This window comes from Lampris incognitus, chromosome 7, assembly GCF_029633865.1.
Source record: "Lampris incognitus isolate fLamInc1 chromosome 7, fLamInc1.hap2, whole genome shotgun sequence".
NCBI classification, from domain to species: domain Eukaryota; kingdom Metazoa; phylum Chordata; class Actinopteri; order Lampriformes; family Lampridae; genus Lampris; species Lampris incognitus.
Window position 1 is genome coordinate 25,506,954 of NC_079217.1, and position 69,099 is coordinate 25,576,052.

Consider the following 69,099-nt stretch of genomic DNA (forward strand, 5'->3'; position numbering starts at 1 on the left):
TACTTCCTCCAGTCCTCCCTATTTTATTTCTCTCCCTTCCTCTCTTACTCTTGTTCATATCATTAGGCTGAAGTTAAAAGGCGTGTATTTTTCTGTGGGCATGTGTGTCAGTGTGTGTCGGTATCTATGTGTGCAACTGTGTGTGTGTGTGTGTGTGTGTGTGTGTCTCGGATGAAGCCTTGCCTCTCTCTAATCTGTCAGCAGGCATTCCAAAGAGACATCTTGCAGCTGGAAGCCCTGGATGATCCATGGTCTCCTTTGATTTCAGGGGAAACGACGTTGCAATATACAACCTAAAATATGGGATCTGGCATATGGGATACGGGATAGAATGAAATGTGCACCTACAAGCCATCGTAAAAACATTAGCCTTATTTTCAGTGACCGTGCATTTCTGTGTGCTAGCTAGTGCACACAGCTGTGGTTTGAATGAATTTTAAATTGGCATGGGATTTTCACACGTGTCACAATAAACACACGTAATCCTCTATTTATCTTCGGTCAGACTGCAGATTAGGGCACAGTCTAGGTCAGGGGCTGTAGACTAGGCTTGAATCATGAGTCACTGCCAACCTTTTCAGTGCTGACCAGACAAGAGATAACTCAGACCTTTTTCATGTGAGCAGACACAGCCAGACAAAGGAGAGTTTATAAGGGAGGCAGTTAAATCATTATGTATGTTAAATTCCCCGGACTCCCACGTTCCCAAGAATGTCCAGCTCCTCGTCTGCCCGTTGATCCGTGAGAGCAAAGGCAAAAGGACGAGACAGCTAAGACAGCCTTTCCTTTATTAAGAAGAGAATAGCAAAAAGTCCCAAGCTACAAAATAAAAATCACCCTAGAAAACTAGTCCTGCGGTTCTGGACTAAGGACAGTGACAGAATGTCTTGATGCATGCTCAGTAATCCAGGTAAGAAAATCAAAGAAGGTTGAATCAGTTCATCTGGACACAACGTTTACTGACAGATACGTTTCATCACTCATCTAAGTGACCTCTTCAGTCTAAACAGGAATCCCCACCCTTACAAACAATACAGTTGCATAATGACTGAAACCAACGACCAGTTTCATATACGTACAAATATGGGTGTGACCATTAACTAGAGTTTCGATGGCCACGTGTACTATTCACAGAGGGTTTGGCATCTGTTCCTTGTCAGAAGAAACAGAAACCCCTATCAAATAGCATATTTCAGAGCCTAATTGAGACAAATTGTTTCCATATTTGATTTTTTTTTATGGTTGTGAAAGTTCAATTAGTAAAAAAAAAATTGACGATTTACCTTCTTCACAACGTGCGTCTGCCTCTGAGCAACCCGACGCCATATTAAAAAGATCAACTTCCTCTCTGCAGGTTCTTCATCTCTGTCATGGTTGATGATTGACTCGTGAATTTTGGTTTTAATAGTTACACTTTTTACAAGCCAGGAAGACCTCACACACTGAGACTGAGGCCTGTGGGAGGGCAGCCACCTGCACTGCATCCTGATGAAACAGGCCTTTAACTCGTCGTCTCAGGATGCTGACAGGCGAATACGATTCCCCTCGGGGAGACCCAGGCGGCTCCCCACAGTTACAAACGAGCTGCTAGAAGAACAATGAAACGTACTGAAACCATTTTGTTATGTCTCGCTCGAATAATATCCCTGGCTTCGTTTGTTTTTGTTTTTAATTTGACTATGGCATTGAAACAAAGATGATGAAGATAATGAACCTCTGACGTATTCGCTTGATACACATGGGGCCAGTTTATTTGGCGACTTGCTCTTACATAAATCCTCTGTGCATTTCATTCTGGGGTCGTGGGGGTTGAGCTGTCAAAAGGCAACATTTTTTTGAAGTAAATATTGAACAATCTTACTTCCAATGAGCTGTGCACATGGAGGCTAACTCTCGACTTAAGGTATCCATTTCCTGCATACCAGCATAGTCCCCGTGTAGTATCCCTGGTTTTATCGGTTCCCTCATGCAGGCTAACCCCGGGTTAAGAAAAGAGTTACTTACCTCCTGATGATAGGCATTGTCAAAGAGCATGGTGGTATCTACACCCGTCTGCTCCAGTTTCCCTTCTTCTTCTTTTTTTTTTTAGATTTTGGCTGCTGTTATGTAAGGTGGTGAGCTGCTGGATTATTTTCTGTTTCACTTCTCAAACCTTTATTTTTAGTTTCTCTCGGGGCTCATGTAGCAGTGATCATGCTCTGTGTGCGTGTGCGTGTGTGTGTGGAGCGAGGTTAGGGTAGGGTCATGCCCGTCTCTTTTGGAGAGGTAAATAGAAGACAGGATCACATTGATTTGAGGCAGATGCCAGAGGCGGAGGAACAGAACAAAAACGACTTCAAAATCCATTTGTTCTTCCACAACTTTGCCCTCGTTGTATAATGGATTGACGCTATGAAGTACCGCTACACATTTTGCTCCGTTCCATTTTATGCCAACATTTGACATGATCCTTGAATAAAAGCAAGTGTTTTGCAAAAAAAGATAACTTGCATATCTGGTCCAGATTTAGCTCAAGTTATAAAACCAAAACCGTTCCAGCGGTTTCCCTCTTCTACCAGCAAAACCATTGAAAAACTGACATTTTACTGGTTTGCTGTTATCCTTAAGCAAAGCAGTTAAATGAATACTCCTTATAAAATGCATGCTTAAAGACAGGGTCATAAATTAGTCTCAGCGAGAGCACAACCAGACCATGGTTAAAACAACATCCTGAAGCAGTCCCTGTGATTTAGCACTCGTCCTTTTCTACACTCGTCTCAGCGCTCTCTCCGTCGCGATCGGTCGGGGTTTCTACTTTTGCGACAGTTCGTCCGACTGCCTTGTCCCAGCCGCGTTCGGTCCGCTGGTATTTCAGAGGGGGGGATACGTCCAAGTGTCTGGCGGCTGGTAATCGGAGATGGGGACTACAGTCCGTGAAGGAGGCCCGGGTGTTTGCTGAGGAAGAGGCCCCGGCCGGTTTGTTTACAGCACGATAATCTGGAACAGGCATCTTGATGGTGTGCTGGCAGGACATCAGCGCCCGTGCCGCGACTGTCAGTTCACACGGCAATTACACCGGCCTCTTATCTAGATGAATAGCGAGCCTGTTAGTGCGGTGCAGCAGGCCCAACAGCACATGGGCGTACGGCCTGCAACTGGCTGGACTTGGTCCAGTCGTCTCAGCGAGGGCAGGGTGACGGCATAATGACTTACAGGAATCTCTATTTTCATAATGGTGGTATAAACCTCTTTTTGACATCGTACTCCAATCCCCCCATAAATGTCCATTTGGGAACATTTCTGGCTGTTGCGCAGTCTTCGGCACACGGACCCAATCCTGGATTTAATTAGTTCAATTTATGAAATCACAGCTCAACCTTTGTTGACAGGAGCAGCTTCTGCTTCAAACATGCCACTTCTCTAAAGAAAGAAATGGGACAAACGAAACGCGGTAGCCCAGAACTGTTAATATATAATAGTGTATGGATGACAGGATTGCTTCTGCACCAGGCCTCTGCGTCCCACATCAATATCTCATAAGAGGCTTTCCTTTAATTTTTCTTTTTATGTTTACTTGCTCAGGGACCACAAATGGAAAATAGCTATTAGCTCAATCCAATACGAAGCATATGTTCTCTCTCTCTCTCTCTCTCTCTCTCTCTCTCTCTCTCTCTCTCTCTCTCTCTCTATCTCTATCTCTCTCGAGATCAATGTTCTTTTTTTTGTACACTGCCCCTGAAAAAGGAAAATAAATTCAATATGCAGCTACCAGTTTGTTGTTTTCCTACATCGGGGCAATGAGGAACCCTTGTGCCTAATGAACCTCCATCTATTAGTGCTTCACAGTTAATAGTTGTATCAAGGAGCGTTTATTCAAAGCCTCTAAAAAGGGATTAGTAGAATTTTCTTTTTGTATTAACCAAATCTTGGGTTTCTTAAATGTTTTCAATGTGTTTTTATGTCTGAACCGGGCATCTGGGTGGCGTAGCGGTCTATTCCGTTGCCTACCAACACAGGAATCGCTGGTTCGAATGCCCATGTTACCTCTGGCTTGGTTGGGCGTCCCTATAGACATAATTGGCCGTGTCTGCGGGTGGGAAGCCGGATGTGGGTATGTGTCCTGATCGCTGCACTAGCGCCTCCTCTGGTCAGTCGGGGCGCCTGTTCAGGGGGGAGGGGGAACTGGGGGGAATAGCGTGATCCTCCCACGTGCTACGTCCCCCTGGCGATACTCCTCACTGTCATGTGAAAGAAGCGGCTGGTGACGCCACATGTATAGGAGGAGGTATGTGGTAGTCTGCAGCCCTCCCCAGATCGGCAGAGGGGGAAGAGCAGTGACCAGGATGGCTCGGAAGAGTGGGGTAATTGGCTGGATACAATTGGGGGTTGGCAGAAACGGGGGGGGGGGGTCTGAACCTTGTCGCATCTTTGTTTTGGTTCGACGCACGTGCATGACAGACCGTGTCTCTCTGACCACATAACATTATTTTTCATCCATCCATCCATCCATTATCTGAACCACTTAACCTGCTCTAAGGGTTGTGGGGATGCTGAGCCTATTCCAGCAGTCATTGGGCAGCAGGCGGGGAGACACCCAGGACAGGCCGCCAGGCCATCACAGGGAGGGGACACACACACACACACACACACACACACACACACACACACACACACACACACACACACACACACACACACACACACACACACACATTCATACCTAGGGACAATTTTAGTATGGCCAATTCACCTGACTTTCATGTCTTTGGACTGTGGGAGGAAACCGGAGCCCCCGGAGGAAACCTATGCAGACACGGGGAGAATATGCAAACTCCACACAGAGGATGACCCGGGACGACCCACCAAGGTTGGACTACCCCAGGGCTCACACCCAGGACCTTCTTTCTGTGAGGCAACCACGCTAACCACTGTGCCACCATGCCGCCAATATTTTTCATGCTCACGTTAATCCAACAAGCACTTAATCTGTGTTTTTCCAGTATTATCATTAAAATCAGACAATCAACTTCAATATAATGTCACAAATCACTTATAAAGTGATGCCTAGGTTACTTCTTTTTTTTTTTGAAAGAGTTGAACTATCTATCACAATTTATGAGACTAAGATAACACTCAGTTGTTGCTGAAGCTTGGTTGGAATATCTAATGTTGTTTTTAAGACATCCTCTACCACAAAGATTACATTCCATCCATCCATCCATCCATCTATTATCCAAACTGCTTATCCTGCTCTCAGGGTCGTGGGGATGCTAGAGCCTACCCCGGCCGTCATTGGGCAACAGGTGAGGAGACACCCTGCATGACAAAAATATGTCCAACATGCTAAATGTTCAATAATGTCCTAGCACTGGATTTCAAGAAGACAAAATTATTGTTAGATTCACAGTCACAACTCACAAGTTCATTAGTCTGCCGCTTTTTATCTAAATATGCTTTGCTTTTGACATAGGAATAGAGACTGACCAATTGGCTTGCAGGCAAGGGCTGTTTAAAGCTGAGCCTAGCTGGACAGAAGTTATCCTGGACCGATATTAGCTGTTTGTTTAGCTTATTTATCCTGCAGCAATTTTAAAAAGTAAAGCAATAGTATTCTCATGTTCAATGAAGTTCATCCGGGAAATGGGTTAATTCAGGTTCATCATTAATCTTAAAACTGGGTCCATATTACTGGGTTTCTGTTCTGAAAAAAAAGATATTGCAAATATGTTTTTAACTTGAACCAGCCACTCAGAGACGTTAATGTCCACATAGCAGATTCAGATTCAGACAACTTTATTTATCCCAAAAGGGCAACTCAGTTCCACAATCTACCCACACCACACACAAACTCACAGACAAGTGGCAACTGTCAGTATGTCAGAGACAACAGACTGATCAGTACATGGGCAAGAGATGCAGGCCCAGGCTGGTCATTAGGATAATCCAATCCAAACATTTCATCCCTCATGTGAAGTAATTCATTACAGGAAAATGGTAAATGGACTGTATTTATATAGCGCTTTTCTAGTCTACCCACCACTCACAGAGCTTTACAGTGTATGTCTCACATTCACCCATTCACGCACACATTCACACACTAATGGTGGAGGCTGCCACGCAAGGTGCCAACCTGCTCATCAGGAGCAGTTAGGGGTTCAGTGCCTTGCTCAAGGACACTTTGACACGCTCTCTGGAGGAGCCAGGGATCGAACCAGTGATCTTCCCAAGTACTAGATGACCCGCTCTACCTCCTGACCCATGCCGCCTCACAAGTCTATCTCACTAAAGGAGTCCACACATTAATATATGTAACATACACATATATATATTAGACTATACACTCACTGGCCACTTTATTAGGTACAGCTTGCTAGTACCGGGTTGGACCCCCTTTTGCCTTCAGAACTGCCTTAATCCTTCGTGGCATAGATTCAACAAGGTACTGGAAACATTCCTCAGAGAGTTTGGTCCATATTGACATGATAGCATCACGCAGTTGCTGCAGATTTGTCGGCTGCACATCCATGATGCAAATCTCCCGGTCCACCACATCCCAAAGGTGCTCTATTGGATTGAGATCTGGTGACTGTGGAGGCCATTTGAGTACAGTGAACTCATTGTCATGTTCAAGAAACCAGTCTGAGATGATTCGAGCTTTATGACATGGCACGGTATCCTGCTGGAAGTAGCCATCAGAAGATGGGAACACTGTGGTCATAAAGGGATGGACATGTTCAGCAACAGTACTCAGGTAGGCTGTGGCGTTGACACGATGCTCAATTGGTACTAAGGGGCCCAAAGTGTGCCAAGAAAATATCCCCCACACCATTACACCACCACCACCAGCCTGAACCGTTGATACAAGGCAGCATGGATCCATGCTTTCATGTTGTTGACCCCAAATTCTGACCCTACCATCCGAATGTCGCAGCAGAAATCGAGACTCATCAGACCAGGCAACGTTTTTCCAATCTTCTATTGTCCAATTTTGGTGAGCCTGTGCGAATTGTAGCCTCAGTTTCCTGTTCTTAGCTGACAGGAGTGGCACCCGGTGTGGTCTTCTGCTGCTGTAGCCCATCTGCCTCAAGGTTCGACGTGTTGTGCGTTCAGAGATGCTCTTCTGCATACTTCGGTTGTTGTAATGAGTGGTTATTTGAGTTACTGTTGCCTTTCTATCAGCTCGAACCAGTCTGGCCATTCTCCTCTGACCTCTGGCATCAACAAGGCATTTTCGCCCACAGAACTGCCGCTCACTGGATATTGTCTCTTTTTCGGACCATTCTCTGTAAACCCTAGAGATGGTTGTGCGTGAAAATCCCAGTAGATCAGCAGTTTCTGAAATACTCAGACCAGCCCGTCTGGCACCAACAACCATGCCACGTTCAAAGTCACTTAAATCACCTTTCTTCCCCATTCTGATGCTCGGTTTGAACTGCAGCAGATCGTCTTGACCATGTCTACATGCCTAAATGCATTGAGTTGCTGCCATGTGATTGGCTGATTAGAAATTTGCGTTAACGAGCAGTTGGATAGGTGTGCCTAATAAAGTGGCCGGTGAGTGTATATATGAAACATTGAGTTGAGGCCAAATGGCGTCACTAAAGCATAATCTGATTTGATTTGTTTGGTAATGTGAAGACGTTACTTTGGAACTACATCAGTGACGACATTACATAAGTGATTAATGGCGTTAGAGATTGTGTCGCAGATAAAACATCAACAAAACACAGTGTAACATTATACAGTATAGTGTGAGATATAGAGAAAATTAAAGGAAAAGAGTGAAACATGTAGAGACTGGCATAGCTTTGAATAATCATCATCCATGAGTAGTAGGAGCTCTCATTTTCAGCAGGCCCTGCAGTATAACCACATGTCTGAGTCCTACATATACATGCCTACAGAAGAAACTTTAAGTACAGACTGAAACCACAGCCTGGCTTAGGTTGCAAATGAGCCACCGCTCTATCCCGAGACTCCATGTGTTTCTCTCGCTTGGGATGGCAAAATCACAAAAAGAGCAAATTGGAAACATTTGGGACACTCGAGCGAATTTACATAAAACCCCTGTCACACCTTTGGCGAGAATTCGATCCTCCTCGTGGGTCTTTTACCCCCTTTAGCATAGTGATGTTTTTTCAAACAATGCAAAATTATGTCTTGCAACTTTTGCGGCTGAAACAATTGAAAACGTGGCATGATGTAATTTTTTAACGATATCATAACGGCCGTTTGAAGAACGAGTACGTTTAAACACATGCCATGGGAGAAACTATGAATGACATGTCCTTCCAATCCATGACCCCCACCGACCTCGTGAAAAGCCTCCCAGTAAGGACTCACGGTAACTGCTGCTTGGACCCGGCCAACCGGGTAATACCATTCAGAGTCGCCATTCCAGGAGTTTGATTAATCAAATACTGAGTGGATATTTCCTGTATCCTGACAGATGTTTTCCAAGTTATGTACTTACTCGGTCCCAAGACTTTAACCAACACCATCTGATAGGGAAAATGTTGCTGTGAAGGCTCCTTGCTGAGCCGGTGCCCTTTTCCAACAGCACTGCTAACAGTGAATCAGGCACCCTACAGCAAATAGCAGGGTGAGGAGCCAAAATCATGGCTTATAGTTGTTCACCCCCCCCCCTCACCCCCCCCCACACACACACACACAGCATTGTCAGTTCGAATTTCTATCAAGGTTGTTGTTAGCTGATGGTCATAAATAACCGTGACAGAACATAGGGGCGAAGAAAGGTTCACCAGATGTTTAGATGCACGTCAACATTGAGCAGATCGGCGCCCTCGGTTCAGTAATTACATTAAATACATAGAAGCCCGTGACAAAAGTTTTTGTATATTTATACCTGGGCTAGAAAGATGAGGGAGCTCCACCTCGGCTATTAGATCAATATAGCTTTGACCTCCCATAATGGGGAAAGATAAATGATATGTTCCTGCATCTGTGTTTAAAGTGGGATTGCCTTTCATCTGCTACTGGGTCTCTGCCAGGAAAGATTCTCACCGTGGGGTTTAATGCTCCGAGCTATGAGCCCAAACATGTTTGTTTATTTTTACAATTCAAGATAACCCTTTTTTCTCCATATCTCTCTCTCTCTCTCTCTCTCTCTCTCTCTCTCTCTCTCTCTCTCTCTCTATCTCTCTCTCTTTGTGGGAATTTCCACAAAACTCTGTGCGGTAAGAAAAAACCTTATGGGACAGAAAACCATCTGTGAGGCTTTGGTGCATGTGCCTCTCTTGGAAAGACAGGAGTTAAATGATTCCTTGCCTGTTATTATACTCTGCTTTTTCTTTGAACAATGCCTCTTCAAGTGGTGACATACGACCATCTGGAGGCCACTCTCCCGCCGGTGTGGTGGCTGTGCGTAACGCCAAAGCAGCATCTAATTACTCGACAAAATACGAAAACGCACCCATGCTCACGGCATCTACCAGCTCTGTGCGCATGGTAAACATTGCATGTATGCAGCAGACATTGCTTCGCTTGTAAATTACCCGACTAGATGTTGTAATTAATAACCCGTTTATGCTAAACTCTGCTAATCTTTTTGTCGTCATCATCTCAGCCCTGTTTAAAGCGGCACATGTCTAGGTAGCTGTGCTCCCCACCGTTCACCCTTCCTTACCCTGCTCTCTTGTTCTCCTTGCGAGCCTGCTCTCCAAAAGAGCGAGGCTGGCCCCAGAGCCCCACATGTGTAAGAAGATATCTCTGCAGTCAGCCTACAGAGGGGCGCTCGCTGGCTGACTGGCTGGAGCCCCCACGTATAAAAAGCGAAGCAAGCGGCCAGAGAAAAGAGAGAAGGAGGAAGAAAGATATGAAAAATATCATCAGAGGAATGGAAAGCAGCTTACTTTCAACCCTCGCAATCCTTGGGTAAACACAAACGCACGCACGCACGCACGCACGCACGCACGCACGCACGCACGCACACACACACACACACACACACACAATCTACTGACAGCACACACTACTCACATCTGTCTGGAGGAGGGCGACCGCAGAACTTTGCCCCCCCCCCTCCCTGTTTGCCTTTCTCCTGCTCCAGCTTTGTAGACAGACGAACAATGTTGGATGCTGGACTGTTGCTTTTGAAGGGCCCTGATACTTAACATTTAGGTTGATCTGTCAGATTTGCTGCAAACACACTTGTTCAAGCAAGTCATTACAGAGGAAACTGTTAAGCCTGTAAAGGAGGAATTATCAGTTTTATTGGGGCGCAGGGTTATTTGCCAGCTGGCGATGGTGATCGACCTACAGTGCAAATATGGTCTCTCCAATAGACACAAAGCTATTTACACAAAGTGTGCTTCTTGTGCAACAAGTACCATATCGCAACCGGTAATGTCTAATACATGATGTGACTGCTAAGATGAGGGGGGACTTTTCACCCACCCCTGCAAAAATTAAGAGTGAGCCAATTATGTTCAGTCCAGCGGCTGAGAGGTTACTGTTTAGGGGAAAGCTCTGTCTGGGTGGTACAAATCTCGTGTCAAAAGCAGCCATTTTGTTCTAATTGTGTGTGTGTCCACACAAATGCTACATGCAGATCAACACACACACACACACACTAATGCTACTGGAATGCAGTATTAGCACCTTGGCGGTAGTAAAATCCAAATACCTCACAAATAAGCACAACTGCTCCCATCAAAGGGCAGAAATACTTTGAATTTTTCACAGTTAAATCAGTTGTAGGAACCACCAGTTAGTTGTATATGTGTGTGTGTGTGTGTGTGTGTGTGTGTGTGTGTGTGTGTGTGTGTGTGTGTGTGTGTGTGTGTGTGTGTGTGTGTCTGTGTCTGTGTGTGTGTGTGTGTGTCTGTGTAAAAATGTGTGTGCTATGAGTGCATGTGTGTGTGTGTGTGTACGTGTGCTTGAGTTTGTGTGTTGCAACAGCAGGTGAGCAGTTTACGGTAAGAGCTGCTGTGACTGAGGAGGAGATGCAATGGGAAGGACGTTGAGATTAAAGATGCTTAGATAAAAGAATCCCTGCAGCTGTGGTGTTGTGATGAAAAAGCAAACACCACTCGGGTCTACAGGAGACTGACCAGACAAGACTGTCGTGTCTGTTTCACAGGTTCTGCCTTCGGAATGAAAACACGTCCCCTCCATCTCACCTGGCACATTCAAGAGAAGATTCCAGGTACCATCAAGAATGTCCTAAATCGGGAGACAGATATTGAATTAGGATGGCATGCAACGGAAGCAAAAGGTTCGAGTCCGCTTGTGAAATGGGATGTCGTATCAACCTTTACGATAATACAAGGGCGTCGGAACCGGGGGGAGGGGGGACGCGGGGGACAAGTCCCTCTCAATGTGGGGGTGAGACGAAAAAGTCACTCCCCCAATAAACAATAACATCCACTACTAGATATATGCATAAATATATATAATATTGGACATATACTCCCTGTATGTGCCAGCATTCATGTCATTCCCATCCCACAATATGTAAAAGTATTAGTTATTAACAAAAAAACAAAATAAACAAAACCTCCTCTCCGTGTCTTTGGTACTGGCGGCGGCCCGCTGAGACGTGACTGCGGTGCATCGGCAGTGGCACTCACAACTTTTCAAGGCAGCAACGATGAATCCTCCTCTATTCATCATCATCATCAGGTTTGTAAATTCCCTCACTAACAAAGTGTACTTGACCATTTTTAAAAGATAAACATGCCGTTATGATGAAACGTGGGGTTGAAAATATGTATTTAATTAAGTAAATGTATTTTTGCTAACTCCTGTCAATGCTAGTCAATGAGCGGGAAGGCTAACTTTAGCTAGCAGAGACGTTGTGATAGGCACACGCAAATAAATTCTAAAGGTTACAGCGTTAACACGCAACGGTTTCATCATCATCATCATCATCATCAGTTCTGTAACCTATGGAGGACGTAGGAGCACAGCTGGTGCCTCAACAAGTCTCTTCCACCGTTCCCTATCCATCCCCGCCTCCACTACACTCATCTGTAGCCACTCTCCGATGTTGTTTACCCAGGTGTTTCTCGGTCTCCCTCTCTTCGTAGTCCCTTCTACCAGGCCTTGCAGGGTGTCCTTTGCAAGTGTCCTTTCCGTTAGCAAATGTGCCCAAACAAGTTTAATTTCCTCTTTTTTTTACCATTGTAAAAAAAGAAAAAGAAAAAAGGAAATTAAACACAATAAGATTAATGTAACCCCGGAACAGGTTACATTAACTTTATTGTGAATACAATGTTTTATATAGCATTTGCATTCATTTCACAGAGTATTGTGTTTTAGTAGTTTGGTAACTTTATAATGTGTTACTAAGCTGTTGGGTAACTTTGCTAGCTAGTTAAGCTTAATATGAGAAATGAAAACATTGCATACAGTACAGCAACCTGACCTTACAAGCCTGTACAGCATTTACAGTATGCATTACAGGCAGGTTAAATGCATGTTTTGTTGTACTTTGTTGCTTATTGCTTTCTTGCACTGTTCTATACTCTTTATTATCAGTACCATCTTATGGGGGAGGCCTTATCATATGGCCATGAAACATGTTTTTCTTTGCTGAAAACTTGTAAAATGGCAGTTTTTGTTTCTTTAATTCCGGATCAGCATGCCCCCGGACCCCTCTACAGGGTTTTGCCCCCCCCCCCAATATACAACTCTCTCCTACACCCTTGCTATAATAAAACAATGGGTATCACGAAGTTTCAACCTTTGTGTGTTACTGTATTCTTTGCCGTGACGGTTGCAAAAAATAATAACTGAGCAGGTGGACGGCCGTGAATTCAGCCCCTGCGCTATTGGGATCTTTTTTCTTTTCTTTTTCTTTTTCTTTTTTTTATCAGTGAGCGACTCATACCAGAGAGCGACTCATAAACGTGTCTATAGCTGGTGGCCTAGCTACAGCCAGGTAAACAGCACCATGCAACAACTGCACTTTGGACTGTTGTGTTTGGATGCAGTTTGGAAATTGGTAAAGCAGAACAAGGACAAGCTAACCCATGCATCTGAGAATGGTTTTGATTGGAGCAGTTGTGCTATTGTGGTCCCTGAATAAACACTAAGTTCACATTTTGATTAGATACTTTGAAGAACAGACATTGCATGTTCTTCTTTTTCACTGGCGGTCACGGCCGGGGCAGGACTTGGCCAATAAAGTGCTACGAATCGCAAGCATTGGTAAAAAGTCAGTTTTATCTGTCTGCTACTCCAAGTTGCAAGTTGAGCTTCAAGGATATTGATGCCAATAAAAACTGGGAAAGAATAGCATCATCTCATTACAGAAAATCAAGCTGTCACCCCAAACTTGGACAGAACATTGGTCTCTGTATGAGTTCTCTGTCAAATGTGGGCGCGCTTCTCGGTCCGTGACGAAGACGTCGTCTGAGAATGTTTGAGAACGGAGACCTTCGTCACAAAGGGATTTGTTTGCTTGACCTCCTCCTCTCCTCCCCATCTGACGGGGTCCAGGTCCCTGTTTGCCGGTCCAGATGACAGTGTTTGCTGTGCTTTATGGTCTCTGTGTTTGCTTTCCCCTTCACTGGAGCGGCCACTACTTCTCTGCACTGCTCAAGTGCTACCAGGATCAGGGTCAGCAACCTGAGGCTAGGCCCACCCACAATGCAATGCGTCAGCCAATGGAGATAAGAGATCTACTCAGATGGTTTACAGCAGGAATATTGCACCACCTTCCCAAAACACACACACGCACACACAACAGCACGTGTGCACACACACACACACACACACACGCACACAAACAGCACACGCACACTGATAATCTCTCAGTGAAAGTAGCATTGTGGTTATATGTTGCTATATCTTCTTTCAGACGATCAGCCTCTGTGTGGCAGATTTTTACTCACTTATTTTTTTTTCAAATCTTTTACCTTTGGATATCATAACTTCTTAAATATTGAAGTCATACCTTGGTTTTTTTTCCTCCTTCAGAGAGTATCAAAGGAACCTCACATTCAGATGAAAGTGGTGGTTATCTTTGTGACAGCATTTAAAGAAACAATTAAACGCATTAATGTAGGAGGACTGCATATAAGATTAAAATCTAAAATGCCATAGGCTGAAAAGCACACAAAATATCTCAACTTGATCTCTAAATACAAGCTTTGCTCTATTGCTGATATAAAATTGTCTTTTTTCCCAGATTGGAAGACCTCTGGGAAATCATGCAGATTAATAAAATGAACCCCTTGTTCCTTCAGCTAAGTTTTTATTTTATTTTACCATAATGGCCTCAACTAAACTTTGCCACGCAAGTAAACCACAATAGAGATATCACTTTGGCATACATGAGGAGAAAAGGTCAGTTCCCTCTTTTACCTTGTAGGACACAACAAGGTAAACAGCAACATCTGGACAAAGAAAAAAAAAGAAAAACTTATAAATTTAAAAGCTAACAAAAGCTTTGTTGTGGCTGTTGTTGGGCATATTGGCTCAGCCTATTTGCTGGAGTGAAGGATCACATGAGCCCCCTTAGGGGGGGATGGGCGAACTTTAAGAGGGCGGTGTGGCTTTAAGAGTTTACTACCAGCGCCGCATTCACACTCACCCACTCACCCAAAAAAGTTTGGAGGCCAGGAGAGAAGTGGGATTCCTGCAGATAGGAAGTGACGGGATTGGATAAACTGCGGAGGAGAGAGAGCGAGAGAGAGAGAGAGAGAGAGAGAAAGAAAGAGAAAGAGAGAGAGAGAGGGAGGGAGGAGGGGAAAAAAAGAAAGACGGGAATATCAACACAAAGCAGAATGTGAAACAACGTGTCATCCGCGGAGGATTTGTGTGCGCGGCGTGAGAGACGTGAGTTGCGCATGATCCCGGTAAACGCACACACGGCCGAGCTGCGCGGCGAAAGAAGCGACAAAGTGAAACACAAAGATTTGAAGGGGAGCCCCGCCGACGTGATATAGTCCAATATCCAGGACCTAACTGCACCCGTCTGCGCAATTACCGCCACTTGCAAGCAACTTTATAGATTACTTTTTTGTATATAGAAAGAAAGAAAGAAAGAAAGAAAGAAAGAAAGAAAGAAAGAAAGAAAGAAAGAAAAAAGATGGCAGAAGAAAGTGTGACGTTTAGTCACACAACAATGAATAAACGGAGAAGGCTTTCCGAGATGCAGCAGAATAACAAGAGGATAGTATGAGCACAGGTCCTTGGTTTGCGCCGAGTTTTTTCTTCCGTTGGGGCCACTTTCGCGTCTTTTGGGGATGTTTGCGTGTCGCATCTATCCGGTCTCAGTGCGGATATTGACTTTGCTGCTCCTGATAAGACCGGGATTTGGATCTGAGCTCAGGGTCCGAGTCCGGCTCTCTGACGGACTGATCACCGAGGAGGTGTTGGAGGCGGACAGTGAGAGAGACTCCATATCACTTGAGTTCAAACAGGGAGACGGCACTCTCATTACTTTCGTCGCTGACTTCCTACAGGTAAAGGGGGGAGGAGGAGGGAGGGGGGTTGTTTGGGTCCTGTTTACCACTATGGTGACAACCAAAACAAACTTAACTTTTATATAACTCCCATTTCGGCTTGAGCTCTGTTTGGAAAAAAAAACCCCACAAAATACTACTTATGAATCTCAGCTATTGAGATGGGGATAGAGATATATTGGGTATTTTTAGATTAATTTCTCAATTATGTTGTTCTAAAATCCAAAGGTGGCCTGGTGTGGATGTTACAGTATACAGTGATCATGAGTGATCTGAACATGAGGGTTAAATGACTTGTAGAGCTGCTGCTGTAAAATGTTATCTTACCATCACAGCTCACACTGTGCCATCACCATTCTGTATAGTAGTGAACCGAATTGCCAATATACTTCCTGTTTGTGTTGGCGCGAGCTGGGTAGTAGTTTATCTGTTCCATTTGGTCCATTTCATGAACCTAATCTGTCATTTGTGGCCCATTCAAAACACCAGTTTGAAACCCTGTGAACTGCGGTGCCCTTTTGTGTTGGGCTAAATGTCTGCGTCAGGGCAGGGATGTGGGGTCAGCAGTTCTTACACTTTTAGGAAAACATCTCATCTACTAATAGGAATACCCTGGGGTGGGGAGGGTATAAACTCAGGGTACACAACACCGTGACCAGAAATCAAAATGGTCGGTCTGTTACTTCAGATGTGGGAGCCCACTGAGTGCAAACGCTGCCCCTGTGTTTACCCCCAGATCCCATTTGTGGCCACATTTAGCATTCCTGCAAAAAGTAAGAAAGCTCATCAAGTGACACTTACTGGCTGCCCCTACCACCTTTGGCTTTACGATGACTTGAAAGGTGAAACTTTTAGTTTCAACTTCCCTTGAGGCAGGAGTAACCAGTGCTGGATAGGAAGCTGCAACATTTGAATGGAAATCGCAGTCGCTCAAAAAGCAAAGGCATGCGCCCGTGATGACTGCCGTTATGCAGAAGCTGACAGACTGAAGAGATGTAAAGGGGGAGATTTACCAGGATTAAGTGGGCATATCTGACCTTTTTTGATCTCGACGTCTGGCTCACTCACCAAAACAGCTAATTTCGAGTTGAAAGAGAGAAGGCCGTCACCCGCAATCATTGCTGACACTAAGACAAAGGGACATAGCACTAATCTGTAGGCCCCATCCTGCTGCCTTTTTCTCTTGCATCCAGGTGTACATGCACTCACACATACGTACACATGGTTTGGTCTACTCGAATACAGGCAATATAATATCTGCTATCACTTTACTCTTCCACTGTCTGATTTATCTGTTCCACTTGTGTAGGTCTCTCTCTCACTCTCCCCTTCATTTTTTCCCCCAAAGTGTTTTTCCTCTCCTTCTATTGCCACTGTGCCCTCATTCCTCTTCCATGTGGTTTCTATCTGGTTCCTGTGGCAGTATCTCCAGAATTTATGGAAAGTTGGATGAACTGTCACTTCCAGCTGCCATACACAATTTATAGTCATGAGCAGCACATGTGGGAAGTGAAGTGTTTAAAAAGGGATGTCAAACAACAGTTTGGTTATAAGCAGCATTACATTCAAAGGAGAAAATAGGTTTTGTATAGCACAGGTTCAGTTTAGTTGCATTACTCCTGTCATCTTCTGAAGTCATCACTGACCGAATGAAACTTGGTCTATGCGGTGTCCCATTGCATAGCTTACTGAAGATGATGCCATAGTCACATCTGAGAACTTTTCAAGGAAATCCACATAGTATGTTTGCCTCATACAGTCGTCAGGTCCCATGACTTAAATATCTTTCTGATTGAGGGTTAGTCTGTATTAAGTTTGACCAAGATGATGACTCTGATGATGTGGGAAAGGAATCATAATCAATCAGAGAGCAGTGGTCTTACTTTCTGCTGCTTTGTGAATACATGGCAAACATTTGGTATGAAATGGGTTAGGTGTTTACATTATAACCAAACAAGCAGTTACCATACAAACTACAACACTTAGTTTGGAAAATGTGCTTTTGCATAATTTACTACACTGTATAAAAGTGAAGTTATTGAATATTTTTTTCAATAAAAATTCTCTAAAATTATGAAACTATGCAAAAGCCTTTCCCCCCAAACTGTTGTAGTTTAACCAACATGAGGTCGTTGGTGTATGAAGTGATTTTGGGGACACCACACTGTATGAGTGAAGTTATTGATTATTTTTTAGTATCTCTTTTCGGTGCTGCACCTTTTAGGCGGTCCCTGCGCACTCGTCTCACAGCCGGCTGTACATAGAGACCAATGCTATTTGTCCACCTCGGAGGACTACGGAAGTCCGTAGCGGCCATGCAATATTATTATTTTGGGTTCCATTGTCTCGTGATAACGAGATAACAAAAGTTGTTTTCTCGTGACCATGATATAAACAATTATTGTGACACAGAATCCGGCGAGGATGCATCTGGACGCACCAGACCACTGAACGCTCGTGCTTGGTTTATCCCCGAGGGGATAAATAATCAATTTTTAACATGGCGGCCTCGTCACAAATTTTCTCATTGTTCAGCCAAACAGTACACACTAAAATACGTTTCTGAAAATATCTGAGGCGAGAAATAGGCAGAGCAATAACAGAATCTTGATTCATATTTGATCAGCACTGCCCATATTTACAGTTTGATCTGAGTTTCGCCAGCCAGGTGTATCGTGTATTGCGCTGGACGGACTCATTTGCTTTGAGATCGAGTCGTGTTTATGCAAATTCAGATGCGGCGAATTGTCCGTCAGCTGGCCGTGCCATATCCGTCATGTACTGTGCGGCCGGATCGCCTCCTCTCCATAGAAAATGAATAGGTTCCGTCGACCTGACAGCCCTCAATGAGTGACGTCATTCATTTGCGTGGCACTTCAAGCAACCAAAGCAGTGACGAAAAGAATCTTGCGGCGGGAGAAGTAGCACAGTCCGAAGCGTTCATGAGGGATTTACAGTGGGGGGAGCTTGTTGTATTCTAAACAATTATTGTATTAATAACAAAGTGAAAGAAGTATGCTTAAAGATCTTACATCGAATTTACCCTGCTAAAGAATTCTTGGAAAGATTTAAGTTAAATATGGAATATACTGCAGAGGCCGTATAGGTTAGGGTTATGGCCGGAGACGATCCGTCGCATGTCGACCTGTGGATTTTAAAGACATCTTTAACATTTCTCAAAACAAAAACACGAAAGTGTCCTTGATACCTCAACAATATGACAGGCTAATGTTACGCCCATCCGCTTTCATTATTTCTCCTTCGATTCTGACAAATCAAGCTAGTTTTGTTCGGTTTCAATAGCGGAAGGCTACGCTAGCCTACCCATGATGCTCAGCGAGTTTGGAAGTCGTGCCGGGTGTCAGCGGGAACAAAATGGAAAATTCGTGTGTTAGTCCATGGGCCAGACGATATTTCGGTACACTCAAGGTGGCAAAACTTACTTATAATTTTTGAAAGGATCCATGTCTGTAGATGATATTTTGGTATGATAACCATTCCTGAGTGGCAGCTGTATCACAGTTATCAGCTCATGAAGTTAACCACCCGCTAAACTAAATTGCATTTTAGACGCTGGTGCATATCCTGGTTTAGCCTCATGGTCAGGACATTTTTCAATGTTCTATAATATTGTCTTTGGTATCATTTTAAAGGGGACCTTCTTAGCTTTCATTCAAGCCCTGTTGTGGATATTTCTCACAAATATAGAGGTCACTTGAGCTCTTCAACCCGTCAATAACACACATCTTTCTGCAATTTTCGCCTAAACTATATACTTTCTTTTAGCCCTGTGGCATCTAGGAATATCAGGGACACAAAACACAAAAACTGGAATACTCACAGGACTGTAAAGATTCAGGAAATGTATAATATACCCATACTATTTCATTGTGTGAGGTGATTGTGAGCCTTAAATGAGAACTAGACCAAAGCCAGTTAGGTCACAAACTGGTCTCTATACATTTGTTTAAATACACAATCAAAATACATGATAAAAAGGAATACCATAGTGAGGTAATGAACTATTTTAATATTTTAAACAACATTGACATTTACATATACTTAGTCAATGATACATGTAATCCCATATCATTAGTGGGTATATGTAATGGTAATGGGTAGGGTAATGGGTATATGTGAATATGGTTACATTATTGTTATCAAGCTCTGGGTAACCAAGTCCAGAATCAACATCCTGTGCATCAATAGACTACTACCACAGTAATACCATCAGAATCATCACACTGTCATTCATCAAACTGCTCGTTTCTCTCATCATCTGACTCCCCAAGTTCAAAGTCCAGTTCTGGACCATCCTGCTGTTTTTGGTTACTGCAGGTCTGTAACCTGCACATGTCTGTGCATGGAAGTCCATTTGACAGGCACATGCAGCTTGGCATTTTGCATGAATGCACACACTTGCATGTTAGCATTTCCAAGACCACATCTGGTGTAGGTGGGGAGCGCATCCAGTAAATGGCCAGCTTGCCTTCATCGTCTGTCCATCCATACTCAGTAGGGCTTGGCACCACAGGGTTAGCCTGCAGACAGCACTTCCATATTGCTGCCTGATAGTTGGCTCGTTGAACATGCATAAAGAGACAGTCTCTACATGGTGGCAGCTGGCTGGACTCAACCTCTCCCCTTTTGGTGCAGAAGAGCTGGTAACGCAGTTTGTTCACCTCAGCAGTGCTGCTATTAGCAACATACATCCGACAGGTGAACTGCTCAATTTTCTGGAACAGCTCATCACTCACATTCCATGTCTGTCCCAGTTGACTAAAAGTCTCTTGGCAGGAAGTGTGCTTTCTCACTATCTTCAGGGCATTCAGCTTCCCTCGACCAGCGAATGCACTGACAGTGTCGCAGCCTGTGAAGGCATGTAAGCCAATTAGGCTGTCACAGATGCTGTCTCCAAGTGAACTTGCCAGTTTGGTGATGTCGACAAACCGTGTGCGGTTCTGAGTCCCACACTTCTGGTAGATGGGACAGGTGATGTCCTTCTGGAAGCCAAGACAAAGCACCATGACATCAGTGTCCTCAGTGTCCTCTTCAGTGTGTCATTCAGGTGAACCATGTAATTCCTGTGAGTTTCTTCCAACCAGGACAGGAAACCATTCAAGGTCAGTCGCATGAGAGCCTCATACAGGAGCTTGTGTAGTCGCACTGCCCTGTTGTACTTGCGGCCATCCATAACACCAGCAATTGAGCCTTCTGCAATCATGCCAGACTCAATGCAGAGGTCTTTGAGTCCAGCATCTTGGAAACGCTTTCCTATTATTGCCAGCAGTCTGCAGATGGTGTGGAATACCCCAAGCCTAACGATGATATCATGGAACTTGTCATGGTGTTTCCATGTGATCTCGACAGCCTTCGCATACAGGGCTTGGTCAAAGACACAGACAATCTTCCTCAGGCCAAAGCATTGCATGATGCTCAGTGACTGGTTAAGCACCTCGTTGACAGTAGACATTTGTGTCGCTGGAGCATTGATGGTAGGCAGATAGCCTATATTGTCGGGGATGACCGTCATCTCTTCTCGAGTCAGGATGTTGAAGCCTGTCCAGCGGCTGACTGACTGTTCTTCTTGTTGTGACATGCGTGGACCCAAAGAAGGTTTTTCTCTCTGGCAAGCTTAGTATTGGCTGCAGTATCGGCATCTGACTTTTTGCTTTGTGGTGGCCCTACCCGTTGTCCAGCATTGTAAGTTGGTAACATTGGTGGGGGTCCATCAATGCTTCTCTTCTTTGTTTTGGGAACAGTGGGCATGGGTTGGACAGGAAGTGGGTTGACTGGCTTTGCTTGCACAGCAATCCCATTGACTCTGTGAGATGTTCCCTCACCACTGACAGTTTCTTCAAGACGGTCGATATTGTCCCAGGCTAAAGTTGTGAATATGCCAGGATGGATGTTAGCTGGAAGGGCAATGCCACTCCCTGATGATGAGAGTTTCTGGAGACACAGGGCAGTGTTGATCTCTTCCATCTGTGAATAGGACACACTGTGACCAAGTCGGTTGAGGATGTTTATCAACTCTACATTTCCTGTCAACGATTTGACACTGAATGGCAGAACAATGTGCTTGGAAGGCTTGGTATTTCCACATGTCACTGCATATCCTATGTCATGGCCAAATGACTGCAGAAGGCACTGCACTCTCTGGGATGCATGATCAGGATCATTTGAGCCTGTGAGTAGAGAGTACAGGAAGATAATGAGCGATTCTGGAATGGTAGGACATTCTGCTTCTGGTTTGACTTCAGGCGGCCAGGTTTGAGGAACATCTTGACTTTTAATGTCTGCTCTCAATTTGATGGCTGCTTTGGCTATAACATCTTGTGCACTGACACTTTTCAGGGTCTGCAGCTCCCTTTTGAGAGACTTATTTTCTTTGGCAAGTTCCCTCATGGACAAGTTATCGGGATAGAGGAGGAATTTTCCTTTCTCATCAGGGAATATCTGCAAGGCTCCAGCAAACTCACTCTCCAGGTTTCGCCTTATGTGCTTCTTGGTTGATTCCTTGACTTGGGCAATGCCTTGGGAGTTCATTGAAGCTACCAGTCTAGAAGAGAGATCAGTCATTGTCATCACTTGAGGATTGCCAAAAAGTTCCATCCTGATGAAGAGGAACAGCTCATTGTATGCCTTATTCACAGCAGCTTCATACTGGGCTGCAGCATCATCATCTTCATTGGTGGCAACCTCTCCTTTGGAAACCTCTTCTTTGGTGTAAAGTATATAGCATGACCTATGGTAGTGCCCTTCAGCTGCTACAAGGTCTCTACTCACAATGGCAAGGATTCTGCTGTCCCTTTTCTTTGTGGCTGCACTCCTGATCTTTGCATCAGCTCGCAGTTCTCGACACTGCACCAGTACTTCTCTCGTATTCTGTCTCTTGGAATATTTGCTGTTTTTCTGACAAAATATGCACTCTGCATCATAAGTCCTAGATGTACTTGGAGCATGTCGAGCTACTCTCTTAGATTGTTTCTCTTCAGCAGAGACACAACTTTTCTTTTCTTTTGCAAGGAGGCCATCAAGAATTTGCTTCATAGTGAAGATACTGCGACACTTTCTGTGGTAGTAGATTGCTGGAATCTGTCCCTCAGGAATGTCTTTTGCCAGTTTCAAAACTGGTGCATGATTTCGTATCTGAGCTGCCCTGAGCAGAGTTCTCCATGAGTCGACACTTTGTAGTGAAACCAGCTTATCTGTATCATCAGAACAGTGGATAATGCACTCCACCCGTGGGCGCTTTGGTATTGGGTAAAAACTTGCTTGTTCACCAGTGGCCATATTCAGTCAGTTTTCACCTGCCACATACAAACAAATACATGTAACTTAGGTGTATGAACACTACTAAAACAAAGTTTACTTTGCTTCACCAGCGTCATATTACCATTATTTATCTTACATAGCCACAAATAGATACATTACCTAGTTGCTATGCAACAGCTGTATTTTGTCCACATGAGGCCGCTAAAATCAACACAAGATGAAAGTTCCTCGTAGCCACTTTAACTAATCATATTAACATACACATTAAAAGAACATGCTAACATTATGGGAAATTAGCTTACAATCTTCTCCAGAGTGAGACAAGAAGATAGATACCAGTTTCCTCTATATGTGTTTAGTAGAAAGCTATCTGGCTGCACGTTAGCCTAGCTTAGCACAATGAATGGAAGTACACAGTACTGGTTATCCTTGGTTGTTGGCCAACTAAGAACTGTCCCAGAGTTTAAGCTAGGCTAATCAGTACAAGGGGTGTTGAAATGCTATATTTGTAAAAATCTGGGCAAATACACAATCGTGAGAGGCACAGAAACAGGTTTCCTGAAAGAAAAATGAAATAGCTGCTCATTTGGAAAGGTTATCATGTATTATTTTACTTCTGTTAGTGTACCAAATAAAATGGCACCAGTGAAGTTGTGTCACCTTGGGTGATATCGATATCTGGTCTGACCCATGGACTAACTGGCTTTGGTCTAGTTAGTTTCTTTGTAATAATGCCCTTCTAATTTAAGGTTCACAATCACCTCACACAATGAAATAGTATGGGTATATTATACATTTCCTGAATCTTTACAGTCCTGTGAGTATTCCAGTTTTTGTGTTTTGTGTCCCTGATATTCCTAGATGCCACAGGGCTAAAAGAAAGTATATAGTTTAGGCGAACATTGCAGAAAGATGTGTGTTATTGACGGGTTGAAGAGCTCAAGTGACCTCTATATTTGTGAGAAATATCCACAACAGGGCTTGAATGAAAGCTAAGAAGGTCCCCTTTAAAATGATACCAAAGACAATATTATAGAACATTGAAAAATGTCCTGACCATGAGGCTAAACCAGGATATGCACCAGCGTCTAAAATGCAATTTACTTTAGGGGGTGGTTAACTTCATGAGCTGATAACTGTGATACAGCTGCCACTCAGGAATGGTTATCATACCAAAATATCATCTACAGACATGGATCCTTTCAAAAATTATAAGTAAGTTTTGCCACCTTGAGTGTACCGAAACAGGAAATTTTGGGCTCTGGCCCATGGACTGTGTACACGAATCAATAGATTAAATGTCGTGACTATTTCGCGAACTGCCGTGAAAATGTGGAAAACAAAACAGCTATAAAGACTTGATATTTGAAAAAAGTACATTTTATTTGAGAGGACGTAAAACGAGTGGACTTTGAACTCCCCTTGTCTGTACAATTTTTTTTTTTTTGCTTTCCTCTGTGTGACAATTGTATCCTGGTTTTTGAAGAAAAAAACCCCAAAGCTGTGACGTGACGGGGACCGTTCAAGATGGCGGCCTGAGCAGACCGGTTCTGCAACGCTGCGCATCAGACTTTTGATTGAAAGACTCGTGAAAAGACCAATATTTGTCTGGTTTATCTGCCTGTTTATTGTTCAAGTGAGACTCTTCACTCAGCGCGCAAGAATTTTACCCTGAAATGGGGGGGGGGGTGCTCTCGTCTCTTTCAAGTGAAGACAAGAAAGCTAGCTTAGCGTGTGCGCTAGCTAGCGGTGGCCATGACTATTCACAAGGCGGAGGTGATGTGGAGGTCCATTGCATAACCGAGGAGGAGTTCCCGTTTCTGCCCGCTACACCCAGTAAATCCCCGGCGGTGAAGAAAAAAAAACATACGATCCTGTCAACTCGTCCCTGGTCAGTGATATCCACTCTCAATTTGCCAATTTAGCGAACCTTATCATCCGATATGATTGAGGGCAAAATCTGCGACCTGAAACCACTGCTTTTACCTTGACATGAATGACAGTATCTTTTGAATTTAATAATTTTTTTTCCCTTGGTGAGTTCTTTTTCTATTTCATTGAAATTTACACAGTTTTTGGTTGCACAGTATAAGACCTTGAAGAGAACATGCACCATGTATTGAAGGGATAATCAAATGGAAATGTCTCTAAATTAGAGGTTTAAAAATAGCTGTATTGGGTCTCATCAGATGTAGAGACTTAAGTCAAAATGCTCTAATTAGTCCGTTTGTGCCTTGTGTCTTTGTGCACGCATTTATGATTCGATGTGCCTTATCTCCTCAGCCTCTGTCATAATACATTTAGGGGAGAAACAGCGCAAGTCTGTTTGTAACCAGTTCATCCAATGTATTTTTTTTTATTGTTTGATGAGAACTGAACCATAGCATTGGGTAGCCCTACTCTGACACAATCCCATGATGTCAAGTCAACAGATGCTGGGATGCCACTTGAGACCTCATTTTCAAACCAGTCTGTTAAATAGCAGAGGTTTTGACTGTAAACAATAGTGAAGGGGTGTGAATGACTACATTAGCCTGTTTATTAATTTTCTTTTCATCTCAAATCCCCCTTTGAATCCGATTGTGTTTCAGCCAAAGCCTGTTTTGCCCACAGGTCCATTCACTCTACTGTATATCATGACTCTTCAAAGCCAGGGGCTTTATGAATACACCCAACAGTAAGCTTGTTCTGAAATTGAATTGGAGATTCTTCACACACCCACATGTGCATGCAATGTAGAATTTTGGTGTAGGGGGCAGATTGAGGGCCTTTCTACGTGCCCTCCCTTTGGGACATATCTGTGACTCATTTTGGCTGATGCCCATCCCTAGATCTGTAGTTCAGAAGAATTGTGCAAGTGACCAGAAATTTGAACAATAGCTTGCACCATAACTGTGACCTTTTTATTTTTACTACAAGGCCCATGGTTTGTTACTTGTTTGAGCATGGCCTCATACCAATCTTTTAATTTATAGGGAACAAAAAGAGTTCGTCATTAAAAGTAACTAGGCTTGCTTTTTTTTCTCGTTTGTATAAATGTTCCCAAGTCATTGCAGTCACCACATCTTGTGCATTGCTTGTTGTTATTCACTGCCATGCCTTACTTCTAATACGACCTCAGAGTCGACAAACTCCCACTTTGTCACTTGCATGAACTTGTCTTTGTAAGAGCAAGTGTCCCCTTTTTCTTGGAAATGTTGTGATTTCAGGTACCACTGAGGACATGCAAGAACACAGGGGCACATGGGGCTTCCCACTCCCCTGCGGTTGTGTAAAGGCACATATTGTGTGTCATTTACAAGGGACTAACACTCATTGAACCCATCAATATTATAAAGAGTTCCCCAATTGTGAGAATGCACTTGAACTTCAAATCAACCTCAGTGTTATTTAAATGAGAAACATCCGCAATAAATATTCAGATTTTTGTGTTTTCTTCATGATAGTGGCATAACAAATACCTTGAAAGACCTCCATGTCTGCTAGATTGCCCCATCATGCTGGGGCTCCTTTCTGTTTGAGAGAGATAAGATACACAGATAACAGGGTTATTGCATCATGAGCACATGAATTGCAGTGCTTTCTAGTCTCTGCTTGAAAGGTGATTCAATATTGGTGGCTGATTTTGATAAACAATATACAGTGGCTTCAGACAGTATTCAGACCCCTTCACTTTGCAAACTTTATCTTTAGACTTAATTTTAAATGGATAAAATTTCAATTTTTGCCCATCCATCTACACTCGATAACCCATAATGATAAAGTGAAAACATGTTTTTAGAAGTCAAGAAAGTTGAATCAGTTCATCAGGACACAATGTTTACTGACAGATATGTTTCATCACTCATTTAAGTGACCTCTTCAGTCTAAACTGAGTGCAAGTATCCCCACCCTTATAAATAATACAGTTGCATAACGACCAAAGTGACAATCAGTTTCATATGCAAATATGGGTGTGACCATTAACTAGAGTTACAATGGCCATGTGTACTATTCACATAGGATTTGGGAATTTTTGTAATCACAGCATGGTAAATTGGCAACAGATTTACTCTTAGCGCCCCCCCCCTTCAGTTCAGGGATAATTATTATTAATATTATTATTACATTATTATAGCGCTTTTCAAGACACTCAAAGCGCTTCACATTGAAGGTGGGGTAGGTACTGCATTGTGGATGACACAACTGGCTATTGTGACCCTGAGAGGCCACAGCGATGGTCATTCCTTCTTCACATACACTACCGTTCAAAAGTTTGGGATCACCCAAACAATTTCGTGTTTTCCATGAAAAGTCACACTTATTCACCACCATATGTTGTGAAATGAATAGAAAATAGAGTCAAGACATTGACAAGGTTAGAAATAATGATTTTTATTTGAAATAAGATTTTTTTACATCAAACTTTGCTTTCGTTAAAGAATCCTCCATTTGCAGCAATTACAGCATTGCAGACCTTTGGCATTCTAGCTGTTAATTTGTTGAGGTAATCTGGAGAAATTGCACCCCACGCTTCCAGAAGCAGCTCCCACAAGTTGGATTGGTTGGATGGGCACTTCTTTGAGCAGATTGAGTTTCTGGAGCATCACATTTGTGGGGTCAATTAAACGCTCAAAATGGCCAGAAAAAGATAACTTTCATCTGCAACTCGACAGTCTATTCTTGTTCTTAGAAATGAAGGCTATTCCATGCGAGAAATTGCTAAGAAATTGAAGATTTCCTACACCGGTGTGTACTACTCCCTTCAGAGGACAGCACAAACAGGCTCTAACAGGTACTATTTAATGAAGATGCCAGTTGGGGACCTGTGAGGCGTCTGTTTCTCAAACTAGAGACTCTAATGTACTTATCTTCTTGCTCAGTTGTGCAACGCGGCCTCCCACTTCTTTTTCTACTCTGGTTAGAGCCTGTTTGTGCTGTCCTCTGAAGGGAGTAGTACACACCGGTGTAGGAAATCTTCAATTTCTTAGCAATTTCTCGCATGGAATAGCCTTCATTTCTAAGAACAAGAATAGACTGTCGAGTTTCAGATGAAAGTTATCTTTTTCTGGCCATTTTGAGCGTTTAATTGACCCCACAAATGTGATGCTCCAGAAACTCAATCTGCTCAAAGAAGTGCCCATCCAACCAATCCAACTTGTGGGAGCTGCTTCTGGAAGCGTGGGGTGCAATTTCTCCAGATTACCTCAACAAATTAACAGCTAGAATGCCAAAGGTCTGCAATGCTGTAATTGCTGCAAATGGAGGATTCTTTGACGAAAGCAAAGTTTGATGTAAAAAAAATCTTATTTCAAATACAAATCGTTATTTCTAACCTTGTCAATGTCTTGACTCTATTTTCTATTCATTTCACAACATATGGTGGTGAATAAGTGTGACTTTTCATGGAAAACACAAGATTGTTTGGGTGATCCCAAACTTTTGAACGGTAGTGTAGATAGCCTCTTTGACTCTTGACCTGTTTAGAAGGGTGGGAATACCTGCAGTCAGTTTAGACTGAAGAGGTCACTTAGATGAGTGATGAAACGTATCTGTTAATAAACGTTGTGTCCATATGAACTGATTTAACTTGCTTTGATTTTCTTACCTGGATTATTGAGCATACATAAAGACATGTTTTTAGACATTTTTACAAACTTATTAAAAATAAAAAACTGAAATCTCTCATCTACATTACACAAGTATTCAGACCCTTTGCGTGGCACTCTAACTTGTGGTCAAGTGCATCCGGTACCCTGGAGGGCGTTTGGTCGCGTTTACGTGTGTGGGGGGGGGTATCTGTCCACAGCTAATCTCGTAAACTACTGGACCTATAAATCTAAAAAATGTTGTGCACAGTTATGACTTTATGGTGAAGAACCTCGTGGTTGCGGTGATTCAAATCCTTCAAAAAATGTTTGTTCTCGCTATTGCTGCTCCCTCTCTTCATTCACTCTCTAGCTCACTCGACCAATGCTGCTTTCTGTCACTGCCCGATCTGAGTCAACTGTGCGCATGTGCGACTCCCTTCTATGGTGGACTCAGATTGGGCAGTGACAGTGTCAAAACCAAAACATTATTTATTTGGGTAGGAGTCTTGAAAGTAAACGAGAAGTTGATCATATATAAAGACATGAGGTGGAGCTGGAAGTGGCAGAGTTGAAAATGCTAAGATTTGCATTGGGAGTGACGAAGAAGGACAGGATTAGGAACGAGTATATTAGAGGGACAGCTCAAGTTGGACGGTTTGGAGACAAAGCAAGAGAGGCAAGATTGAGATGGCTTGGATGTGTGGAGGAGAGATGCTGGGTATATTGGAAGAAGGATGCTGAATATGGAGCTGCCAGAGAAGAGGAAAAGAGGAAGGCCAAAGAGGAGGTTTATAGATGTGGTGAGGGAGGACATGCAGGTGGCTGGTGTGATAGAGGAAGATGCAGAGGACAGGAAGAAATGGAAATGGATGATCGGCTGTGGCGACCCCTAACGGGAACAGCTGAAAGTAGTAGTATTAGGAGTCTTGAAAGGAAATGAGAAGTTGATCATATTTTGCAAGCCAGCAAATCATTCACTGCTGCTCTCAGCACAGGAGAATGGGAGGAACACTGGATGAACCAAAAATAATTCACCTTACCTCACTGCCACACGGACGTGCCAGTCTCCAATGTTAAAACTCTGCTATGAAAATACAATTTCAAGAGTAGGATTAATCACAGTCACAACTGGAAATCGTCTGAGTAGCTGCAAAAATTGCTAAGCTGTTTTCTTTCTTATGAATGAATGTCAATCAGTAGAGCAGCCATTTGCCTTGATTCATTTTATATCATGAAAACTGTGACGGTTAAACTCATTTAAAGTAATTTCTTACCATTGGTTTCTTGCTTTATAATGAATGAAAGTTGACCAGCAGAGCAGCCAATCACCTTGATTAATTTTATATCATGAAAACTGCGACAGTTAAACACATCTGAAGTATTTTAGTAAGGGCTTTGAAATTATGATAGCCTGATCTCTGTCATTTCGTGTCAGAGTTGGTCGCATTCATGCAAGGGTCCACCTAGGAGGCTGCATGTCCACAGACTGATAGGCAAAACGTTTCTATTAGGTAGATTTTTTTTAGCTTGAGTTTTTTTTTTCATATTTCCCGTTCAACTGACTTGGGCACATGCAGAAGTCTAATAAAGGCAGGGAAAACACTGGTTTTTCTGTCCATGTGTATTTCCCTTCACCCAGTCGGCGAAAAAAGGGTTTGTTGCCAAGTTTGAACACCGGAGAAGAGTAGATACACCCGATGGAGATCTGCACTCTATTGAGTGCACTCCTATAGTTATCATTGAGATGCATCTAGAAATTGATTGGAGTCCACCTGTGGCAAATTGAATCGATTTGATAGTTTAGAAAGGCTCACACCTGTATATATAAGGTCCCACAATTCACACCGCATATCAGGCCAAAAACCAAGCCAAACCAAGCCATGAAGTCTAAGGAACTCACCACAGTAAAGGGTCTGGCCTAGCCCAACCCAGAAAAACAGCTCCAGACCATTTTTCCTCCTCCACCAAACTTTACAGTTGGAACTATGCATTCGGGTAGGTAGCGTTCTTCTGGCATCAGCAAAACCCAGATTTGTCCATCAGTCTGTCAGATAGTGAAGCGTGATTCATCACGCCAGAGATTCTGTTTCCGCTACACCAGAGTCCAATGGCAGTGTGCTTCAGACCACTGCAGCCGACGCTTGGCATTGCACAGTGATATTAGGCTGCTCAGCTATGGAAACCCATTTCATGAAGCTCCTGACAAACCATTCTTGATCTGAAGTTACTTCCAGAGGCTCTTTGGAACTCGGTGAAAAGTAGGGGTGTAATGGTACACAGAAGTCATGGATCGAATCGCACCACGGTTCGGTACAAGTTTGGTACAATGAATATGCATTTACATGTCTGATGTGTTTCAGCACACATACCCTACAACTGTCAAAACAATGCCAACACACCATCCTTGTCCGATCCACCACTTGCTGTGTAGTTCACTGGCAACCCGAAATTTCCCAATCAGCTGATATGAAAGAAGCTGGTAGGTCTTCTAGCTCCTGTGTGTCATTTTCACTCACCATAGTGGACTGACTCAAGTGCCACTCAGCTTGAGCTAAGCTTAGCATGTCATTTTGCTAACCTGCTAACGGTTTACAGCTTAAGGTTTCCGGATGGAACTTGCACTTGTGAAATTTGGTTCCGCATTACATTCATCAATCTTTGCACATAGGCTACTGCGTATTCTCTGTACTACATACTACTACTACTTTCAGCTGCTCCCGTTAGGGGTCGCCACAGTGGATCATCCATTTCCATCGCTTTCTGTCCTCTGCATCTTCCTCTGTCACCACATCCATAAATCTCCTCTTTGGCCTTCCTCTTCCCTGGCAGCTCCATATTCAGCATCCCTGTCCCAATATACCCAGCATCTCTCTTCCACAAATGTCCAAGCCATCTCAATCTTGCCTCTCTTGCTTGTCTCACACCTGACACTCTTCTCCACCCTGCCTGCACTCTCTTCTTCACCTCTCTTCCGCATTCTCCGTTACTTTGGACAGTCGACCCCAAGTATTTAAACTCATACAGCTTCATCACCTCTACTCCTTGCATCCTCATCATTCCACCGTCCTCCCTCTCATTTACGCATAGGTATTCCGTCTTGTTCGTACTGACTTTCATTCCTCTTCTCTCCAGTGCATACCTCCACCTCTCCAGGTTCTCCTCAACCTGCACCATACTCTCACTACAGATCACAATGTCATCCGCAGTCATAGTCCATGGAGACTCCTGCCTGATCATGTCCGTCAACCTGTCCATCACCATTGCAAACAAGAAAGGGTTCAGAGCCCATCCTTGATGTGGGTTCACTATTCCCACATCATCCAACCTTCTCTCTCTCATTTTCTTCAATCATCAGCCCCTCAAATTAGTCCTTCCACCTTCTCAACACACTCTCCCCCTTTGCCAGTACATTTCCATCTCTATCCTTGATCGCCCTTACCTGCTGCACATCCTTCCCAGCTCAGTCCCTCTGTCTAACCAATCAGTACAAGTCCTTTTCTCCTTCCTTAGTGTCTAACCTCTCACACAACTCACCATACGCCTTTTCCTTTGTCTTTGCCACCTCTCTCTTTGCTTTATGCTGCATCTCCTTGTACTCCTTGTATGACTACATATACTGAGCCATAACGTCTGTACCATGATGGTTCGGGACGAATACACATACCATTAAACCTCGAGTAGTAAGTGTTGCAACCGAGGACAGATGATTTTTACGCGACGTGCTTTAGCAGTCGGCAGTCCTGTTCTGTGAGCTTTTGTGGCCTACCGCTTCATGGCTGAGCTGTTATGGCTGCTAGCAGATTTACAGTTGACCAGGGCAGTTCTAGCAGGGCAGAAATTCAATGAATTGAGATGATGGAAAAGTGGCATCCTATAACAGGGACATGTTGAAAGTCACTGATTTCTCCAGTATGACCCATTCTATTGCCAATGTTTGTTTATAAAGACTGCATGGGCATCTGCTTGATTTTATACATCTACTAGCAATGGATTTGGCTGAAATAGTCAAATCCAAAATAGTCTAATCCATTCATTAGAACAGGTGTGTCCACATACTTTTGGCCATATAGTGTGTGTGTGTGTGTGTGTGTGTGTGTGTGTGTGTGTGTGTGCGCGCGCGCGCGTGCGTGTGTAACTTCTATTTTTTAAGAATTTGTATTACATGTGTGTCCTCAGTGGACTTTTTGTAGAATTAACATTTTACATATTAGGCCTATCTCTTAGTGACCTTTTGTTCCCTCTTAACTTTTTATCCCATGGATGTGGCTTCTTCGATCAACTTGTTATGGCCCCTATTGGCCCCCTTTGGCCTCCAATGGCCCCTCAGCCCTGGCTGATGTCTTTATCCTTTATCCCACTCACCCCAGCAGGCCAGATGTTGGCCTCTGAAAAGGCTTTCAATTCCCACAATCACTCACAGGCAGGAGGGAAGACGGGCCATAGCAGTCGGGGAGAGACACTGAACGGCGGCCTTTTGGATTTTTCCCATGATCAAAAGAATTTGGTTGATGCTCTTGGGAGTGTTGCACTGACAGTTTTGGATTGAAGAGGAGCCAGTGGTTGTGGCTTGGGCTCAGTGTGGCTCTAATCACTTGTAACTGTTTCACTGGTTTTAAGATTGCAGCTAGAAGAGGAAGTTAACAAAGGTATATAATCTGTGAAGGCAGCACAGTGTTCTGAAATATCCCTTCTCTTTTGTCAGTGTATTATTTATGTCCATTATGTTTTGTCATCTTGTCATCAAGTTCTGCAGAGTCAGCTCTGACCTCTGTGTGCAGCCATCATAATGACTGCTTGCTGACCGTTAAAGGTAAACCTTACGAAGAGATACTCTGAATGGTGGTGCGTGGTCATTGAGATGTTACTTTTTACCTTTTTGATGTGTTCAAAAACCTAATTTTGATTGTTCAAGACTTGGGGGATGGATGAAATGAATGTCCTTTGTTCTCAAGGTTATTGAAAGAACATGGGAAAAAAAACATTTCTGGAATTTGTTTTTAAGAATAGGCTAGTAAAAAAAAGCATATTGTGATTTGTCAAAACTTATCGACAAAAAAGAATAAGATTCTCTAAAACTCATCAAGCCTTTTCATTGACTCAGACGATAAACCGGGGGATGCTTTGAAATTTCCCCACACAAACTTGTCAAAACTTGGGAGAAAAGAGATGTGGAAATGGCGCCACTGGTTTGATAACCTCTGTCAGTTTCAATAACAGTTTTGTTAAAAGTATTCAACTGCAGTCTTCTCAAAGTAGGCCTTTTTCTTTAATGGAGACATTTTTTAATCAAGGCCTTTTGAACAAAATATATTTATGATGTCATATTGGAAACTATTTGAACAGTGTTTTCTAAATGTCCTGGCCTTTTGATATGGTGTGTAGCAAGCTGTGCCTGTGTCCCCTGCAACAGGAAAACCGAGAGACACAGATTAGAGGCTGAATGGATGTGTAGCATTTGCTTTTGTTTATGCCTTATCTAACTGCCTCATTTCCTTCTCTGTTAGCATTCACTGTCTTCTCCCCCTCATTTCCTGAAGGCAAAGTGTCCATAAACAGTTTTGGGTGTCTTGGTAATTGCTCACAGATTGTGCATGAATGAATAGATCCCTCATTCCCCCCTCCAGAATATTCCACACAAATCCAAAGGTTTACATATTTGTTTAAAGGTTGCTATTGTATTTTTTAGATACGACACATCGCTTTAACCCCACTTCTTACTCATAAACTGGCATTTATAATGCCTTCAGGTGCTCCTTGGAAACACAGTATTTACAGGTTAACAGCTCATGAACACCTTCTTGAAGTTGTAATTACCATTGGGAAATTGGGACACATCAGTAATACCTGAGTTTCCGACTTGTGACGTTTCATGCCAGGAAAAATGGTGGAGGGAGTGTGAGAAGGATGTCCCCACTTGATGGTCACAAAAATAATCTCTTTATTCTCTCATAGTGTATTTGAGCTGCTGGGTGAAGAGTAGTTGTTGAGGTAGGAAGCAACTCTTGTGCAAGGAGCAGACTACACAATATTTTTGTTTTTTGCGATGGTCACCATGTCAGATTGTGCAATCATAGTGCCATACATTATTCAATGAACCCTTCCTTGGTTTCATCGTTCCACCTGACAGAAGCAACAGCAGAGTCCGTCTTTCTCTTTGCCACATTTACATATTTTTTCTTTTTTTGTACTCCTTTTTCTCCCTAATTGTACTTGGCCAGTTACCCCACTCTTCCAAGCCATTCTGATCTCTACCCCACCCTCTCTGCTGATCCGGGAAGGGTCAAATTTTCTAGTTTTCTGACTTTAGTTACTGTCCATTATTGCCAGAATAACTGCTAAAATGTGTACTTTTCATTCCGTAGCTTTCAGTGCTTACATTGTCCATTTGCTAAGACCCTCTGCTAATTGGCTTGCCTCTTGGACAACCAGGTGTGACCAGCTCCCAAAATGTGACTCCACATTCTTGGCTTTAAAGCGTCTGTAATTAGCCTCAACTCAAGCATTTCTCAGCAAGGCAGCCTTTCTCTTGCTCCTTTTGTCTGCATCTTTTTGTCCCCGTCCCCCAAACCTGATCTTTAATCCCTGGGTACACCTGTGCCTTTTGACTGGGGCCCTCTCTCATTCAGCAAGGCCCCGTCACCAAATGAGTGTTAATCCCCCATGTTGTTTTTTGAGGGGAATCCAAGACACTGGATGCGCTGAAGTGTCTTGAAACTTGAGTTTTTACCCCTTGATTTGTGCAAAATTTGGAAATATAAAGTGAACTGTTAAAGTGCTGTAAAATGCTAATGCATTGTGCTTTTCTGTTGGGAACAGGGCCTGATCTCAGTTGTCTGTCGATATGATTATGCAAATTCAAGCCTCTCAATTAGGTTAGGCTCAATATAGCAAAATACTAATTTTATTGACTGTTTTAACAGTTGAAGGATTCTTTTGGTTTCAGCTGGGCCCAAACAATATATATCGTTTCAGAATCGACATTGCAGTATAAACACGTGTAGTCATCACACTGCAAAGGTTGTAATGTAAAGCCCATCAACTCATGTTAGGCTGCAACTTTTATTGCTTGATAAAAAACGAACTCTAGCAAGGTCTGCTTTTTTATAACTTATCATGAGGAAAAATATTATTCTTTAATATTGGACTCTCTCTCTCTCTCTCTCTCTCTCTCTCTCTCTCTCTCTCTCTATATATATATATATATATATATATAATAGCAAAACAGCAAAAATATTTCAGTGTTTATTTTTCCAATATTGTTCAGCTCTGTTTCCCTAGTAACAACAATGGTCTCTCTCATCTGCATTCACACACTCACACACACACACACACACACACACACACACACACACACACACACACACACACACACACACACACACACACACACACACACACACACACACACACAGGCCCTCAAAGATCCTAAATCATTCCCCTGAGTGTGGCTGACCAATGGGCCTCCCCAGTCAACAATCAGCCTTATCAACAGACAGGGTCTTAGAGGGGATTGGAAAACAGGAAGGCCCTCCTGCAATGAGTACAGTCTCTGGCTGTGTGTGTGTGTGTGTGTGTGTGTGTGTGTGTGTGTGTGTGTGTGTGTGTGTGTGTGTGTGTGTGTGTGTGTGTGTGTGTGTGTGTGTGTGTGTACATTCATCCATCCGTACATGCAAGAGTGAATTGGCAATGGTGCTGTAGGCCTGTCATCCAAAGTGTGACTTTAGTGTCTGGGAACTGTAATCTCGAACAGGAAAGCCGAGCAGCTCTGTTAGCCATACACTGTGTTTACATGCAAGTTAAAATTTCAATTTTAATCAGGCAGTTGTAGTTTGATCATTACAACTGCCATGTAAACACTTCAATTGAACTGTCTTAATCAAATTCAACATCTAAATTGATATAAGCGTTTTGTGATTAACAGCTTGTTTTTTTTTCAATCATTTGTTTTACTGTGTTTTGTATACACCATAACTGAAGTCCTTTTGGATAAGTGGTTGCGTGCATGGACCAAAAAGTTAGGGATTCCCATTACTGGCATCTGACTCAGAAACAATGGACAAAGGACGACATGGTGAGCAGCGGTAAACTCAAGGCATTTTTACACAGAGATCATGCAATAACAGCTTAATGAAGATCTGTCTTTACGCCGGGATTTGTTTTTTCACACTGAACCACGATGTGTAACACAACAGTGTCGGCTGTCCCGTCCTGCCAGCTGTCCCTTTTACGCAGACGTTGATTCGGCTTTGTGTCTACCTCCACTCGGCTTAACACCAGAACAACATTGACCCCCCCACCCCCAATTCCGTCTTCATAGCTTTTACACAGAACAGTGAGGCGGCTAAAAGGCGCAATGTTTCCGCCTTGAAAAGGCTCTGTGAAAAGCCTCAAAGATTAAGAAAAGGAAGCCGTAAACGCATAACTCTGATGCAAATATTTGGTAGTCAGTTTGGTAATTTGGATACTGATCCAGTTAGCCAGCACCTCATTTGTACACGTGTGTTGGAACCTCTTTTTTTAGCAGCAATAAACAGCCATATTTCTGGAGTGCGACTGAAACTACATGCTCAATAAAATGTAGTTTAATATCCCAATTTTTTTTTCTTGGATTTGCCCCACTTTTTCTCCTCAATTGTTCATGGCCAATTATCCCACTCTTCCGAGCCGTCCTGGTCGCTGCTCCACCTCCTCTGCCGATCCAGGAAGGGCTGCAGACTACCACATGCCTCCTCTGATACATGTGGAGTTGTCAGCCGCTTCTTTTCACCTGACAGTGAGGAGTTTTGCCAGGGGGACGTAGCACGTGGGAGGATCATACTATTCCCCCCACTTCCCCCTCCCCTCGAACAGGCGTGCTGACCGACCAGAGGAGGCGCTAGTGCAGCGACCAGGACATATACCCACAACCGGCTTCCCACGCGCAGACACGGCCAATTGTGTCTGTACGGATGCTCGACCAAGCTGGAGGTAATTCGAACCGGTGATCCCCGTGTTGGTAGGCAACGGAATAGACTGCTATAGTACTCGGACGCCCCATATCCCAAAGTTTTGGATGAACGAAGAAAAATTAAAAGGAAAATGGGTTGTACAAAACATAATTGCCAATCCATGATTCAGCTAGCCAATGAGTCTTGTAAAATCGGATTATCGAAGAGATCGCATTATTGCCAACACATGTAGACAACTTAATCAAACTATCACCTTAATTAAATTATTCACCTTAAGCAGATTATTCACTGCATGTAAACAGTCATAAGGACGCTCATAGAAAACAACTCAAGTCCTTTCAAGGAAGGCCCCATATTGTAGCCTCACACAACTTTCTTTTAACAGTGGGTAAGCTGGCTATATGTTTTATGTACTGACATTATTTGGAAAGCCTGGTTTCTGCTACAGAGATGGAGAATGTTCACTGTAAAGCGCACCTTTTGAGGCTCTGAATAGGCTTTTGTGCACCTCCTTAAGTGATATTGCACCACCAATGGTAACCACCCCTGAAACAGTTCCTCAGCCTGCTCCTGTTAAATAGGTCTTAGGCCTTGTTTACACCTGGCACTAACATGCGTCTTGGGTGATCCGATCACAAGTGGACAGCTCTACCTACGTTAGTTCACACCTGGCATTAGAATGTGTCTCCACATGTGTCTAGAGTGACCACTTGTGATCGGATCTCACTTCTCCACTTTATACGCAAATATACACATACATCACTTCCGTTTGCAAAGACCAAATTCGTTGTTGATTTTAAATGGCAGGAGGCAGCAATGCACTGTGCAGCGTATTGTCGTGGCTTCTTGTTGTTTCGCACTTTAATGGTCTTTTCAGATGGGGTCCGATTGACATGCTTAAAGTTATTTTCAGATGGTAAGCGACACTCCGCCTGTGTACCGGCTTGGGTCTGCAGGGTTTCAATGCACTCCTCATGTGAATAGACAGGCAGACAAGTGTTTTGCATGTAAACGCCAGGCACTCTACGTGTGGTTAACTATGGAAATGGCTTCTGTGCACTACTGTATCCCTGCCCGCACAACTGTATTTTCTTTATAGCCTATAGCAACATATTAAAATATATGTTCTAGAAATATTGAGTCTGTAATTAAATAACACAATTACTAATTTTCAGTTAGTTTTAATTTTAGTTATTTTATTAGTGAGTTGAGTTTAGTTGAGATATATAACTGTTTAGAAAACTTCACATAAGGGTCCGCGGTGGCGTAGCGGTCTAAGCGTCGGCTTGGTGTCGATGCAGTTGCCCACTGGGGACTGGGGTTCGCGCCCCGGTCTCGTCAGATCCGACTATGGCCGGACTCGATGAAGCAGCAATCATTGGCAACGCTGTCTTCGGGAGGGGGGCGGAGTCGGCTTGTGTTCGTCATGTGAATGCGTCTCTGTGTGTGTCGGAAAAACAGTGGTTCGGCTTGGATTCGCCTTGTCACGAAAGTGGGGAGGCGCTTTCCTTCGAGACTGCGGGCCGGAGAGATGCAGTTGGCGAACGCATGCAATACGAGGGTGGGTGTTTGAATTAAAATAGGGATCAATTGGCCACTAAATTGGGAGAAAAAAGGGGAAAATCAGAAATAAATTTAAAAAAAAAAAAAGAAAACATCACATGGCAAGGATCATTCTCATCCATTTTGTGGGGTGACACTGCGCATTGCGTAGAAAAAAAGTTCGACAATTCAACGTTGGCGGCAGGTGTGTGCGGGAAATCAACATGACTGCAACGGTTTAATGGGATCGAACCCACTTGTCGCTCCACTTGACAGATTGCCCGTTCACTCGCAGAGTGCTTATCTACCTGTATGTCTATTCACATGAGGAGCACATTGAGACCCCATGGATCCAAGTAGGTACGCAGGCAGAGTTTCATTTACCATCTGAAAAGACCTATAATATGGCTCGTGTCTAGATGGTTACCCTAGATTTGTGAAACTCTCACACATGTGCACTTGATTCAGCACAGTAGTGCTTCACAAGTGTTAGGTTAGGTTGAGGTTAGGTTAAGGTTAGATTAAAATTCCTGCGAGAGTTTCGCAATTCTATGGTAAACATCTAGACATGACCCATAACATGATGCCGTTGGTGCACAAAGGAGTACATACTTGTGCTTACACAGAGGACATCAGGACATATTTCGTGTACACACTGCTAAAAGAATGTGGCCATATGCGGCCCAGACCACCTCCGAATGTGGTCTGATTGATCAGATCTCAATGCATCCTCAGTGCATCTTGGGTGCATTCACACCTCTGCTTAGAGCTGTTCGCTTGTGATCGGGTCACCCAAGACACATGTTAATGCAAGGTGTAAACAAGGCCTTAGTTTGAACCACTAGCCAGGTTGCATGAATACACACTTGTGTTTGGCTGTACGCCAGGGGTGGTTTGTCTCCAAATGAACTTGGTCCCTGGTGTCAAGGAGCAATGCTGAGGAATCTGTACCTGTTTGGAGTATTTATAGCCGGGCTGACATTTACACAATTCTGGTGGAGGAAAAAAACACAAGGCCTTACTGTTTGACGTGGTATCATTGGTCCTTTTCAAGCTGGAAAAATATCACTCTTTAATTTTGAACATCCGTGCAATAAGCTCCTTGGTGATTTTCTCTAAATGTTGGTCACAAACCTTTAATTTAATATCAGCCTACTTGTGCGGAAATGTGTTTCTAGAGGGTGACTCATTTTCCTTGATATAGGATTCACGTCCTCAGACGTGAATTAAACTGAAAATAGAAAATAAATTACAAACCCAACTTGGGAAAAATTGGGACGGTATGGAAAATGCAAATAACGAAAGCAGTGAGTTCTAAATGCACTTTGACTTGTGTTTCATTGCAGACATACTTTGCACACATTGCAGATATTTCATGTTTTGTCTGGTCAACATCATTTCATTTGTAAATATGCATCAATTCCTGCCATCCAGGCCTGCAACACAATCTAAAAAAAAGCTGGGCTCGGGGCAATTTAGGGCTAGTGATGAGGTAAAATAATTGAATAATGATGTGATTTGAAACAGGTGATTGTAATCATGATTTTGTGCAAAAGCAGCATCCAGGAAAGGCCTAGTCCAGGGGTCGGGAACCTTTTTGACTGGGAGGGCCATAAAAGCCAAATATTTCTAAATATATTTCATTGAGAGCCATATAGTATTTTAGACGTATAATAAATTAAATATGTCTTACTTTTAATGCGACTTCTGGTGCTGCATGGTTTTGCTGATGGCCTTGTAGTCTGGTTCATACCTGGTGAGGTTGAGCTTCATGCAGGCGTTGAGGCTTCCATCAGTTAAACGTGAGCGTAGGTTGGTCTTAATGTTCCTCATATGCGAGAAAGACTGTTCACATGCATATGTAGAGCCAAACATGGTCAATACGGCAATACTCACACGCTGCATTGTGTGGTATGTCACAGGAAGCTCGTTCCAAGTTTTAAGAATCAGCTGGTCTTCAGGTTGAAGATTTTTAATTTCTGTCCACTTGTGTTCCCTCGCCAGCTCTGCTCGCTGTCGCGCAAGACTTTCCAACTCTCCATTAAGTGACTTGAACTTACTCATCCACATGTCTGATGCCTTCAGGTCAGCAACTTCCAGCTCAAAGTCTCCGATAGAGACCCCGGGGATGCATGTCAGGTCGATTTTGTCCACTGCACACTCATGTGGATGAGTGATGAACTTGAAAAGACCAGTGCGCGCACGAAATTCTCCAAAACGTGCTTTGAATGACTGCAGGAGATTGAACGTAAAGCCAGCTAGCTGCTGGAGATCCAGATGTTGAGTGGAGTCACTTGCTAAGCATGCATCTCTAAATTGTTGCAGTCTTTCAAAGTGCAGAAGACGACCTGTTTCAATGTCCCTGAGAAAGACTTCCAGCTTGCTTTCAAATGCAAACACTGCTTGTTGAAGGGATGAGATTGTATTTCCAATACCTTGCATTTTCACATTGAGCTGGTTCAGATGGCCAGTTATGTCCACGAGATAGTGAAACTGCAGGAGCCAGTCAGTGTTGTCTAGCTCAGGATGCTTGACGCCTTTCATTTCAAGAAAAGTCCGGATTTCACTCAGGCAAGCTGCAAAACGGCTGAGCACCTTCCCCCTTGACAACCAACGCACGTTGCTGTGTAAAAGCAGACCGGGATAATGATTCCCAACTTCTTCTAACAGAGCTTTAAACTGGCGATCATTTAAAGCTCGGGCAACAATAAAGTTGACCACTCGAATGACCAGAGACATCACCTCGCCAAGCTCCTGGCCACACGTCTGAGCGCAAAGCGCCTCCTGGTGCAGGATGCAATGAAAACTTAGGATGGCTCTCTTTTCATGTTCACGGAGAAGCGCTACAAATCCTTTGTTCTTCCCCAACATACAGGGTGCACCATCAGTACAGACAGAAATAAGTTTATCCATCGGTAGTTTTTTTTCTTTAGCAAACTCTATGAAAGACATGAATAAATCCTCTCCTCTTGTTGTCCCTTTCATTGGCAAAACAGCCAAGCTTTCCTCACGCAGTGTGTCACCTGCAGCATACCTGGCAATGATACTGCACTGAGATAGATGGCTAACGTCTGTTGACTCATCTAACGCGAGAGAAAAGTATGTCCCGGCGTTTATGTCCTTAATTTGTGTTTCCTCGACTTGATTTGCCATCATGATGCTACGATCGTGCACAGTTCTTGCTGACAGGGGCATGTCTTTTATTCGTTTGATTATCTTGTCTTTATTTGGGAAGTCATCAAACAGTTCATTGGCCACATCAAGCATGAATGTTTTGGCATACTCGCCATCTGTGAATGACTTTCCATTCCTTACTATTGCCAAAGCCCCCACAAAGCTAGCGGAATTCCCGTCACCTTGCTTGGTCCACACACGTAGTTGCTGCTGACTCGTCTGCACTCTCCGCTGTAGCTCCTCGCATGCCCTTTTCCTGCTGTCCCCCGCTGGATATTTCGATGCAAATGAAGCATGGTGCGTATCGAAGTGCCGCTTTATATTTGACCGTTTCATCGATGCAATTTTATCATTGCATATTAGACATACCGCAGATCCTGCTCTCTCCACAAATGCAAATTCCTCTGTCCACGCAGCCTGGAATGCACGGTAATCATCGTCTTTTTTTCTTTTCGCCATCTTTTCCGTTACAAGGGTTGAAGCGGATAAACTAGTTGGCTATCTGATAAAATTGATTTCTTCACCTTTACAATGACCCGGACATGCTCGCGAGCCATTGGTTCCCGACCCGACCCACGGGTGACCCGTGACCCGTGAAATTTATCTTCAAAACTAATTTCTGTTTACTTTAAAATGACACAGTATTATTAAGAAATATCACAAGTATTTTAAAATCAGTTCCAAACTGATTTTTTTGAAAAAAAAATAATTTTCAACTCAAAATTGTCTGGGAGCCATATGCCGTCACCGGAAGAGCCATATATGGCTCGCGAGCCATAGGTTCCCGACCGCTGGCCTAGTCCTTTAGGATCAAAGATATGCTGAGGATCGCCAGTTTGCCAACAAATGCATGAGAAAATTATTAAAATGTTTGAAAATAATGTTACTCAAAGAAAGAAAGGAAGGGTTTTGGATATTTCACCCTCTAGGGTGCATAACATAATTAAAGATTCAAGGAATCTGGAGAAATTTCCGTGCGTAAAGGGCAAGGATGCAAGCTTAGCTGAATAACCATGCGCTCTGATCCCTCAGACGGCACTGCATCAAGAATCAATCATTCATCTATAAGCGATATAATCACATGGACTCAGGATTACTTTGGCAAGCCTTTTGTCAAGCACAATAGGTAGTTACATCCACAAATGCCAGTTAAAATGTCAGTGTGCCAAAAGGAAGCCTTATGTTAATCGTGTCCAGAAGTGCCGTCAACGTCTTTGGGCTTGGAAACATCTGGGATGGACCATCACACAGAGAAAAAGTTAATTGTGGTCAGACGAATCAGTATTTCAGGTCTTTTTTTTTTTTTTTGGAAGAAATTGGTGCCATGTGCTCCGGACTAAAGAAGAAAAGGTACAACTGTTACCAGCAACAAGTCCAAGAGCCAAGGTTTATCTTAGTATGGGGTTGTGTCAGTGCCCTTGGCAAAGGTAACTTCCACTTCTGTGATACAACCATTAATACTGAAAAGTACATGGAAATTTTGGAGCAGGATTAGGAACAGGATTAGGAACGATTATATTAGAGGGACTGCTCGGGTTGGACGATTTGGAGACAAAGCAAGAGAGGCAAGATTGAGATGGTTTGGACATGTGTGGAGGAGAGATGCTGGGTATATTGGGAGAAGGATGCTGAATATGGAGCTGCCAGGGAAGAGGAAAAGAGGAAGGCCAAAGAGGAGGTTTATGGATGTGGTGAGGGAGGACATGCAGGTGGCTGGTGTGACAGAGGAAGATGCAGAAGACAGGAAGAAATGGATGATCCGCTGTGGCGAACCCTAATGGGAGCAGCTGAAAGTAGTAGTAGTAGTAGACATAGAGATTTTGGAGCAATATATGCTACCTTTAAGACATCTTTACCAGGGACACCCATGCATATTTCAACAAGACAATGCACACATTACAAAGGCATGGCTGCAGAAGAAGAGGGTGCAGTGTTTAACTGGCCTGCCTGCAGTCCCAGCCTGTCCTCAATAGAGACTGTGGCACATTTTGAAATGCAAAATGCGACAACAAAGACCCTATACTGCTGCACACCTTAAAACTTGTTTGGAGGCAGAATGGGACAAAATTACACCTGATGTGCTTCATCACTTGGTGTCTTCAGGCCCTAAACATTTAAGTGTTGTGAAACGGAATGGCAACATTACAAAGTGGTAAATGCTTTACTGCCCCAACTTTTTTTGAAATGTGTTGCAAGAATCAAAATGGAAATAAGTGTTGTATTTTGAAAAAAACAATTCGATCCATGAGGTAAAACAACAAATAATGTGCTGTTGTATTGTCCATCCATCCATTCAGTGTTGTAGTACTCGAGTCCAGATTTTCAGGACTCGTGACTCGGCTTGGACTTGAGCACTGATGACTTGGACTCGAACACTGGGGACTCGAGACTCGACTCGGACTTGAGGTTTAGTGACTCGACTACAACACTGCATCCTTATCCAAACTGCTTATCCTTCTGTCAGGGTTGCAGGGATGCTGGAGCCTATCCCAGCAGTCATTGGGCAGCAAGGGAGACACCCTGGACAGGCTGCCAGGTCATCACAGGGCTGTTGTATTGTTTTCAATGTAATACAGGTCAAAGGTAATTTAAAAATCACTGTTTTCTTTTTAATTTAACATACCATCCCAGTACTACTACTGCTACTTTCGGTTGTTCCCGTTAGGGGTCACCACAGCCGATCATCCGTTTCCATTTCTTCCTGTCTTCTGCATCTTCCTCTGTGACACCAGCCACCTGCATGTCTTCCCTCACCACATCCATAAACCTCCTCTTTGGCCTTCCTCTTTTCCTCTTCCCTGGCAGCTCCATATTTGGCATCCTTCTCCCAATATACCCAGCATCTCCCCTCCACACATGCCCAAACCATCTCAATCTTGCCTCTCTTGCTTTGTCTCCAAACTGTCCAACTTGAGCGATCCCTCTAATATAATTGTTCCTAATCCTGTCCTTCTTCGTTACTCCCAGTGAAAATCTGAGCATCTTCAGCTCTACCACCTCCAGCTCCACCTCCTGTCTTTTCATCAGTGCCACCATATCCAAACCATATAACATAGCTGGTCTCACAACCATCTTGTAAACCTTCCCTTTAACTCTTGCTGGTACCCTTCTGTCACAAATCACTCCTGACACTCTTCTCCACCAACTCCACCCTGCCTGCACTCTCTTCTTCACCTTTCTCCTGCACTCCCCGTTACTTTGGACAGTTGACCCCCAAGTATTTAAACTCATATGCCTTCGTCACCTCCCAACTTTTTCTAATTAGGGGTTGTACTTGTAACAAATAATAAAAGATTCCTGGATACACGGAGTTGTTACAGATTGGAGTTAAAAGTACTTGCAAATGATAATTTAAAGGCTAAGTTAGTGTGTTACTTTCTCTTTCTGTCACACACTATGGTTAGCCAGATCAGGCACCAGCCTCAAGTTTATTCTTATGAAGTGGTGTTGAAGACACTATACCAGTATCCTCCACCTTTAGCAGTTTGCATAGTGCTCAAATTTAAATCTGCCAAGAGGGTCGGTAATGTTTTGTTTTTGTTTTTTCCAAAAGAGAAATCTGTTGTTTGTTTAGTCAAGTTCAGAGCTCACTTTTTTTTGGTGTTTATTCGTTGTTTGAGCAGGTGTCTTTAACTTCCTTTAATCATTATCTATTTTAGAGCAACACCCAAGGCCTGGCTGTCATTACACATTTTTGTTGTTTGTGCGTGCATGGGTCAGTATTTCTATATGTAGTGTATGTGCCAGTGTGAATTGGGATAGTGGGAGTTAGGGAGGCAGAAGGGAGTCTAGCACTGTCCAAACAAACAGAGCTGAATCCTACTGCTTCTGTCTGTGTTTTTCTAGTGCAGATGATGTCATTGTTATTACACTATTTGTTTTTACAAGTCGCAAGGATTATTATCTATGCAGCAACCAAACCGCTAAGAAATCCCCCACTGGTTGGTGACTGGAATTTTTCAGGTCAGATAAACCATCAACTCCAGGTATGGTTGAAGCTTAGGCTCTATACACCTTGTGGTCAGACATGTGTTTTGTTTTCATTGTTGCCTGTTTTTTTATACACAGTTCTCTATGGCACACCAGTGATTATGTCAATTTGTTGTTATATTTCATCAGAAACTGTTGTGGAGAAACAGGCCTTGGTATCCTTGCGTTGCCCTCCTGGCTTATATTCAAGAGCATAGTCAGAGTGGAGGAGTTGGAGAATTATTGACCATGGCAATTACACACACACACACACACACACACCCACACACAGAAGTGGGGGAGGAGGAGGTATTTGTGTCTACAGTGTGGTATTGAGTATTTTCCAGAGAAGTGGAGTTGGTGGAGTTACCCAGCTCCTCTGTAATTACCCAGGGAGCCCTGGGGCAATCCATGTGTGTCTGACAGGAATGCTTCCCCCCATTTTTTTTTCTTCATTCTGCCTACCCATCATACACGCACACATATACACACATACATGCAACCAGTCGTGTATATAAACGCACGATGCCCCAGCATAGCGCCATGTGTCTACAGTCTGGGAGGTCCTGGAGTCATGGCTGCTTGTGTCTCCGCTCTGGAGGGAAAAATTGCTGTCTTCTTTGCTCATCTGCCCATAGCTTTTCCTCCTCCTTCTTCTCCCCTACATATGTCACTGCTCACTGTGACATATTTATGTCTCTCATGATGTACTCTTTCATTTGGATTTTGTTCTGTTTTAGATCCTAAGTACTCAGTTATTATCACCGTATAGGAAGATCGGTGCCTGTAGCTGGTACTGCAGTCTGTCTGTTTTCCTGTTCAGTCAATGTCCACGTAGCACGGAGCTGCTCGAGAAAAATGAGCAGTGTCACTGAGGCTAATATGACATTTAGTCACATAAGTCAATGTCTGAAGGTAATCTCTTTTCCAGAGGTTAAACGGTATCCCATGGCTGTCTTGTGTGTGTTATATCCATCTGTGTGTGCCGCCACACACACATTAAGCAGCTCTCAGATTAAGAAACCAGTGATCACACAGAGCAGTTTAGAAACAACAAAAGAGTGTGAAGACCTCTGAGGCAGATTGTATCTCTTTCTTGCTAGTGTGTGTATTTGTGCGTGCTGGAAGTGGGATAAAAAAAAGACCTTTAGAGGAAACAAAAGGTTTGCTCTGGCCTGTTTATCAGATTTGTCCATGAGTTCCTCCTGCCTAGGGAGTGAGAGCCTGGAAGCTACTACTCTCCTGCAGCCCGTCTGCTTCAGACGGGCGTGTGAAAAGCGGAGGAGGGGTACTAAGGACTGTGTGTCTTGAAAGCAAAGCCAAGAGGATGTCATGGTAAGGGGGATCAGATGAATAGGAATACAGGTCTGTGGCCCTGCTCGCCCCACTGCTGGATCTTCCCATCATGCTTTGCATGCTGTCTCACAGAGCTCTTTATGTCCGTGGAAGCCCTGCCAGGAGCTCTCGTATATTTGCCAACACGAACAAGTTTTCTTTTGGTGAATTTTCCACCTTCTTCATTTTTCGACAGTGCAAAATGATTCCCAGTTTTGTAGGGCATGTAAACGACTCTGTGATGATTATGTCAAGCAACAGTCACAAAGGTGGAATTTGGCAGTATAAAATAAACGGAACTGAAATGATCAACACTGCACAGACCCACAGACAGTTATAATTGTCAACAAACTGTCAGATGAGGTACTTTTGGTACAAGGAACATAAACACTATTTGTCATTTGGTGTATGGCTGTTCTATTAACTCCTTACACTGAGTGTCTGGAGAAGTGCTACATAAAGTGCACAACCAACACAAGTTCACTGCAATCCCCATCAGCTATAGCACATAAGTTCTGCTATTATAACCCCATTTTATGCTACACTTCAGGGACCTCTTAATATCGCGTCTTCTCATCTCGTTAAACTATTTTTACCTTGCTGCAGGATGTGAAGATATTCCGAGCACTGATCCTGGGAGAGCTGGAGAGAGGACAGAGTCAGTACCAGGCCCTCTGCTTCATCACCCGCCTCAACCACAATGAGATCATCCCCAGCGAGTCCATGGCCCGACTCAGACAGGTGAGCAACAACAGCTGGATGGGAACTAATTGGAATGTAGCAACAGACTGTGTCTTTTACAAGTTACATGACGGCTGATTGTTTTCTTTACTTTTCAGGGTCTGTGTGCAAGACTTTAATTTTCCTAAAGCAAAATCAGGATTATCACTCATCCTGGAAATTTATAGACTGGTTTTCCAGTCATGGAAAATGCCTGGAAAATTATTAAATTGATCAAATGTATTAGAAATATTATTGAGGTCATGGAAGCTGGTAGTTAGGTTATAAAATCTTATTTTTAGCATAATTTCTAGCCAACATAACATGTTTGAGATATATTGTTGGCTGCTGAGATTGCGCATCAGTACCTGAAGTTTTGGTGGGGTACATTCAGTCACTGGCTAAACATTACACAGTCCATTTGGAGACTGTTGAGACTTCGAGTGATAGCAAAAGTCATGGAAAATGTCCTGAAAACTCCTGGAAAATGATTTCCCAAATGAAAAAGTGGGAAGCAGGGATGACCAAATGGTACTGATTGAAACAAAGGAAACCACCAATTAACAACCCCCCCTACCCACCCACACAAACATACATTCTCTCCCCACATGTCTGCATTCAAAAACACCGGAGCTGGGCCGACTGAGTTTGTTTTATTGTTGTTTGACGGCCCTCCCCGCAGAGACTCTGCTGCCACTCACAATGCCCAGGACACTATGCAGCAATCACAGCGACACACACAGGTACTTACCATGGGTGCTCAAAAATGGCAGATCTTGGCAAATCGTGCCACATTTCTATTACATTTGTACAATTTTTATCTTGGTTTGTTGTTGTTGTGGTTGTTGTTGTTGTCGTTTTGGTTTATGTGGTAGTGATTGTTTGTCGTTTTTGGGATTGCACAGAGCATCTTTGATAGATCAGACTGTGTATGCTACCCTGCAGGTTGTCTTGATGCATGCTCAATAATCCAGGTAAGAAAATCAAAGAAGGTCAAATCAGTTCATCTGGATACAACGTTTATTGACAGGTACGTTTCATCACTCATCTAAGTGACATCTTCAGTCTAAACTGAACTTTAGACTGAAGAGGTAATTTAGATGAGTGATGAAACGTATCTGTCAATAAACGTTGTGTCTAGATGAACTGATTCAGCTTTCTTTGATACCCTGCAGGTTTGTTAAGACAGGAGCTGCAATGAGAAGGGACCAGAGGACATGTACTCTGATTTGACCAGATAGGAGGGTTCCTACACACCCATGTCAGTTGGAGTGTGTTGTTTTTGAGATACATTAACTTAAGGGTTGGACTCGATCCTTTTTGTAGGAATGGGGAATAAAAGGACAGTGCTAAGCACCTGTGGGACAAAGTTATTGTTGGGTTTGGAGGGGGAGAGGATAGCTTGGTGAGATGGCAGTGGTTGGCACAAATTATTTTCATACTGTATAACAGGCATGGGCGCAAGTCCATGAGTATTGGGATGGCATCCTGCACTTTACCTGTGCCACCATCCATAGGATTAGTGGTTGTGTCAGGAAGGGGATCGGATGTAAAACTTTGCCAAATCATTATGCGGACTGACAAGACCGCCATCGGTGTTGTGCCCTCACAGGGTACCAATGGAAACTATGAAATCCGCTTTGGCGACCCCTGGGAAATGGGGAACAAGCCGAAAGAAGAAGAAGATAATAAATGATGATTAATTGCCACTCCTTGCAACTCAAGGTATAACTGGCAACGTAAATGTTTTGCTATCGACATCGTGACCATTAACACTTGTTGATTTCGTTGTGTGCTCAGAAAAACCCACAGGCCATTCGCCTGGCAGAGGAGAGGAGAGGACTGGAGCAGCTGACCATGAGCGTGGCAGTTAATCTGAGCCGGGCCTGGCCTCTCAGCTCCCACATTCACAAAATGTGCAATGAGGCCCGTGAGGCCATCTACACCAGGGAGGCCGACGTCAAACACTGGCTTAGCAAAGGTCAGGCACTAACTTACTTTGCTGGTTTTGGAGCCAAAATGGTGTCTCTCCTACCACTTGGGAAGTTTTAATTGCAACTCTTTCTCTCCCTCGCTTTCTCTCTCTCTCTCCCTCATCTTTTTCTCTCTCTCTCTCTCTCTCTCTCTCTCTCTCTCTCTCTCTCTCACACACACACACAAGCATGCACATTTTCATACCATCCCTCTCAATCTCCCTTACACCTTAATTTAGTGATGTGACTTCCAACATTATCTCTGGGTCTTTACATTAGGACCATGGTTTCTTTCTGAAGCCATAACCCATTCTTCTCCCTCTGTGGATAAGAATAAAATCTGTTACTCTGGTCATTTTGCAGTCTCTCTGACCCCCCCCCACACACACACACACATACACACACAAAACCTCCTTCAATCTCTCAACATTCACAGGATATCTATTTTTCCTTTTTTTATTTTTTGTACTGAGATATAAAACAAATTAAGTCAAACTGAAACCTTTAATATTTTAAAACTAGACGATGTGCACTGATATGCAGAGTTTAAGGCAAACGTTTAACACCAATTCCTCGAAGAACATGTTGCATGCTTTCACTCTGCTCAATGTTCCCTAAATTATGAATGCAAATGAAATTATAGTCCATAAATTAGTTGTTTTCTAAGGGCTGTTTCGCAAATGGATCCAGTATCTTAATTGTGGTTAAGTCCAAATTATCCAGGGTGAAGAGAATCTCTATGACAGCACTATTGTGGGATGACAGCACTGTTGGAGAGGGAACAATGTTGATGGTCATGGTTCAGCAAGCATTCTGCCCCGCTATCTATGGAGTAAATCACATCCTTTGCATAACAAAGTCCTCTTTTTACGACATCATCTCCCCTCTCAGGCATTTTGTTTGCACTCTTCCCGGTCCTGTACAGTATATAATTGTCGAGGGAAATTCGAGGGACAATCTTCCCATGTTTGATTTGCACTTCTCTTGAAGCCTCTCACCTCTCTTTGTGTTTTGTCACAACAAGCCTTGATTTCTATGTTATGCCTGTGTTGTAGGAGTGGAGGGCTCCATATTTGAGATCCTGCCCCATGCTGTGGAGGTGCCCAGCTTGCAGGCCTGTCGTTCTGCAAAGGACTTGTGGCAGCCTTGCCTCTGCGTTTACAGCCTGCGTCTGGAGTGGTACCCCTGCCTTCTTAAGTACTGTCGCAGCCGGGACACGACCGGGAAAGGCACCCCCTACAAATGTGGCATAAAGAGCTGCAGCAAAGGCTACCAGTTCACTTACTACGTTCCCCAAAAACAACTCTGTCTATGGGACGAAGAGACCTAACCGTTCCTCTGGATGGTGAAAAGGAGAGAACCTGGCCACCTCCCATCCCTCTTCCAGCCAGCGGTGCCTCTTCACCTTTGTATTTCAAAGCTGATATGGTGATATTGGATCTTATTTTCCAAGATGTGAACCAACATGTCTCGCATGGGTGAGCAGTGAGGTAAAGGAACTCCAGACTCAAATTTATTCAGGTTCCTTAATGAGACCAAAACATTTTTGGATGCAAAGCTACAGTGCGTTCTCAGACAACCCCCTGACTTAAAAGCTAAATTAAATTAGTCAGTTTCATTTCTTATGCGACTTGCCGGGAAGCTGTTGAACTGTTGTGCCTTTTTGGGAGAAGTTATTGAAGCAAATAATAGATGTCAACAACTACAACCTCTTTGTTACTGAATGCACAAACCTGGAAAGTGCATAGTCTCTTACATTTCTGGCCAGTTAGACACCAGCAGGGAAGCAACTACATGCTGTGTAGAATAAGCTGTTATGGGAAAAGAATTCCAAAATTAGCGAAGGAAATTTTGGACAGAGAATCTATCTGTGCATAAATGACATTGATAGTATACCTTAAGCCAGCTAAAGTTCTGTTAATAACAACACAGAGCAGCTAACAAGGGTAATTTTTCTCTGAAGCTGGCTTTATTTATTTTATTTTATTTTGTTTTTGTTTTTTTGCAAAGTGAGATTATGGAGGAGCATTTTTGTACCTTTTTTTTAACTATAACCTCATGAGATTTTGTTGGGGTTTTTTTTTCTTTGGTTTCGCATCACACAAGTTCAAGTAATACTATGCCCAACCTACTTTTTCTGTTTAAAACCAAGCCTATTCATGCTACATAGTGACCCGTGAAACACACCAAATCCCTATTCATTGAGAAGGTGTGATTTACCAAATAAGTTTATTATCCTGTTTAAGAGAGACCAATGTCAGACTAACCCCACTCTGTCACCAATGCCAAGCTCACTTTCTCCCATTCTTTTTGAAAGCTTCATGTAAACCAAAGTCAGCATTCTCCAAGGAAATTTAGTCAAAAGGAAGGTGTAAAGTTGTGGTTGCTCAAAGTAAGTTAAATTTTTGCCATGTCACATTACATACTGCAGAGGTTCCTACTTCATTATCTGTACTGCCATCTTCTGGCCATGCAAAGCTGAATTGTGTTTTCTGCTAAAAAAAAAAAAAAGACTTGTTTCGTGATCCTGTTTTGTAATTTTTGCTGATTTCAGCAAGTTATTTCTTTTCATCGTTTACGCACCTCACATCCATTGTCTCTAACATTGTGTCATTCAAGGAGCACTTCTTGAACATGTGGGACCAAATGGGATTTCAAATTACATTTGCATAGCTCTGTGGAGTAATTTTAGTACGATTTTTTTTCAAATATTGGTTGACCTCCCCTCATTTCACTCTGATTACAGTGTTTATTTTGTTTCTTGCGTGTTGGTTTTGTTTCCTCCTAACTGAAAAAACCAAATGTGTGAAACCTTTCAGTTTGTGCAGTTTGGGGTGATCAAGTGCCTTAACATTTCCACTATTATGTTTGCTGTTGTAATTTTAAATTCAATTGTCATAAGTATTTTTCTATGAAAGAGTCGTTTTGTTTTTGGTTTTTTTTTGTATGTGTAATAAACAGTTCCCCTAGTGAGAAAATGCAGCAGTTGAGCCCTTGTACTATTCAGGACTCGTGTTTTACGATATTTGTTCAATAAAAGTCTTTCTTTGCACAGTAGTATCCTTTCAGTCGCCACATCGTGTTTTAGAATAGAACATTCACTCTGTCTCACTCTTGTCATAGCTATTTCGAATGTCAAATCTGCGTCCAGCTGTAAGCTTTCAGATAGCCTAGCATCTCTTATGCCAACTACAGTTCAGACCCTTATTAACAGTTCTCTGCCCTGTGATGGCCTGGCGGCCTGTCCAGGGTGTCTCCCGCCTGCCGCCCAGTGACTGCTGGGATAGGCTCCAGCATCCCCGCGACCCTGAGAGCAGGATAAGAGGTTCGGATAATGGATGGATGGGTGTTTTTGAGGCCTTTGAACGACTCCGGCACAACCTCCTTCCATTTTGTTCCCCCAGCGACACCCACGGCGCTGGGCCGTGTCCTGCAAACATGTATGTGTAATGCGCGTCAGTGACCACAAGGCGTCGCCACGGCTCAATAACACTCCGCGGAAGAGCTCTTGGACGGTGATGCCAAGGAAACGGGCAGGCTGAGTAGGTATACAGTTAGCGAAGCATGTTAGCCAGCGTTCACACGCCACTGTTCATTATAATGGCATATTAGCACAGCGGCGAGCATCCCCAATCAACAACTTTTGACTGGGATGCAGTATTTATTTTATACCTGCCGTGTTTGGCGTACAGGGGGTAGGGGGAGGGGTACTATGCGATGCTGAGGCTGTTGTTGATAATATGATGATACTTATTAATAAGGGGGCAAATAAAATTGGTGCTCTTGCCACAGGCGTGCCTCTACGAGATTCAAAGTGGCGGTGGGCTGAAGAAGCCTCCGAGGCTCTGTTTTAATGAGAAACCACGTTTTTTGCCCTCAGGTACGCTAATTGTTTCTTATTCTAATTTCGCTAGTCAGTATGCGGTATTGTTCAGCGCTTTTGGGTAGTGTGTTTTGTTAGCCTTGTAGCTCGCATCTAGCTAGCCATCCATCCGTCCATGCTAACTATACTTAGCACAAAAAGTAAGGAAATTTGTGTTTGGTAGATTATTTCTTTGTTGTAATAATGCTTCTTGGCAGTAAATCTTATACCGTTGGAAAGCCTGTTTAGTTCCCTTTTAAATGGTGCCACATTTGTAAGGAACATGCATTTGTGGGATGAGCAGCAGAGCTGAGTATGTGGGTTGCGCCCATGAAAAATTTGCCCAATCTTCTCTGCCAATGCCAAACAGCGTATGTTGCTGTTGCTACTGACTCTTGTTTTGAGCTTCTGGTACCCCAGGGGCTGACAGTCAGGTGGCTGATATAAGATTTATTGCCAAGAAGCATTGTTACAACAACGAAATAATCTACCAAACACACATTTCCTTACTTTTTGTGCTAAGTTTAGTTGGTCACAATAGCATCCTTACTTGATACTAACCATGGAACATGCCGAACACGAGTGGGTTTCACGAAAGCATTTCTAACAGTCACTGGATCTATTTTAAGTTTGCCTGGAATCAAGGGAGTTACCCAGCCTGTTATTGTTTTTGTTGATCAGATCAACTTCGATTCGACACTGGAAGTTTGCCTGAAATCGCTATCGTCTCGTGGGAACTGTCCGCGGCCCCGGACACAATAACCTCTGAGCTGGTTTTGAAATTCCTTGAGGTCCACAAGCATGAAATCCCACTTACCAGTGGGTGTATAGGCCTGTCCATCTGTATGGTCTCATCTCATAGTACAAAGGTCACAAGACCAGATGAGACGTCCCCATCACCCCACCAAGATGCTCAGCCAGCCAACTGTAGAGCTATTATAGTTCAGGCAAAGGCTAATTGTTGTCCACTTACAAAGGATTCAAAGGATCAACAGAGATTCTCCGGATGGTGTATCTGTTTTTCACAAATTGCCACGCTCTTGTACGGAGCAGTGCGCCTTCCCGTGTTTTATTTTTTTCTGTTTCAGTGTCAGTTATAGCTGGAATGCCTGATGACAACTGATTAGAATATTTGCTTACAAAAGAGAAGGGCAGTACTAGCTGGCTCCATCAACTGTTTGCTGGTTTGTACATCTTTAGCTGAGGAATGGCATTGCTTGCTGCTGCTGCACTCCTGTGCCTCTCCGGTTGGGTTTCTCTCTACATCATCCTGTGTAACGTCAGTGGATCCCGGGGATACGAATGGAACTGTCGCCTGGTCACCCTGCTGCATGGAATCCTTGCAGTTTGTATCACAGCTTACATAGGTTATGTGGATGGACCCTGGCCGTTTACACATCCAGGTAAGGTGCTTACCCACTGTTAATTGAACTCTTGTGTAAAAGATAGGGCACATAATCTGCAGAAAGCATATCCTTTAGCAGACTTGTTCTGTTTAGAGAGCCATAGATATTGTCAACCTGTAAAAGTCAAATTTTCACAATAGTTAAAAAATGAATGGGGAGATCTTTACAAAAGGTATGCATTTAAAGTGTGGTCCTTGGCCTTAATTCTGTGTACGTTAATTCACTGCAGTAATTGCAGAATTAAAACACTATGCTTTATGCTTCTTAAAGTGCATATTATGTGGTGCCTTATTATTGAAAAGCCCCTAGTAGGTAGGTTTATGACCTGTTAAAACTATTTATGTCCATCAGAATTAGATTTCAGAAAATGTTCTAAAAGTTGAACAAGCATCCTATCTTGTAGTGCTCCTAATGTTTCAACCTTCAAACCAATGTAAAGTTACAATGTCAATTAGAACTTCCATACAAGAAACTGTCTCTATACAGGGGCTACAAAAGATTATGCTCTTGTTATAGTAATAACTTGCAATATGCTCATTGCTGTTCATTTGCTTGTGTATTTGACAGGTCATTAACAAAAACTGCGTTCCTCCTTATTGTCCACAGGCACTAAGAACACGCCCTTGCAGATCAGCGCCATGATGTTGAGCTTGGGCTACTTTATGTTTGATATGGGCTGGTGTGTGTACTTCAATACAGAAGGACCCGTTATGCTAGCCCACCACACCATGAGCATCCTGGGAATCCTGTTAACCCTGTGGCTGGGGGAGTCTGGCATAGAGTCCTGTGCTGTTCTCTTTGGTAGTGAAATCACCAACCCCCTCCTGCAGGCACGCTGGTTCCTCAAACAGACCGGACATTATGAGACACTACTGGGTGATGTTGTGGACGTCCTGTTCGTGCTGCTGTTTGTGTTCATGCGGGTCTTTGTGGGAGGAACAATGTTGTACTGTGAGTTGATCTCCCCAAGGCCGAGGTTCTATATCAAGTGCGGCGGAGTGGCTATGTATACTCTTTCCTGGGTATTTATGGTGGACATTGGTCGATTTGCCATCCGGAAGGGAAAAAGCAGGTACAGATTTTGGAAAGACCAGCACAAGGAGGAGTCACTTGTTCTCAATGGCCATGAAGGGAAGATGGACTGAAGGGCAGATTTCCTTTTCTACACCATCTTACTTTTTTAAGGAAGCTAATGTACATTATGTATGAGTGCCTCATTTTGGACTTAGATGTTTTAAAGAAATCCATTTTGTGTACATAAGATTATGCTGATCAAGGGAGTGGTCAAGTCATTTTCTTATGATCAAGAAATGCCCTTGGATATCTGTCTAAACAAATGGTGTATTTGAATAACTAAGCTTTTAAAGAAAATGCTTTGGGGGGTGTTTTGTAACAGCACAGTAACATGAATCGTTTCAATTCTTTAGCTGTTGGCTGGCCTGGCTATTTGCCTGAAATTTCTACCAGCGTTGCTTGAATTTTACCTTCTTTTTTTCTCTTTTTCTTTTTTAGCTAAAAGAAACGTCAGTGATTTTTGTTACCCCTAATATACATGCTTAGTTTTTTTTTCCTTTGGTAACTGTGAATCAGGCTACTGTATCAGAAAAGGCCTGTTGGTCAAGGTAGCTTTCTCCATCACTGCTGGTAGAAAAACTTTTAAACTGGATTACTTTATGAGAGACCATTCAGTAACATTGGCATAATTATGATTTTGATCAATCAGTCATCTTGTAAGAACAAGGAGTTTGTGCTGTGTTATTTCAAAGCACGGTGCGCGTGCACACACCCTCACACACTAACATGTACAATGTGTTCTCAAGTAAAACAGTGACACACGTGACACACAACAGTGCTGATAGGGAGAGTTTATCTCATTTCATAAATGTACCTTGAATAGCAATCTTAAGGCTGTGAATTCTTATTTATATTAGGGCCAAAAGAATAGACAGATAATTCGACTTTCTCACGACAAAACGTATTGGTGAGTGACCACTAAGGTTAAGCTTGCTTAAAATGGAAACCAATTTTATGTACAACACATGACTGGATATCTCTTTCAGACTTTTTTGCTGTGTACTGTAACCCAATTCTACATTTTGTCCTCCAAGAAGAACATTGCTATTAGACAAAAGACAGATTTGATGCCCTTAACACTTGGGGAAATTTTCTTAGTCGCATTATAGAAGATCTATCATTTTAGTTCAGGGACATAGGTCTATTGTCCTATCCTAAGTGATGTCACCTAGACCATTCTAAGTGGGCAAAGATATGAATGATATACTTAGAGGTATAATATGCAAATTAACTTCAAAGGGGCACTTTGCGAAACCATCCCTTCAAGCTTTGGCCTGCCATAACGATCTCTCAGTACTCTGAAACTACATTGGTAAATGCACTGCATTTATATAGCGCTTTTCTAGTGTACCGACCACTCAAAGTGCTTTATGGTGTATGCCTCACATTCACCCAGTCACACACACATTCATACGCTGATGGTAGAGGCTGCCATGCAAGGTGCTGATCTGCTCATCAGGAGCAGTTAGGGGTTCGGTGTCTTACTCAAAGACACTTCGACACGCTCTCTGGAGGAGATGGGAATCGAACCAGTGACCTTCCAATTACTAGATGACCTGCTCTCCCTCCTGAGCCATGCTGCCCATTGAGTCCTTCTGCGCCTTTACGGCCCTTGTTACTCTTCTGAGTTTACCAGTCTATTTCTGTTAAGGCTCGTCTGTACAGAGATTCTATTTTGTTTCATGGTCATTTTTATTATGTTATTGCATATATAAAACTCATGATGTTAGTGTGTAAAAAGCCTTGCACAAAAAAACACAAAAAAAAGATATGCATCCTCTTGCGTTTAGCCTTGAAAACAGTGTGGCCAGTGTAGATTTTTAACACACATCAGTCAAAATTTGAAGGAGTTTGATTGCAAAATACATTTTTTGCGACAGCTGGTTATTTATTCATTATGATAGTCATGAACACAAAGTCAAGAAACATGAGCATAGCACCCACTTCATGATGGCTCAGTTGTGATTGCAGAGTAGTTTTTTTCCCCCTGACACTTCTGTTGTAAAGATATTTCCCAAAGTGTAAATATAATCTTGAAAATCTCAGAGATGTTGAGTGATCTGAGTCCTCCATCCCCATGTCAGGATGTAAGCCAGTTGTCTTACTGCTTGGGGCGTTGCTGTGAAAGACTACATTCCATTCCACAAATACATTGTACTATGGCTAACGACATCTCATAGTCATTGTGTTCATATTCATTTTAAGATGCCTAGTCTTAGTGATGCTCAAATTCCATCCCAGGAAACTGATCAAACACAGATACAGATTCACCAGAACTCAAATTTCCTTTCTTTCGATGTCATTTTCCTTTCATTCCCCATTTTGATGGTATATATTGTATATGTTGCTGCAAACATGTTACCACAGTTACTAGAAATATCTTACCATTATAAACTTTTCTTCTTCGATTCATTTGATTCTTGACGCTACAATCCTGATGATTTACATGCAAACAAATGTGTGTTGATAGCCGATCCACAAATATCCACATGCTTTTTTAAATGTTCATTTTAATGGTCCTTGTTAGATAGGACTTTAGGAGTGCTACGGCATGGTGCACAGTGTTTTATGTCTTCACCATTTGCAGCCCACTGTAAAAGAATAAGGCCAATAGTGGCTAGTTTGAAGAAGCCCAGTTGTTGTGGCTAACAGGCAGATATGGCAGACCAACTCTGATGAGGACCTTTATCAACAAATACTACAGCCTCATCACACAAAAATAGCTATCTTCAGGATTGTAGCGTTGAATATAAGGTCAATTTATCTAGGTGCTAATTTATGGAATAATTTAAGCATTGCCACTGTGAAAAAGTAGTTTGTGCCTTAGTGATCTGAATGTACCGTTCTTCTAACAGTGTTTAGGATTTATTAGGTCTTGTGCTGTGCTGAAATTTCCCCAAACACACGTGTAGGTGTAATAAAGAACTCTTCTGGGTTTGTTTGGGTTTAATAGCTTGATATGCATCTTCGAGTGAATTGAAATTATTATAGTATTATGTCGAGATCAATTAGCTTGTTCTTTAATGCCTTTAATGCATTTTATGTGATGAAAACTCAACCAAATATTAGATACTGAAACAGTGTTTGCATGTTGTATAGCCTCACAGCTGTAGAGCTGCAGTGGTTGAAGTTGCTTATTCAGCCCACATGGTGGCGTCACAATATGAACGGTAAACTCAGAAATTACTAAAAATCATTTTTCAATTTTAAATTGGACCCAATATGCCCCCCCCCAGTGTGATAATGAAGATATAATTCTACACAAGCAAAAATTATTGCACAAAGTTGGGTTTTCAACATTTAAAAGACATTTCAGGAAATTCAGCTGTGCTATTGATGTTAAAACAATGGAGATCAGAAAGGTTTTAATGAAATCAGGTATGTTTTTTTTTGTTTTCTCAGCAAGAAAAAAAAGGTATTGTACCCCCATCCTCACAACCAAAAACTATACAGAAGGGGGTACAACGTTGCTAGATTTTTTTATCCCAATATAGAACTTATATTATTGTGAAATTATGACATCGTGATCCAAGGAGTGTTTTACTTACAATATCACGGGCGAATAATACAAATTAATTTCCTACATAATATAAAAACTTTCCCTGAAATGACAAAGTTCAAGGAATACATAAAGCTTGCAATACATTGTGAAAGACGGTGTCCATTAAAATACATGAATACAAACCATCATCCAGGCTGTGCACTGAAGAAGAAAAAACTAAGAGTACGAGTGGGTAATGACAATAAAGACAACGCATTATTTGTTGGTGTGATGAGACTTTTCCAGGTCCTTGCTGTCTAAACCCACCAGTTAATATTGGTTTTTATTTCTGTGCTAATGAACTGGTTGACACAAATGATTAGCATGTCTGATGACTCATTTGGTGTAACTACCATGTACAGCCGAGCTCAGTCCATAAGCTTTCCATCAGGCAAGGCAAGGCAAGGAAAATTTATTTGTATAGCACCTTATCATCACAGAGATCATTCTAAGTGCTTTACATGCAAAAGATGAGAAAAAAAACATCATAAGAGCATAAAAAAGGATAAAATAAAAATTCAGACAATTTTCATAAAAGTACAGACAAGTTTAAAACTGAGTTAGAAAAATAAATAAAAGTGCCAAAAAACATTGAAAGTAGCATTAAAAGTATTAAAAGTAACAACAATCGGAGCAGAATATATAAAATAGAAAAATATACAAAACTCACACACGCACACACGCACACACACACACACACACACACACACACACACACACACACACACGCACCAAGAACTTAGCCATAGGCTGCTTTAGAAAGTACGGTTTTTAACCTGCTTTTAAATGTGTCCAGTGTGGGGGGCCTCTCTCAGATCCTCAGGCAGGGCGTTCCATCTACTTAGGGCATAAATACAAAATGCAGCTTCCCATTATCATCTGCCAGCTTCATCCAATTGAGGGCCGTGCCAGGTGCTGGAACCTATCCCAGCAGGTATTGGGAAGAATTAAGTCTTTCACAAAACCCAATTACACTCACTAATCTATAAACAATTAAAAGTATCCAGCTTACCACACATGGTTTCTGACTGTGAGATGAAAAAATAGGAAGAAGATACAAACATCACACAGAAAGGCGCTTATTGAACTTAGGACAAGTCACCGTGCTGCTCCAAGTTACATCCCGTACATATGACATCATGCCAGAAAGCATTTTCACATCTGGAAAGTTTGAAAATGGTTACTTGTCTTATAATCAGTGTTTGCCTGCTATTCCATAATGCACGCAAGTTTCTCCCAGCACATTGTTAGGTTTGCTCATTGTTACTCTGCAGCAGTCAATTTGCTTGATAAAATGAACTGTAGATTGAACTGAAGATTCCACACAGGTTTCAATGTCACCTGAGACACCTGTTTCATTTTTCCTTGTTTCCTGCTTTTTATTTTCTCTCTCTCTCTCTCTCTCTCTCTCTCTCTCTCTCTCTCTCTCTCTCTCTCTCTCTCTCTCTATATATATATATATATATATATATATATATATATATATATACACGCTAATGTTTATCTTTCTCTCTCTCCCATGTCTTCCCCAAAGAGGAGTGAGGACAATAGGGAAGTTTTAGATGAGTATTAGTAGCGGTAGTAGTAGTAGATAAGAACAAACCATTTCTGTTGGAGAAAGGACTGATCTTTTTGGGATCCCTTATTCACAAATATTAATAATAATAATAATAATAATAATAATAACTTGGAACATCTCATATCATAAGAAAGGCACTATCCATCATATAGGCTTCTACCTCATTCTAACCCTAGGCCCAAGGAATGGGCCCGGTTATTATGTTGTATTATGGCATGAAGTTAAAGGAAATTTGTATAATAATAATAATAAAACTTTATGGGATTGTGCTCTCATCTGGCCGGAGTTGGAGAGCTACGAAAAAAGATATGCCTGTTAATAACGAGAAATATTAACAACCGCTGTGATCCACCGAATGCCTCAGACACCAGGAAACCATTTGAAGACCACGATCAAGGAAGTGGGATTAGGTTGCTACACAGCAACATCATACAGCAGCATACAGCAGACAAAATCATACAGTATGAAAATAATGAGTTTCAAAGTAACACTCTTGGGAAATGACATTTACTTTACGATGATCGAACATTTAAGAGAATTATAAATTATTATTATTGTTATTGTTAATATCATTATTGTTATCAAAGTTGCTGTTGTTATTATTATCAGTGATCAACATGCTTTGCAGCAGATCCTCACTAATACGAAGCAAAAGAGGGGGGAAAAAGAAAAAGAAAGAAAAAGAAAAAAGAAAGAAACTAAGTAAAAACATGAGTTTTCCCATCTCCCGGCGGAAGTGGTCAGTGGAAGCGCTGTTGGACTCCTGATAGCTAGCTGGCTAGGGCGTTGCTAGCGGCAGAAAGTGGAATTTCTTTGGTACTTTTTCGCGAGTTATAATCACGTAAAGATAACGTTTTACCGAGGAAAGGTCGCTTTAAGCGTCGTTCCTAGTTTTAAGAGCGCTGCCGCATAATTTTACGCGGTTTATGGAAGACTGGCTGTTGCCTTCTGCCCCGCTAGCTAGCCACACATGCTAGCCCGCTTTGCTTCCACGGGAATTCTGCCGAGAAACGACTGAATTCTGGAAACATGGAGTCAAGGAAAGCTACACCGCGCTAACCCACTTCAGTGGATCTTCGTCTTCTCAAAGGAGGGGGGCTTTTGAGGAACACAACAAGGACACCATTCAAAAAGCGGTCGACATCCATGCGGTGTTAACACATTATTCGGTCGTCGCCCAGCTCGTTATTGTCAATAGGAGTTTGCTTAGTTTGCTGCCGAGACGGAGCACACGAAGCAAAGTTTTCTGCTGAAAGAGCTCATCTGTTTTTGTTAGCTGGTAGCTGGCGAGACGCAACGCGAACCGACCCGCCGTACCGAATTAAAATTCGCCCCAAACGAACGCGTTTTAACCGGTCGTCTAACCAAGATAGACTCCGCTTTAACGTGTTTTCACTTCCACAAAAAAATAGCGGTAACTATCGCCTTTTCTTTGCTAATTTGTAACACGGGGTTTTCGACTCATTTGAAGCGGATTCCCATGGTCACGAGAGACTCGTCCCCGCAGCCAAGGACAGGAATCAGGGAATACCAACTGGGAATGAAGGGTTTTCCAACATCTTCCAACGTCGTTTAGCCACCGAGGCCATTCAGCCGAGCTGGGGAGGTGGCAGTGGACTGTATCATAGGGCTGAGGTGTCTGTTTTGTTTACGTTTGGGAATACAGTAGCGATTAACGAGACACGTTTAAAATCAGAAAAAAAGGTGGCATGCCAGTGATAGACAACCGAGGATTCGTAAGAAGAGTGACGGCTCAAAGCATCAACTGTGGCAGTATTTGTTTTCTTGCCAGAATACTTATCTATAACGGGTGGGATATCATCTTTGACGTTACAGACATCAACGCCTAACGCGCGAGGCCCATGTCTGTTTTTTAAAAGGTTTTTGCACTGTAGATCCCTAGCAGCTATATATAAATTAGACAAAGAATATCATTTCACCTAAAGCTAGGAATCTTTGACGTGACAGACATCAACGCCTAACGCGCGAGGCCCATGTCTGTTTTGTTTTTTTTAAAAAGGTTTTTTGCACTGTAGATCCCTAGCAGCTATATAAATTGGACGAAGAATATAATTTCACTTCAAGCTAGGAATTTCTGTTTTGGACGTGCCAAAACAAGCAACCCCGGCATCTACGATTCGTTGTTTTTTCCCGCTCTCAACAATATCCTCAAAATCAGACGAATGCAAGAGAAGGCCACTCGATGAATTCATCACTCTCTGGAAAATGTTAATGGGATATAATTTGCTGCAACTCTAGAACCGGAAGCCCAATGAGTGACACACAGTCCAGCTTCACTGACAGGTACAGTACAAATTTCCATAACATAGATAGTTCTCTGAAATGTCTTTACTTGCTCTGTTATATATATATATATATATATGGTGTGTGTGTGTGTGTGTGTGTGTGTGTGTGTGTGTGTGTGTGTGTGTGTGTGTATAGGCACACTAATAAAACAGTTGATATGGCTGTCGTGACATTGGCTTAAAAACGATCCAGAGTCTAAAAATATAAAATTGTTAACTTATCCATATAAAAGTACATGTATGTGGTATTATTTAAAAATCAAGAGATACACTCATCACAAATGTTAGCTTAAGCCTTAATGGAAACCGTGCTGATATCAGCATGGGTATTGGAGTTGTCTGTGGACAGAACAGTGCTGCTTGATTGTGAGGTAAGAAGGCCTGCCACTGTTTGGTGTGTTGGGAAACAGTCAGCGAGGATACCTGTTCATCGTTCAAGATCACTGTTCACGCTAAGCCTTTAAAACCAACCTCCTACTGCAACCATTAAAGCAATCTCTGGGTTTGGCCAGACTGACAACTCCATAATCACCTTATCTGGGATTGGTCGGTTTAGATTTATGACACACTCATGTTAAGGCCAAGAGGATGACATTTTGCTTTACACATATTTTTTTTTTTAACAGTTTTCTTTGACAAAAGTCAGCAGTATGTCCCTGCACTGGTGCAATCCAATCAACATTTTGTGCAAATTGCATCAAGTGTAACAATAATTCTTAGTCTGATGTGGCTTTGCAAGGTTGCTGAAAGTAATACTATGACAATATCTCAAGCCTTTGGGCTGTCTGGATCCCACTTATCATCAAGGAGGGCAGGCTAATACAGTGGAATTCTAGTTTCTGAGCAAAATGAAGCTTATTTTAATTGGAATATTAAATGTCCTCACATCCAGTGTACGTATAAGAGGCTGAAGCCAAAATCACATTGCAGAAGCCGGAGATGATGGAGACATTTATATTGCAGTTCCTTACTGTTTTATTGCATTGCTACAACACTCTTCCAGGTCCTTATGATATTACAGGTGCAGCTACCCTTGATGTGGTGGCTTTTATAGCAGTAAAATGAACAAGTCAGTACTCACTTCAAGCAGTCCACTAAATGTATGTTCCTGCTCCATTCGCATTTTAGAACATGTGTTAAGTCATAATTTTATTTTCATCTGCATATGTTGCTTTTTTTGTTTGGTACCACCTCACAACAGATCTTTGGTGGCTTGGTGACAGGGCAACATAAATGAGATGCTTTCATGACTCATGTATCTTTGAACAAAGTTATAGAACAACAGTTCACTGCTCGCCCTCAAACATGTTTGACATGTTTCTGTTATTAGCTGCAGGTATTGGAAGTAATTGTAGCTATGCTGGTAGAGCTGTTGTAATATTGTGGGAAAAAATGTTGTGGCCTAAAAAGGATGGAAGCACATGCCTGAGTTAAGTTGCTCGCTAAGAGCAACATAAATTGTCCTTTGAAAGTTAAATAACTGCACACCAATCTCTCCTTTATGTGATATTTGTTTAGAACACCAACATTTCCGTATAGAGCCAACATCAGGGCGTGTGGGTTGATGTCTGTGCACTCCTTGAAATAACATGGTGCTTAATATGGAACCGTCTTGCAGTAAAATAAGAGCTGGCCTATGATCTGGCCAGGATAGGCCAATTTTGCAGGTGTTTTCAAGTGATTGATTCATTGATTATTTGTGACGATCACCTCTCGACTACCTCTATGGTTCTCTTTTTTTTTCTCCTTGTTTCTAACCCCAGCACAGTGCACCCCCTTGTCATGTGGTGCATTTTGTTTTTGCTTGGGTTTGGCTGGGGCTGTGCCATGCCCCGTGAACATCTATGGGGTCGGGCGACCAGGCGGTGGGTCAGTTTAGTGTGCTGTTAGTTCTTTGTCATAGAGTTCTGCTGATCACCACGTTTTTCCCACATACAACCCCCACCTCCCGAGGCCCTCCCGGGAAGTGCTGCTGATGACATCACTAATGGTAAACAATAGCTCTCGGTGGGAGCACACTGACTGTCCACAGTGTACCCCTCTCAGCTCCACCAGTCTAGGCCAGGTATTTTCATGCAGACGGGTTAAAAAATGTCTCCATGGCAACTTTAGTGAGTTGGAGAAAAGGTAATGATTTGTGTTTGGGCCAGTGATTAGGCTAGCGCAACGATGAAACCATGGAACAGGAATTTACATATTACCAAACGCAGTGAAATCTTTTTTATTCATGATGACTGCATACATTTTTTTTTATAAACCAAGCTGAAAGCTAGGTCTACTTCCTTCTGCTTTTCCAATATTTGGCATCTCTCCATCACCCTGTGATAATGCAGCATGCTACTACCCAAGCAAGTCAGCACTGATGCAGTGGAAGCTGCGTCAGCTGCTCTGAACTGTGCATTGAAATGAGCACCCACAAGTTATTAGGTTGAGAGCTCTCATCAGCGGTGCAAGCACTCAAGCGTTCCATACATTCGAAAAACTGTTTCTATGCACATCAGTTGACCATTTCTATAAGGTACAGGTCAAACTGATCACAAGTCGGAACTAACTAAATTGATGAATGACTTGAAAGGTATCATTGTATTTGATGACAGACCTATAAGATTCTATATGTAATGCCCAAGTATGCCAAACAGCCAGCTTTTCACTCTATTTAGCTTACTGGTAATAGCCAGAGTGAGTTGCTGAGTAACACAGAACTGGAGAATGGTGTCATTGTGATACTACCGGGGTGCACTTTCTATGTCTTGTCAAGATTCAGAGAACTTGAATATCGAGCATACCCAAACCTTTATTGATCAATCCTACAGACCCAACCTTGTGAATAAAAAATCTGACTTAGACCATGCTCTGGGGCCTAAATGGCCTTAATATCCCACAGCTTTAAAAGTTAGTGAGTCTCAGCCTCTGAATTTTAATTCCTCTATTTACTAAGTGTGTTTTTCTCAGTTCTCCAAACCCCCACCCCGGCAAACGCATGCACAAGTAAATATTTTCTCTACCACATCTCTCATATTTCCCTCTGCTAACTTTCCTTGCCTCCACAAACAATCAAATCCTCTCCATGTCTGTAATGTCAGGCTGATTCCTCTGTGTATTAATTGACTGAGAAGACTTACAAACCTGAATAGAAGTCATTGGGCTGTCACTGGAGTGTAAATGAGGAGCTTTTGGAGACTCTGCTAACACCTGGATGTCACTTTGGCAAGCACACAACAGCCCCTACCCCACCCGGTGTTTGCCCTCGCTAGCTCTCGTTGCCGTCTGTCTCCCTCCCGCAAGCTGTCATTGTCCTTTACGCACTCTCTCTGCTCTTTGGTCATTACCTGTCATTATTGTTACCCATCTCTCAGCATTAACATGTGTCCCATCTTCCCATTGGCACCAGGCACAAGCTCTACTTTTTTTGAGGGAAAGATACTTTTTATATGTTTGCAGACAAAACAAACTTTTTTTCCTCTTATATTATTTTATGTTGAACGTTCTTTCAGGGGTAGTATCCAAGCCCTGCCAGAAGGAGAGAAATGGACAGTGATAGAAAAGAGAGTGGCGAGAGAGATTCAGAAACAAGGCCATGCCTCAAGGGTAGTGATGTCGACAGTGGGTGGAGTTTGGGCAGTAGTTGGGGCGCCAGCGTGCAAGGAGAGTTAGGGTTTATCACTCAGCTTTGTGATACTGATGCTTGCGGACACCTTCTACAATCCTCCCCCATTTACCAAGGAGCTTCAGGGCCCAAACATTATTTTCAATTCACAAAAGACACAATCACTACAACAGAGAGACAGGACAGGGGAGAGCGCTGCCGTGCTAAAGTGTCATGTCCTCACATGTCCGTGTTAGAGTTTTAGCCATGAATTAGGCTAGGCCTTTCAAGCTAGCCCTTGCGCTTGTGAGATCTTTGAAGCACAAATACTGCACCAAGACTTAGCTGATGCATTGGTGGGGATTTATCTCAGCTCTTCTGTTTTTACACAAGGGATTTGGGAGGAGGCTGTAGGGGATATTTTTCCTTGCTGCAGTTCATTTTGTGTGTGTGTGCGCGCGTGCGTGTGCGTGTGTGTGCGCGCGCGCGTGCATGTCTCCGTGTGAAAGCACAGTTTTGTTTGTTGCATCTGTATGTGACCGCACATAACAGAGATAGTGGGAGGTTGAAAAGCAGTGTCTCTGCAGAGGCCGATTGGGCGTGATTTATGTAGCCTGCTTAGGCCCCCCCTTCCTGGGTCTCAGAATAGGGATGCTCTAATTGAATGCTGTCTCTCTGTGCCAAGCCAGCCTGTACTGTAGAGAGAGACCAGCAACCTGCTGCTGCACTGTGATTAATCTTGCACTGTCTGTCCCCGCTGATTCACATGTGTCTGGGCAGGCTAGCGCACCATCACACTGTCTACACACAAGAATCCACATCATAACAAAAGTTCTATCAACAACCTTCTTCAAAGTCCAGCTGAGGAAGGGCTGGTTTTGGTATCCTTTTGAATAATAGGCCTTGATACATAACAACAAAATCTGTTGCAGTATTTCTTAAATATGCAAGATAAAATGCAACAGTATCATCACTAGAGCCTTGAGAAAGCGCTGGAAAGGAAAGGTGTGCGGGGATCTGCAAGATTTGACTTGTGCCCTGAGAGGCTTTGGTTGGAGATGCTTAAGAGTCCTGACAATGAATCAGTAGGTTATTTTGACTGTTGTGATGAGCTCCCCAGAAGTCTTGCTGCTGACTCTCAATTTGACCAAGCTCTTTTTTTTCTTTTTTTTTTTTTTTAGAAATTATCAATAAATAGGACACCCTCAGATGATAAAACTGTTTATTTAAATGTATAGGTCTGCATCCTATATCTATTATCAGAGATTGAGGTGCCTGTTGGACACAGAATCAAAGAGCTGAAGTCTTAGCTGTATTAGGTTAATTGAAAAATATAAAATTAAAGGCAAGGTATACTTTTATACTTTTGTATGTGGGAGCTGACGCAAGCGTTTTGATGTGTGTCTGCTGGCAACCATCTGGTGGTCACTGACTGTCTACCACAACCCCTATTAGGAGCTACATGGATCCTGATAATTTTCTCAATTGGATATCCTCCTTGGTTAGAGAGGTCTGTTAATGTTGTGGTGCACTGGGGTAAACTATGTAGATTGCTGCACTGCCTCTTTTCCCCTCCTGGTGTCGGGAGGACGGCAGACAGCATAGCGTGAAGAAATGTCTATCCTCCTGGCCTTCATGTCAGGAATCCTGATGAGGTTTATTGGGGCAGAAAGGGCCATTTTGCCCCCCGAGGCTGTAGCTGGAGTTACAAAGCTTTCTCCCTTGTCTTCCCAACACACACCACACCTCTCTCATTTTTAGTCTCTCCTTCCCTTTTTGTCGCTGTCTCTCTCTCTCTCTCTCTCCAATGTAGATAAAACACT

General features: G+C 42.8%; 3 protein-coding genes across 6 annotated transcripts in view; all 3 read left to right on the top strand.

The window, feature by feature from the left end:
* Positions 1-14,664: 14,664 nt before the first annotated feature.
* Positions 14,665-52,968, top strand: oafa (OAF homolog a (Drosophila)). The gene is made up of 4 exons (XM_056283880.1): positions 14,665-15,413; positions 47,836-47,970; positions 49,750-49,930; positions 50,978-52,968. The coding sequence occupies exons 1-4, from the start codon at positions 15,195-15,197 to the stop codon at positions 51,250-51,252; spliced, it is 810 nt and encodes a 269-aa protein (XP_056139855.1). The 5' UTR covers positions 14,665-15,194; the 3' UTR covers positions 51,253-52,968.
* A 696-nt stretch (positions 52,969-53,664) lies between these two features.
* Positions 53,665-59,312, top strand: tlcd5a (TLC domain containing 5a). Of its 2 annotated transcripts, XM_056283573.1 has the most exons (3): positions 53,665-53,802; positions 54,985-55,187; positions 55,797-59,312. In XM_056283573.1, exons 2-3 carry the CDS (start codon positions 54,992-54,994, stop codon positions 56,333-56,335), a joined length of 735 nt encoding a protein of 244 aa, XP_056139548.1. In that variant the 5' UTR covers positions 53,665-53,802; positions 54,985-54,991; the 3' UTR covers positions 56,336-59,312. The 2 variants fall into 2 exon arrangements, with proteins under 2 accessions (XP_056139548.1, XP_056139547.1); XM_056283572.1 differs by lacking the exon at positions 53,665-53,802 and having other exon boundaries at positions 54,697-55,187.
* A 2,921-nt stretch (positions 59,313-62,233) lies between these two features.
* Positions 62,234-69,099, top strand: part of arhgef12a (Rho guanine nucleotide exchange factor (GEF) 12a) — a 48,568-nt gene continuing 41,702 nt past the window's right edge. For all 3 annotated transcript variants that reach the window (XM_056282971.1, XM_056282972.1, XM_056282973.1), the window contains exon 1: positions 62,234-63,688. In XM_056282971.1, coding sequence (XP_056138946.1) covers positions 63,657-63,688 — 32 coding nt within the window. In that variant the 5' untranslated portion in view covers positions 62,234-63,656. The remainder of the gene's footprint in view (positions 63,689-69,099) is intronic.

Bases quoted from the DNA above. Each gene is read 5' to 3' on its own strand.
- oafa (XM_056283880.1), top strand. From the start codon at position 15,195: ATGTTTGCGTGTCGCATCTATCCGGTCTCAGTGCGGATATTGACTTTG. The intron at 47,971-49,749 runs GTGAGCAACAAC...TTGTGTGCTCAG, and splicing joins CCATGGCCCGACTCAGACAG to AAAAACCCACAGGCCATTCG. The intron at 49,931-50,977 runs GTCAGGCACTAA...CCTGTGTTGTAG, and splicing joins CAAACACTGGCTTAGCAAAG to GAGTGGAGGGCTCCATATTT.
- tlcd5a (XM_056283573.1), top strand. From the start codon at position 54,992: ATGGCATTGCTTGCTGCTGCTGCACTCCTGTGCCTCTCCGGTTGGGTT. The intron at 55,188-55,796 runs GTAAGGTGCTTA...TATTGTCCACAG, and splicing joins CTGGCCGTTTACACATCCAG to GCACTAAGAACACGCCCTTG.